The following is a 72,089-nucleotide window of genomic DNA, read 5'->3' as shown; positions in this document are numbered from 1 at the left end:
CATCATTTCTGGAGCCAGAAATACGTGTAGGCATGCTCAGTTGCTTCACTTGTGTCTGTTTGCAACCCTCTGGACTGTGGCCTGCCAAACTTCTCTGTCAGTAGGATTTCCCAGGCAAGAATACTGAAGTGGGTTGCCATATCCTTCTCCAGGGGATCTTCCCCACTCAGGGATTGAACCCACATCTCCTGTAATGGCAGGTGGGTTCTTTACCAATGAGACACCAGAGAAGCCTCATATAGTGATTGCTTCTTTAAAACACAGATCTGCATGTTTGTACACACACACACACACACACACACACAAATGAAAGCTATTATTTCAAAACTGAAGCCATCAGATGAGAAAATCAAAACTCCCCTTTCTTGTTTCTGCATTCTTTTCTTTTCACCCCCACTTGGCCAAATTTTGTTCTAGATTTCCTGATTCCCTTGTTTTTACAACTTTGTATATGTGTGTCTTTTAATCACTGTAAGATTCCTTTGCCAACTTTGTATCCATTATAAATTTTGGAAGCTTTCCATTCCCAAAACACAAGCAGGAGCAGAACCCAAAGAGTATGTTGTACGTATAAATCAGAAATGGAAAAGGAAGCGCGGGAGCCTGGAGAGAAGTCAGTAGGTAGAGGAAGGGACTGGAGCTGAGAAGCCTGGTTTAAGATTCTTGCTTACTAATGCCTACTAATACTTAACAGCCCTTCATAAAGTGGGCTTTACAAAGAATCAGACCTGGTATGAGTCTTGTCTTGAGTATATATGAGCCGTGTACCTTTGGTAAACTATTTATTTGGCTGAGTCTTAGTTTCTTCATCTGTAAAATCAGGGTAATAAAATTACCTCTCTCCTAGCTCAGTTACATAGATTATATAATATAAATTAGGTGAAGGGCTTAATAGAGTATCTGAAACATAGAAAGCACACAAGTAAGAACAGCTATGACTATTACCACTAGCTGCCCCTTAGTCACGGAGGGGTGTAGGAAAGGAATCACCTCTATCAGAAAGAAGGAAGAGAAGAGAAACCTCCCAGCTCTCTGCCTTTCTTCTCTTCAAAGGACTGATGCTGAAGCTGAAGCTCCAGTACTTTGGCCACCTGATGGGAAGAGCCAACTCAGTGGATAAGACCCTGATGCTGGGAAAGATTAGGGCAAGAAAAGGGGACGACAGAGGATGAGATGGTTGGATGGCATCACCAATTCAATAAACATGAGTTTGAGCAAACTCTGGGAGATGGTGAAGGACAGGGAAGTCTGGGGTGCTACAGTTCATGGGGTCACAAAGAGTCAGATACAACTTAGCAACCAAACAACAACAAAGCTTCTGAAAAAGCCTTCTCCTCATTCTTGATAGAAAAGAAGTGGGCTAAGGAAAAACCACAGGCTGTTTGCCCAGGAAAAGACTTACCTTTAATAGAATCAACATGAAAACCAAATTTCAAAGAACTTAGGAGGAAAATATTGTTTTCTTTAGGGGCCAATAATAGTTCTTTGTGCCTGAAACAAAAAAGAAAAAAACAAAAACAAAAACCCAAGCCAAATATGCCAACAGATCAGGAAAAATTAAAGAACGACTTTAATAGATTATAGTCTTCACAAGCTATTAGATTTGTTCCATTTTCAAAAACTGACAGTCATCAGGGTAGAACAGTTCAAGTTCACGTTTCAAGGACTTATAGAATTATCCCAGTGTGGAAGCCCATAAATAAGTCACTTGGAGAACAGCACATTTTTTTCTTCTTCTTCCAAATTCAGTAACAGCAGAAATCAAATCTCTAGAAGCCACAGTGATAATCTGCCTTATCCAGCCTATTTTCACTTCAGGAGGAAAGGTGGTGTGGGGACCCAGAAGATTTTTCTTGAAGTTTATGATGGGCTATCTAAACAAACATGAAGTCCACCTTCTATTTTGATAACTACCTTTTCCTCCTTATATGTCCTCCTCCCTATGGTCATGTCTGACTCTTTGCAACCCTGTGAACTGTAGCGTGCCAGGCTCCCCTGTCCATCAGATTTCCCAGGCAAGAATATTAGAGTAGGTTGTCATTTCCTCCAGGGGATCTTCCCTGATCCAGAGATCAAACCCACATCTATTATGTCTCCTTCATTGGCAGGTGGGTTCTTTACCACTAGAGCCATCTGGGAAGCCCTTTTCCCCCTTATCTAATGCCAGCTCAACTCTACTTGTTATTAGATTTCTATGACTTCAGCATTCTTCATGGAGACAGCTCTTATAACTGTTACAGCTGAGGATAGTTTAGTACTTTGAACATTATCAACTCATTGCATCATACAGGCTGCACATTTCCATCAAATGTTGTTATCTTGTCCTCCAGCCTAGAAACCTTGGCATAATGCCCACTCAGAAAGCCTGAATTTCATCTAAAACCATGTGGCAAGAAAGAAGCCAAAAATGGGCTGTCCTGGGAAGATTTAGGCTGGGAACAAAGTCATACTGTCCAAACAATAGGTAATCAGCCACATTCAGAAGTGCTCCATTGGCCAGTCCACAAGTTTCCACATTTCTCTGAGCAATCTTACTTGCTTCCATACCTGCTGCCCCATCTTGACCCCCTCCACTTCTACTACAGTGGCAAATAAATAAAAAACCCAGTTTCAACTATGTCTTCTTTCCAAAATGTATAAAACTCCAGTATACCAGGTATACCTAATGCTTGTCATAAGCCAATAATTATTTTCATGGGGTATAAAAGAAATTCCTCTTTTCTCCATCATCCAGTGGTTGTCTTTATGAGTTTCATGCCTAAGGATAAATAGGCTTGTTTCTGTTATTTTGCTGATTAAGTTTTACCTGGTTACTACAATGGATATGAGGAAAGAAAGAATGATTACTAGGTACATATTATGTGTCAGTTCCATTTTGTGACTTCAAGGATCTTACATTAATATTGTTAATATAATGCTAACAAATTCATATTAATGGCTACCACTTTTGAAGCACTTGCAGTGATCCTCTGTTATGCCTCTATGAGTTTCTCTTTCCAGTCTTTGTTGTTGTTCAGTCACTAAGTTGTGTCTGACTCTTTGCAACCCCGTGGACTACAGCATGCCAGGCTTCCCTGTCCTTCACTATCTCCCAGGGTTTGCTCAAGTTCATGTTCATTGTGTCAGTGATGCCATCCAGCCATCACATCCTCTGTCACTCCCTTCTGCCCTCAATCTTTCCCAGCATTAGGGTCTTTTCCAATGAGTTAGCTCTTTGCATCAGGTGGTCAAAATATTAGAACTTTAGCATCAGTCCTTCCAATGAATATTCAGGATTGATTTCCTTTAGTAGTGACTGGCTTGATCTCCTTGCAGTCCAAGGGACTCTAAAGAGTCTTCTCCAGAACCACAATTCAATCTTTACCTCCTAAAGAGAAGTCCCACTGAAGCCCTCCAGGGGATCATAATGCTCATACTGCTCATGTTTCCAATGACTTAGGTATAAGATTGCATATGCTCAAGTGCTTAACAGCATGAAATTAACTGCCCAAATCACAGTGATCTGGCTCTCACTGAAGCTTCAGGATTAACTGTCCAATATGTTAGTCACGAATCCCTTGTGGCCATTGACGCTTGAAATGTGGCTTATGAAACTACAGAACTAGATTTTACTCAGTCTTAATTATTTTAAGCTTAAATTTTAAAACAGAAGCAATGTAAAATATCTTTCCACTAAACAAACTTTAATTTTGGAAGGGTTACACTGAAAAATTATCATCTAAATTGAGATGTGCTATTAGTGTAAAATAGATAGTGGTGTTCAAAGACTGCCTAAAAAATAATGGAAAGTTTCCCATTAACCATTGTTACATTAATTACATTTTAAATGATAATATTCAGGATTCATTGGATTAAATAGAATACTTAATGAAAATTAATTTCACCTGTGGATTTTTAGTGTGGTCATTCAGTACAGTTCAGTCGCTCAGTCATGTCTGACCCTTTGTGACCCCATGAATTGCAGCACACCAGGCCTCCCTGTCCATCACCAACTCCCAGAGTTCACTCAGACTCACGTCCATCAAGTCAGTGATGCCATCCAGCCATCTCATCCTCTGTCGTCCCCTTCTCTTCCTGCCCCCATTCCCTCCCAACATCAGAGTCTTTTCCAATGAGTCAACTCTTCTCATGAGGTGGCCAAAGTACTGGAGTTTCAGCTTTAGCATTAGTCCTTCCAAAGAAATCCCAGGGCTGATCTCCTTCAGAATGGACTGGTTGGATCTCCTTGCAGTCCAAGGGACCCTCAAAAGTCTTCTCCAACACCACAGTTCAAAAGCATCAATTCTTCGGTGCTCAGCCTTCTTCACAGTCCAGCTCTCACATCCATACATGACTACTGGAAAACCATAGCCTTGACTAGATGGACCTTAGTCGGCAGAGTAATGTCTCTGCTTTTGATTATGCTATCTAGGTTGCTCAAAACTTTTCTTCCAAGGAGTAAGCATCTTTTAATTTCATGGCTGCAGTCACCATCTGCAGTGATTTGGGAGCCCCCCAAAATAAAGTCTGACACTGTTTCCACCATTTCCCATCTATTTCCCATGAAGTGATGGAACCAGATGCCATGATCTTCGTTTTCTGAATGTTGAGCTTTAAGCCAACTATTTCACTCTCCTCTTTCACTTTCATCAAGAGGCTTTTAGTTCCTCTTCACCTTCTGCCATAAGGGTGGTGTCATCTGCATATCTGAGGTTATTGATATTTCTCCTGGCAATCTTGATTCCAGCTTGTGTTTCTTCCAGTCCAGCGTTTCTCATGATGTACTCTGCATAGAAGTTAAATAAGCAGGGTGACAATATACAGCCTTGATGCACTCCTTTTCCTATTTGGAAGCAGTCTGTTGTTCCATGTCCAGTTCTAACTGTTGCCTCCTGACCCGCATACAGATTTCTCAAGAGGCAGGTCAGGTGGTCTGGTATTCCCATCTCTTTCAGAATTTTCCACAGTTTGCTGTGGTCCACACAGTCAAAGGCTTTGGCATAGTCAATAAAGCAGAAATAGATGTTTTTCTGGAACTCTCTTGCTTTTTCCATGATCCAGCGGATGTTGGCAATTTGATCTCTGGTTCCTCTGCCTTTTCTAAAACCAGCTTGAACATCAAGAATTTCACGGTTCATGTATTGCTGAAGCCTGGCTTAGAGAATTTTGAGCATTACTTTACTAGCATGTGAGATGAGTGCAATTGTGTGGTAGTTTGAGCATTCTTTGGCATTGCCTTTCTTTGGGATTGAAATGAAAACTGACCTTTTCCAGTCCTGTGGCCACTGCTGAGTTTTCCAAATTTGCTGGCATATTGAGTGCAACACTTTCACAGCATCATCTTTCAGGATTTGAAATAGCTCAACTGGAATTCCATCACCTCCACTAGCTTTGTTCGTAGTGATGCTTTCTAAGGCCCACTTGACTTCATATTCCAAGATGTCTGGCTCGAGATTAGTGATCACACCATTGTGATTATCTGGGTCATGAATATCTTTTTTGTACATTTCTTCTGTGTATTCTTGCCACCTCTTCTTAATATCTTCTGCTTCTGTTAGGGCCATACCATTTCTGTCCTTTATCGAGCCCATCTTGGCATGAAATGTTCCCTTGGTATCTCTGATTTTCTTGAAGAGATCTCTAGTCTTTCCCATTCTGTTGTTTTCCTCTATTTCTTTGCATTTATCTCTGAAGAAGGCTTTCTTATCTCTTCTTGCTATTCTTTGGAACTCTGCATTCAGATGCTTATATCTTTCCTTTTCTCTTTTGCTTTTCACTTCTCTTCTTTTCACAGCTATTTAGGAAATGTAAATATACATATGTGGCTTGTTTTATACTTCTGTTGGGCAGTGATGTTCTAGAGAAGAATTATAAAGAGAATAGAAAGTATAGTTTCTACATTGAAATGCAGGGAGAGATGGATAGAGGAGGGAAAAATGAGAAACTATTAGTTTAGCCTGTCTTGGACTGCAAGGAGATCTAACCAGTCCATTGTGAAGGAGATCAGCCCTGGGATTTCTTTGGAAGGAATGATGCTAAAGCTGAAACTCCAGTACTTTGGCCACCTCATGCGAAGAGTTGACTCATTGAAAAAGACTCTGATGCTGGGAGGGATTGAGGGCAGGAGGAAAAGAGGACGACAGAGAATGAGATGGCTGGCTGGCATGACCGACTAGATGGACATGAGTTTGAGTGAACTCCAGGGGTTGGTGATGGACAGGGAGGCCTGGTGTGCTGCAATTCATGAGGTCACAAAGAGTCGGACACGACTGAGCAACTGAACTGAACTATATGAAAAGGCTTCCCTGGTGGTTCAGACTGTAAATAATCTGCCTGCAATGGGGGAGACCTGAGTTTGATCCCTGTGTGGGGAAGATCCCCTTGAGAAAGAAATGGCAACCCACTCCAGTATTCTTGCCTGGAGAATTCCATGGACAGAGAAGCTTGGTGGTAGACAGTCCACAGGGTTCCAGAGTTGGACAAGACTGAATGACTAACACTTTCACTTTTCACACAACTATATGAAAGGAAAGTAATTTTATTTGAGACAAAACCACTGGCTCATAATTCCCTTTAGGGTTAATTTTCCAGTCTGTGTTCCTAACCAAATGCTGCACTAGCCACTTCTGGGTGCTGAGATTGTTCTGTATGGTGCCAACTGCTCAATGACTGGACAGGACACATCCCCTCCCCTTATCAAAGTGCTTCAAATGATATAATAAACACACAGCTTATAGCAATGGCATTAAGTGTTCCCCTACATGGTATCTGTCTAGAGCTTGATTAGATGGAAGGATTACAAGAAAAGTTTGTGTTATAATGATTCTTTAAAGTAAAACTGTAGATCAAAGTTCACCACTGCCAAATATACAACTTGAGAACAAACTCAAGTGCTGCTATTAATCATGGTTTCTAGGGATTTGATGACACAGACCAAACTGCTGTAAAGAATACTGCTGTGCATCATGTTCTTGCAACTGTCATCAGTGCTTTTGCCAAGTGTTCACAGAGCAGGAAGGAAAGCTGTTCAGCCTTAGCTGTAGGTGTCTCTCTCACCACGATTAGTAAAAAATCTGCAACAGGTTCAAGTTCATGACAGCAGCTCAAAGGTATCTGCAAAGCCTCTGCTTTCTTGTTGTTTAGTCACTAAGTTGTGTCTGCTTGCTTTGAAGGTGAGAAAAGTCTTGGAGAGATCGAGAGACAAAATGGAGGTGGAACATAAGGCATCAAGTAAATTGAAATCAGATTGACATTTAATTTCACTTCCATTGAACTTTCAATCAGATATAAAACTTTCCATAAAGATTCTATGAAATAATTTAAAGTAATTTATAGTAAACCATGGGCTTCCCTGGTGGCTCAAATGGTAAAGAATCTGCCTGCAATGTGGGGGACCTGGGTTCAGTCCCTGGGTTGGGAGGGAAGATCCCTTGGAGGAAGGCATGGCAACCCCCTCCAGTATTCTTGCCTGGAGAATCCCCATGGACAGAGGAGCCTGGTGGTCTACTATCCATGGGGTCGCAAAGAGTCAGACGCGACTGAGCAACTAAGCTCAGCACTACATAGTAGATCATATCACAAATATCTGAGAGTTTGGAGCTTTTTCTACATTTTTAACACCTTCCAAACAGAAATGCTTCTTAGAGTTGATGGCATCTTATAGTCTCTGTGGCCAGGCAGCAGCTATGATGAAATCATTGTTGCCTGTATGCTCTGTGCCCATTCAATAATGTTGGTCTTATTTTAATCACTTTCTTTGAGTTCTTTGCACTGTTGGTACAAGAGTTGAGTTTAACTGCAAAATATAATGTCTCTAAGAGGATTACATCAGGATACAGTATTGAAAACAAAGGCTATTGTGCTCATAAAAAGGCATGAGAGAGAGAGAGAGGAAGATGGGGCATAAATTGACATTAGTGAAGTTATCACTGGCGAGATGATGTCAATGCCACCTTTTCTTACAAAGCAACAGCCAAGTGCTCTAGTTTGTTGGAGACGTGCAAAAAGGTATCCTATTGCCTGCCAAACAATGCAATGGAAGGCAGAAGAAATAGGAAAGAAACAAGAAACTGGTGTGATTGATCAGGTGTTACACAGGATGATGGATAAGGCCTTGTATCAAGTTTAACTAGCATCATGTTTTCTTCTTAGTGGCTCAAAAAAAAAAAAAAAAAGACAACACAGTTTATATTCCAAAAAATTCAATGCATAAGTAAATATACAGACAGAGAGTCTTAAAGAACTGTGCCCTCAGCCTATTTCAGACCTCACTGATACACTCCTAACAGACTTCTTTGTGTCTGGTAAACAATAAGTTTTAGTAAAATATACATAGCAAAATATACCATTTAACCATTTTAAAGAGTACAGTTCTATAGAATTAAATATATTGACATCACTGTGCAACTAACCCCACCATCTATCTCCAGCACAATTTTGTTTTCCCAAACTGAAATTCTGTATCATTAAACACTTTTCCTATCTCCCCCAGCCCCTGACAACCACCACTCAACTTTGTGTCTCTTTGAATTTGACTACCCCAGATATCTCATATAAGTGGAATCATGCAAGAATTGTCTTTTTGTGTCTGGCCTGCTTCACTTAGCATAATGCTTTCAAGGCTCATCCATGTTGTAGCATGGACCAGAATTTCATTCCTTCTAAGTCTGAAAAGTATTGCATTGTATACATAGGCCATACTTTATCTGCTTATTTGTCGACGGACACTTTGGATCACTTCTACCTTCTGGCTACTGTGAATAATGCTGCTGTGAATGTGGCTGTACAAAGTCCTTGTTCAAGTCCCTGCTTTCAGTTCTTTTGGATATATGTCCAGAAGTGAGAAGCTGGGTTATATGGGAGTTCTATTCTTAATCTTTTAAGAAGACACCATACCTTCTTCCACAGTGGCTGAACCATTGCCGCTTGCAATGAATAAGGGTTCCAATATTCATTCTATTGTTTTATGAAGTGATAGCTCACTGTGATTTTCATTTGCATTTCCCTAATGCTTTGTGATGTTGAGCATCTTTTCATGTGGCTACTGGACATTTGTATATGTGCTTTCAAGTCCCTTGCCCTTTCTCTGGGCTTCCCTGGTGGCTCAGACTGTAAAGAATCTTCCAGCAATGCAGGAGACCCAGGTTGCTCATTCTTTAAGCAGGTTGCCTTTTAAATTTGTTTTAATAGCCATTTCACACCATTATATATGACAGATAGTTATCTGCATGGACTTGCTAAATTTGCACATTATATATTAAGCTAATTAATAAATAATATTAATGCCTTATCAGATATACGATATTTTCAAATATCAAATATTTGCAAGTATTTTCTCCCATTCCATAGGTTGTCTTTTCACTCTGTTGATAGTGGTCTCTGTTGCATAGATGTTTCAGTTTTGATGAAGTCCAATTTATCTATCTTTTGCTGCCTTGCATTATGTTTTGTAACACAGTTCAGTTCAGTTCAGCCGCTCAGTCATGTCCGACTCATTGTGACCCCATGAATCGCAGCACGCCAGGTCTCCCTGTCCATCACCAACTCCCAGAGTTTATACAAACTCATGTCCATTGAGTCGGTGATACCATCCAGCCATCTCATCCTCTGTCATCCCCTTCTCCTGTCCCCAGTCCCTCCCAGTATCAGGGTCTTTTCCAATAAGTCAACTCTTCGCATGAGGTGGCCAAAGTACTGGAGCTTCAGCTTTAGCATCAGTCCTTCCAAAGAAATCCCAGGGCTGATCTCCTTTAGGAAGGACTGGTTGGACCTCCTTGCAGTCCAAGGGACACTCAAGAGTCTTCTCCAACACCACAATTCAAAAGCATCAATTCTTCGGTGCTCAGCTTTCTTCACAGTTCAACTCTCACATCCATACATGACCACTGGAACACAGGGATTATGGCAAAAGCAAATCTGGAATCAGATGGACTTGAGGTCAAATCCTGATTTTGTTCCTTTCCAAGCTGGTTCGCCCTGGGTAGATCAGACCCTTATTTTGCTTCAGCTTGCTTATTTATAAAATTGTACTAAATAATACTTGTTAGGATATTGCAGGGAGAAGGCAATGGCAACCCACTCAAGTACTCTTGCCTGGGAAATCCCATGGATGGAGGAGCCTGGTAGGCTATAGTCCATGGGGTCGCGAAGAGTCGGACACTACTGAGCAACTTCACTTTCACTTTTCACTTTCCTGCACTGGGGAAGGAAATGGCAACCCACTCCAGTATGCTTGCCTGGAGAATCCTAGGTACGGAAGCCTGGTGGGTCACCATCTATGAGGTCGCACAGAGTCGGACACGACTGACGTGACTTAGCAGTAGCAGCAGCAGGATCTTGTAGATCAAACCATGTAAAGGATTTTGCAGATCATAATTCATGTTAAATGAATATTAAGGAATCACATCAATAACAGTAATGTTTAAATTTGAAGCCGGTGCAGTTTTCCTTGAGCCAATATAGCTACAAGGTCAGTGAACTTTGGCATGAGGTCAATTTTTCCTTTAAGAAATGAGTTGATGCCATTCTTCTCCTCTCACTCTTCACTATCTCCATATATTTGCTCCTTTGTTTTAAAAGACATAGAAAAATGACTTTCTCAAATGAAAACCTGGATTCAGAAATAACTTCCCATAGCATTTTGACATTTGGTAAATATATTTCTAGGCTTCCCTGGTGGCTCAGTAAAGAATCTGCCTGCCAATGCAGGAGATGGGAGTTCGATCCTGGGGTCGAGAAGATCCCCTGGAGAAGGAAATGGCAAGCCACTCCAGTATTCTTGACTGGAGAATCCCGTGGACAGAGGAAACCTGGTGGGCTACGGTCCATGGGGTCGCAAAAGAGTCAGATGTGACTAAGCAACTGAACAGCTACAACATCACATATTTCCAGAGGGATCACAAGAGGGAAAGCTGACCATTTCATTTTTCTTCTTCTCAATCCCTAACTGTAAACCCTGTTAAGTTAATTTTCGAGGCCATTAGACTGAGGTGGCTCTGAGGCCACCTGTGTAAGCAACCCCTAATTTCAGCCTGCAGATGCTTCAAGTTTCCAAAATCAAAATCCTAGGGACAGCCCATCACAAACAGCCAACTAGGCTGGACTGTAAGCTATAGTCAAGCAGTAATTCCCTCCCTTTACTTTGGACTTTATAATAGACTAACCCTAAGCTCCTGTCTGTGGAGCTCTCCTAACCACTTACAGTTTAGCACTGCCATGCTAGAACAAATTTTTTGCTCAAATAAACTCTGAAAACTTTTAACATGCCTCAGTTTATCTTTTTTTACCCTCTCCACTGGAGAAGGAAATGGCAACCCACTCCAGTGTTCTTGCCTGGAGAATCCTGGGGATGGAGGAGCCTGGTGGGCTGCAGTCTATGGGGTCGCACAGAGTCGGACACGACTGAAGTAACTTAGCAGTAGCAGCAGTTTATCTTTTAACAACTCTTAATATAACTAAGATTTTCCCACTGGCTTGGAGCTAGCTCTGAATGCCTCAGCTACCCACATAAGGTAAGGGCTGTTCCCAAGAAAGCAGGTAACAACAGGAAGGGAAGCTGTACTGATAATTCTGGGAATTATTCTAGCCAACCAATTGCTTTTCCTGGAAGGAGCTTCATGTTTTAGTCAAACAGAATCAGCAAGGAGCACTTTCCTTCCCTTTTTTCTCTTCCCTTCTCTACCAGTTAGGATTTCCCCTCAACAATTATGACTGCCTCAATCACCTTCCTTCAGCACTGTCAGACACTATGTAGGCATCAGAAAACAGGCTTTACCCCAGTTTGTAACCTGATAGCCCAGTGTTTGTGGGCAAGTCCTTAATTTTCATGAACCCCAATTTCTTCATCTATAAAGTGAGGATGAAAGCATCTACAGGAGTGTTGTAAGGACTAAATGGGATAATGTATGTGACTATGCAGTATGTTCTATAAAATGCTGTGCAAACACTAGTCATTTTTTAAATAGCTCATGTGAGGAACAGTCTCAATTAATTTTCTCCCATCTTCCCCTAGAAGGAATTGTCTTCTTAATTCATTTAATGGAGCTAAGGCAAGAGAAGGAGGCACACTCACTAATAAATAGTTACCTGGACTTTACCATGGTTTGACAAAGGAATTCAATGAAACCTTTCATCCTGTTATTCATCAGTGGGTACTGCAGGGAGAGGGTAGGAACAGAGCAAGGAGAAGGGGCCTGAGGTATTTTAAGTCGCCTCAGCCAGAAGGGAACTCACTAACACCAGAAAAAGTCCTTTTTGCTTCAGAATTAGTAACCATTTTCCCCCAAAACAAGCCTTGTCAAAGGGAATTATAATGTGTAAATACCCCTGAAAGAACTTTCTTGGCTTCTCCCTGATAGAAGAGAAATGACCTGAGGCCTGACTCATTTCTGGATGACTGTGTGACCAGCCCAGCCGTGTGGAGGACAGAGGAGAACTGCACAGGTGCTCAGTAAAGCACATGGACCCATTCATGTCATGGATGGGTTGTCAGGCAGAGTCTTGTAGCTTAGTCAGTTTTCAGTGACAGTAGAGTCACCACCTGCTGGTAATAACCTTCCAAAGCATCATCCACACAGTGGCTGAACTGTGTATTGAGGAAGTTTTATTCTCACTGTTGTCCATTCCACCCTTCTCTTTCTGCTTCACAGAGCTTTCTGGAGCTTCAGTGTCCAGCATGGTAGCCTCTAGCCAGGCAGATTTATTTTTTACTTAAATTTGAAATAATTAATATTCAATGAAATAAAAAATCCAGCTCCTAAATCACACTAGCCTTATTTTGCAGTGCTCATTAGCCATGTGTAGCTACTGTAATTGTTGGTGCAGATAGAGAATATTATCACTGTTGCACAAAGCTCTATTGGACTACTGGAGAATTCTGCCCCAGAATATTCATTCCCTACTCCCGCAAGCCTTCCTTGAACTTTATCAAATAGTATCTCATCTTCACAGCTTTACTTGACCCCTTCCTCGTCCACTTATAACCTTAGTCACATTCTGCAATGTTCCCACAGCTCTTGGTACTACCTCTATTGTAACATTTACTACATTGTGTCGGGACTGTGTTTTTGCACATTACTCTCTGTTGGGACTCTGAGCACCCCTCAAAGAACAACATTTTCTGGTTCATCTCAATTCCAGCAACAGCAACTGGCATGTGGCAAGTGTTCAACACTAAATTCAGGGATGAATAAATGATTGAAGTGCATGTAAATAAGCAAACATGTATATTAGGAGCTCAGGGTGTCCTTCACAGCCTTCTCTTTGGGGCTCTGACAGGTATATCACACACACATGCAGAAAACAGAAAAAACATAAGTGAAATACAGTCTTATCAATCTGAGCAGATATCTGGTACCCCCCAAAGTACAGCAATGGTTAAATTTACTTTGCGGAGGCAGAGGATGCTCACTTCTTTATGGATGCTCACTTCTCTTGTTGTATGCCCATTTCACTCCTGAACTCTTAGGTGGATCTTATCACTAGAATCTGAAGAAAAGCCAAGCCAAGTACTCTCCTATATATCAGAGAAAAGGGAACAGGCAGGTAGCAAGAAGAGGCTCCTTCTATGCCCCGATACGCAGTGCCTCACTCATCTAAGCTGCTCATCCTGAAGACAGCATCAGATGCTAGGTTAATAGCCGTTGTTAAGAGTTTCCTCATAGCAAAACAGATTTTCTCCAAGGAGTCTCGGGTCTCCACCAATAGAGAACATATATTTTTCCTGACAGAGCACTCCTAAACCATGAGAGCTAGAAAGATCTCTAGGTCCTCTTCTGTAATTTTATTTTTTTCATATTGCAAAATAAGCACTTTTTCTAGATGAAATGATATTGCAATATCAACTCACTGGCACAAATGTATAATAATAACTTAGAAGTGACTATGTTAGTAACCTCATGTGTTATCTATGTTAAGAAGGAAGAAAAGAAAAAGGGAGGAAGAAAGGAAGGGAAGGAAGGTGGAAGGGAAGAAGAAAGAAAGTCTTTCTTTTCCTGTCCTTCTGTGAGAAGCTCCTGATCTCTGTGTCTCTGCTAATAATAGCAAATTGGCAGCTCACCAAACAAAACCTCCAAACCTACCAAGTTTTAGATTCCTTTGCAAGTCTACAAAATTAATTCAATTTTTCATTAATTTATTCACACACTTATTCATGTATCCACTTCTTCATTAATCACTTTAAAAAATGTTCACCACATTCTGTACAAAAATAAACGAGATACAGCACCCTCCCTTGTGGATCTCCCATTGTGGCTGGGCTGGTTGACCTACATGAAAAGCATATATTGAGGTACTTTCTTTTAAGAGAAGTACACATAGAGTACTGTGGTGACATTCTGAGGTGGGGGGTGGGGTGGGGTGGGTATTTCTCCTGGGGAAAGGACGACATAAAGAATGGGAATTGGAAAGGATTCACTGAGGAAAGAGAAAGTAATTCCTTGAAAAATGAGAATTTAGGCTTGAAGGATATTCAGGACTGAGGGAAAAACATGAAGAAAGACAAGGAGGCTTGAAAGTGTTTAATGTCATTGGTGGAGGCTATCACTGAATTTTTTAAATATCTTGTTTGAAGCTTGTAGACAGATCAACATTGTTATTCTGAAGGTCACTTGCTACTCCACATATTACTCTCCTACTTGACCCCTCAGGATCTTCTAGCTCTAATTTTATATTTCTATCTCCTCATCATGCCCTCCTAAGGTAAAATTGAGTGGACAGCAGACATTTAAATATATACAATTTCTATTTCCTCTCTTCTTTACACACCAAGTTCATCAAATTCGGAAAAACAAAGTAAGCAGAATCTTCAAGGCACCCACTGTGATATTCATTCATTCCTTAGTCCCTAAGGCAAAGGACTACCAGAACTTTGTGACATTCCTTTATAGAAATAACTTTTGAAACTGTCTTTATCATTGCTGAGTGAGAGCTTCTATTTTGTTGGGGGGGGGGGAGAGAAAAACAGTTCAAGTCATTTTCCCTTGAAATTCAATTAAGCAAATTAATAAGAAGAAATCTGCAAATCTCTGCAAAGCCATTTCACCAAATACCTTTAAGAAAAATGTGCAGGAGTTTTCCCAAACCCAAAACTAGTAAGTTTTTCCCTTCCAGTTATTAATAGAGAAATATCTTATTACAGTTCTGTAAACAGAGCCAAATTGAAGAAATTGCATTTAAATAATGTTAGGGTTTCCAAAGAAAACCACAAAACAAACTCAGAATTAAGGCGATAATGCATCCCTGTTGTACCTTGGCACAGGAGCAGGCATTTTGCAGTGACCATCTGGGATATGTAATATCATAATAAGGGCGAGGGCACCAACACACAGAGAAGCCAAGAGGCGACACTTTTTTCCTGCCAACTGTGATATGTTTCAGTGTGAAGGCTTTTCCCTAGGAAACCAGCATTTCAACTTCTACAGGGCATTTGAAGACACCCCGAATTTTTTTAACTGCAGTACCCCAAATGTCTAAAATAATGCCAATGTAGATGCTCAGTAAATACTTACTGATTGAATAAATATTGAAAATGCCAACCTTTTTCTAGGGTAATAAAAGTGTCATGATGTTTTGGGATCCTTTTACTTACTTTTTAAGACACTGAAGTGTGTATAATTATTTTCATGTGCCCTCTGTCACTGAGTCGTGTCCGAGTCTTTGTGACCACATGGATTGTAGCCTGTCAGTCTCCTCTGTTCATGGAATTTTCCAGGCAAGAATATTGGAGTGGTTTGCCATTTCCTCTTTCAGGGGATCTTCCCAACCCAGGGATCAAACTTGTGTCTCCTGCATCTCCTGCACTGGCAGGCAGATTCTTTACCACTGAACAACCTGGGAAACCTATGTAACTACTCAATGACAATATTTCAGGTGAGTTGGGAGGAGGGATAATTTATCAAATACTAGCAGATATATACACTCAAAAAGAATTTTAAAATGCACTTCTGTAACTACTACTTTCACTAAGAATGTGGAAAGGCAGATTAAAAAACAATTCATCCAGTGTCTTAGGCCTCATACCAAAGGTACAAGCAATGAAAGAAAAAAATAAGTGAATCAAATCTCTTCAAAATTTAAAAACTTTTGTGAAGCAGAGGACATCAACTTAATAAAGTCAAAACACAGCCCACCAAATGGAAGAAAATATTTGCAAACAATATATCTGATGAGATTTATATCTAGAATATATAAAGAAATCTTGTACCTCAATAATTAAAAGACAACCCAATTAAAGATGGGTGAAGGATCCAAACAGACATTTCTCTAAAGATCTAAAAATGACCAATGAAGCAGAGGAAAACACACTCAATATCATCAGTCATCAGGGAATGAAAATCCAAACCACAATGAGATATCACTCACACCCACTAGGATGGCTATATACAAAAAGATTGATAATAACAAATGTTAGTGAGGATATGGAAAAATCAGAACCTTCACACGGTGCTGATAAGAATGTATAATGGTGCAACCACTTGGGAGATAGTTTGGAAGTTCCACAAAATATTACAACAGGATCCACAAAATATTATGACAGGATTCATTCTTAGGCATACACTCAACAGAAATGAAAACATTCACACAAAAACATGTACACCAGTTTTTATCAGCATTATTCATAACAGCAAAGAATGAAAACAATCCAAATGTCCATCAATGAATGGATTAATAAAATGTAGTGTATACCTTCTGGAGAAGGAAATGGCAATCCACTCAAGTCCTCTTGCCTGGAAAATCCCATGAATGGAGGAGCATGGTGGGCTACAGTCCATGGGGTTGCAAAGAGTCGGACACGACTGAGCGACTTCACTCACTTAGTGTATACCTACAATGTAATACTATTCAGCAAGAAAGAGGAACTGTATACTGATACATGCCACAACTTGAATGAACCTTGAAAGCATTATGTTAAATGCAAGATGCCAGTCACAAAGGACCACATATTCTATTGTTCCACTGACAATGAGAAGTGGGCAAATCTATAGACTGAAAGTAGATAGTGGTTGCCTAGGAGTTTGGGGTGAAAAAAGAGTAGAGGGAAAAGTGAGTGACATTTGATGGGTATGGAGTTTTTTGCAGGGTGATGAGAGTGTTCTAAAATTGTAGTGAGGGTGGCACAGTTATACCCAAAACTACTGAACTGTTCAGTTTATTTAGCCCACATCAGTGCAGCTTGCAGGGATCTTAGTTCCCCAACCAGGGATCAAACTCATGCCTCCTGTAGTGGAAGCTCAAGAGTCCTAACCACTGGAACACCAGAGAATTCCCTGAATTGTTCACTTTTAACAGGTGAATTGTATGGTTTGTGAATCATATCTCAATAAAGCGGTTATTGAGAAAAATATCTTTGCTTTATTATTAAGTTATTCTAGTGACTTGGTTAATATAAAATTTGAAATTATGAAAGCACATATTACCATATGTAAAATAGATAGCCAATGAAAATTTGCTGTATGATTCAGGAAACTCAAACCAAGGCTCACTAATAACCTAGAGAGGTGGGATGGGGAGGGGGTGGTAGGGATGTTTAAATGCAAGGGTACATGGGTAAACCTATGACTGATTCATGTTGATGTTTGATAGAAACCAATACAGTATTGTAAAGCAATTATCCTTCAATTAAAAAATAAAAAATAATGTAATTTTTTAAATGTTTTAAAATATGATTTAAAAATTAATATAATTTTTCTGATAAACACAGAATAAGTATGTTGATTCAACCTTGTGTAAACTCAATGAATTGCAGAGTAATCAGCTGTTTTGTATCTAATTCAGAATGAATAAACCTTTCAAAATGACAAATTCAGGTTTTTGCCAATGAAAATTTAATTTTTAAAATTTATCTTCATTTTCATTTAAATGAAACTTTAATTTCATTAAATTTAAATGAACTTTGAATGACTTGGAATTCAAATTGGAATCATCTCTAAATGTTTTACTAGAGGCAAATAGATGGGGAAACAGTGACAGATGTTATTTTGCGGGGGTCCAAAATGACTGCAGATGGTGACTGCAGCCATGAAATTAAAAGACACCTGCTCCTTAGAAGAAAAGTTATGACCAACCTAGACAGCATATTAAATAGCAGAGACATTACTTTGCCAACAAAGGTCCATCTAGTCAAAGCTATGGTTTTTCCAGTAGTCATATATGGATGTGAGAGTTGGACTATGAAGAAAGCTGAGTGCCGAAGAACTGATGCTTTTGAACTGTGTGTTGGAGAATCCCATGAACTGCAAGGAGATCCAACCAGTCAATCCTAAAGGAAATCAGTCCTGAATATTCATTGGAAGGACTGATGCTGAAGCTGAAGCTCCAATACTTTGGCCACCTGATGTGAAGAACTGACTCACTGGAAAAGACCCTGATGCTGGTAAAGATTGAGGGCAGGAGGAGAAGGGACAACAGACAATGAGATGGCTGGATGGCATCACCGACTCAATGGACATGAGTTTGAGTAAACTCCGGGAGTTGGTGATGGACAGGGAAGCCTGGCATGCTGCAGTCCATGGGGCCACAAAGAGTCGGACATAACTGAGCAACTGAACTGAACTGAACTGAACTGATAATTATTTAACTTATTTCCAAACTGAAACAATTTTATATCACACAATTAAGAGCATCATGAAAAGGAAATTTTATTAACACCTTTTTCTGTTCACTATAAAATAGCAAATGCATTATTAAGCGCAGCTCCCTTCAAATAATAATATATAAAAGTATGTCTTACATATTATAACTAAATAAAGCACAATTCCATTTTTAAAAATTGTAAGTAGAGGGTGGTCCTAAGATGGCAGAGGAATAGGACGGGGAGACCACTTTCTCCCCCACAAATTCATCAAAAGAACATTTAAACGCTGAGTAAATTCCACAAAACAACTTCTGAATGCTGGCAGAGGACATCAGGCACCCAGAAAAGCAGCCCATTGTCTTCAAAAGGAGGTAGGAAAAATATAAAAGACAAAAAAGGAGACAAAAGAGGTAGGGATGGAGCTCCGTCCCAGGAAGGGAGTCTTAAAAAGAGAGAAGTTTCCAAAACCCAGGAAACACTCTCACTGCCAAGTCTGTGGCAAGCCTTGGGAGCACAGAGGGCAACATAACAGGGAGGAAAAATAAATAAATAATTAAAACCCACAGATTACGAGCCCAACGGTAACTCCCCCAGCGGAGAAGCAGCGCAGACACCTGTACCCGCCACTAGCAAGCAGGAGCTGGGCAGGGAGGCACAGGCTTCATTGCTTAGAGTAAGGATCTAGCCTGAATGCCCTGAGGGCAATTTGAGTGAACTAACTTGGGCTAGCAAACCAGACTGTGGGATAGCTACCACATGAAAAGCCCTAAGACACCGCCAGGCCCGCGCACAGAATAAGGACTGAACAGAACTAGCTGGCTGCAGACCATCCCCCTCCGGTGACAGGCAGCCAGAGCCAGAAGGGGGCAATTGCAGCCCCAGAGAGACATTATCTACAAAACTGCAAGCAGGCTTCTTTGCTAACTAAGACTTCTTGGGGTTCTGGAAAGTCAACATCCGCCTGAGAAGGTGTGCCGGTTGTACACCCAGAAAACCGAGCGGCAGGGACAGGGGAAGTGATAAGTCGTAGCGACTGCACTCGCCAAACACCTCATCACCTGAGCTGCTCAGACCTTGGAAGGGCACAAAACGCAGGCCCAACCGAGTCTGCGCCTCTGAGGACTACCCAAGCGCCTGAACCTGAGCAGCTTAGACCTGGGAGGTGCATGCAGCCCATGGCCGGCCTCAGATGGTTCCTGGTGGAGCAACCTAGAGCCTGAGCAGTGTGAGCAGGGGCAGGCCCAGTGTGGCTGAGACATTGCAAGCACATGCCAGTGTTATTTGTTTGCAGCGTCCCTCCCTCCCCACAGCGCGACTGAACAATTGAGCCTAAAAAAGTGTCCACCACCGCCCTCTTTGTGTCAGGGTGGAAATCAGACACTGAAGAGACCAGCAAACAGAAGAAGCTAAAACAGAGGGAACCGCTTTGGAAGTGACAGGTGCAATAGATTAAAACCCTGTCATTAGTACCGAATACATAGGAAGGGGCCTATAGATCTTGAGAAATATAAGCTGGACCAAGAAACTATCCGAAAATGAATTGATCCCACAATACCCACAACACCACCAGAGAAAGTCCTAGATATATTTATACTATTTTTACAATCATTCTTTTTTTAAAAAATTTTTAAGTCTTCTATTACTCCTTTAATTTTCACTTCTATAACCTACTATTACTTTGCAAAAAAAAAGACCCTATTTTTTAAAGCAAACTTCATATATATATATATATATATATATATATAGCAATTCTTATGACTTTGTTGTTTTCTTTCTTCCTTTTCTTCTTTTCTTTAATATTGTATTTTTGAAATTCCAAACTCTACTCTAGATTTTTAATCTTTGTTTTTTGGTATTTGTTATAAATTTTGTACCTTTAAGAATCCAATCTTCAGTACTCAGTTTTACTTGGGAGTGAGATTACTGACTTAACTGCTCTCTCCCCCTTTGGACCCTCCTTTTTCTCCACCAAGTTGCCTCTGTCTCCTCCCTACCCCCTCTCTTCTCTACCCAACTCTGTGACTCTCTGTGTGTTCCAGATGGTGGAGAACACTTAGGGAACTGATTACTGGCTGGATCTGTCTCGCTCCTTTTGATTCCCCCCTTTTATCCTCCTGGCCACCTCTGTCTCCTTCCTCCCTCTTCTCTTCTCTGTATAACTCCGTGAACATCTCTGAGTGGTCCAGTTGTGGAGTACACATAAGGAAGTGATTACTGGCTAGCTTGCTCTCTCCTCTTTTGATTCCACCTCATCTCATTTGGGTCACCTGTAACTCCCTCCTCCCTCTTCTCTTCTCCAGGTAACTCTGTGAACCTCTCTGGGTGTCCCTCACTGTGGAGAAACTTTTCATCTTTAACCTAGATGTTTTATCAACCATGCCATATAGAAGGAGAAGTCTTGAGACTACTGTAAAAATAAGACTGAAAACCAGGAGCAGGAGGCTTAAGTCCAAATCCTGAGAACACCAGAGAACTCCTGACTCCAGGGAACATTAATTGACAGGAGCTCATCAAACGCCTCCATACCTAGACTGAAACCAAGCACCACCCAAGAGCCAGCAAGTTCCAGAGCAAGACATACCACGCAAATTCTCCAGCAACACAGGAACACAGCCCAGAGTTCCAATATACAGGCTGCCCAAAGTTACTCCAAAACCACTGACATCTCATAACACATTACTGGACACTTCATTGCACTCCAGAGAGAAGAAATCCAGCTCCACCCACCAGAAAACTGACACAAGCTTCCCTAACCAAGAAACCTTGACGAGCCACTGATACAACTGCACCCACAGCAAGGAAACTCCACAATAAAGAGAACTACACAAACTGCCAGAATACAGAAAGGCCACCCCAAACTTAGCAATATAAACAAGACAAAGAGACAGAGGAATACCCAGCAGGTAAAGGAACAGGATAAATGTCCACCAAACCAAACAAAAGAGGACGAGATAGGGAATCTACCTGATAAAGAATTCAAAATAATGATAGTGAAAATGATCCAAAATCTTGAAATCAAAATGGAATCACAGATAAAGAGCCTGGAGACAAGGATTGAGAAGATGCAAGAAAGGTTTAACAAGGACCTAGAAGAAATGTAAAAGAGTTAATATATAATGAATAATACAATAAATGAGATCAAAAACAAATAGTTGAAGGCAACAAATAGTAGAGGCAACAAATAGTAGAATAAGGGAGGCAGAAGATAGGATTAATGAAGTAGAAGATAGAATGTTAGAAATAAATGAATCAGAGAGGAAAAAAGAAAAACGAATTAAAAGAAATGAGGGCAATCTCAGAGTCCTCCAGGACAATATGAAACACCCCAACATTCGAATCATAGGAGTCCCAGAAGAAGAAGACAAAAAGAAAGACCATGAGAAAATACTTGAGGAGATAATAGTTGAAAACTTCCCTAAAATGGGGAAGGAAATAATGACCCAAGTCCAAGAAACCCAGAGAGTCCCAAACAGGATAAACTCAACGTGAAACACCCCAAGACACATATTAATCAAATTAACAAATATCAAACACAAAGAACAAATATTAAAAGCAGCAAAGGAAAAACAACAAATAACACACAAGCGGATTCCCATATGGATAACAGCTGATCTTTCAATAGAAACTCTTCAGGCCAGGAGGGAATGGCAGGAGATACTTAAAGAGAGAAAGAAAATAACCTACAGCCCAGATTACTGTACCCAGCAAGGATCTCATTCAAATATCAAAGAGAAATCAAAAGCTTTACAGACAAGCAAAAGCTGAGAGAATTCAGCACCACCAAACCAGCTCTCCAATGAATGCTAAAGGATCTTTTCTAGATAGGAAACACAACAAGGTGTATAAACTTGAACCCAAAACAATAAAGTAAATGGCAACGGGATCATACTTATCAATAATTACCTTAAAAGTAAATGGGTTGAATGCCCCAACCAAAAGGCAAAGACTGGCTGAATGGATACAAAAACAAGACCTCTATATGTGTTGTCTACAAGAGACCCACCTCAAAACAGGGGACACATACAGACTGAAAGTGAAGGGCTGGAAAAAGTATTCTATGCAAATAGAGTCCAAAAGAAAGCAGGAGTAGCAATATTCATATCAGATAAAATAGACTTTAAAACAAAGGCTGTGAAGAGAGACAAACAAGGACACTACATAATGATCAAAGGATCAATCCAAGAAGAAGATACAACAATTATAAATATATATGCACCCAACATAGGAGCATCACAATATGTATGACAAATGCTAACAAGTATGAAAGGGGAAATTAACAATAACACAATAATAGTGGGAGACCTTCATACCCCACTCAACCTATGGATAGATCAACTAAACAGAAAATTAACAAGAAAACACAAACTTTAAATGATACAATAGACCAGTTAGACCTAATTGATATCTACAGGACATTTCACACAAAAACAATGAATTTCACTGTTTTCTCAAGCATACACAAAAACTTCTCCAGGATTGATCACATCCTGGGCCATAAATCTAGCCTTGGTAAATTCAAAAAAAATTGAAATCATTCCAAGCATCTTTTCTGACCACAATGCAGTAAGATTAGATCTCAATTACAGGAGAAAAACTATTAAAAATTCCAACATATGGAGGCTGAACAACACACTTCTGAATAACCAACAAATCACAGAAGAAATCAAAATATGCATAGAAATGAATGAAAATGAAAACACAACAACCCAAAACCTGTGGGACACTGTAAAAGCAGTGCTAAGAGGAAAGTTCACAGCAATACAGGCATACCTCAAGAAACAAGAAAAAAGTCAAATGAATAACCTAACTCTATACCTAAAGCAACTAAAAAAGGAAGAAATGAAGAACCCCATGATTAGCAGAAGGAAAGAAATCCTAAAAATTAGGGCAGAAATAAGTGCAAAGGAAACAAAAGAGACCATAGCAAAAATCAACAAAGCCAAAAGCTGGTTTTTTGAAAGGATAAATAAAATTGACAAACCATTAGCCAGACTCATCAATATACAAAGGGAGAAAAAGCAAATCAATAAAATTAGAAATGAAAATGGAGAGATCACAACAGACAACACAGAAATATAAAAGATCATAAGAGACTACTAGCAGCAATTATATGCCAATAAAATGGACAATGTGGAAGAAATGGACAAATTCTTAGAAAAGTACAACTTTCCAAAACTGAACCAGGAAGAAATAGAAAATCTTAATAGATCCATCACAAGCATGGAAATTGAAACTGTAATCAGAAATCTTCCAGCAAACAAAAGCCCAGGTCCAGACGGTTTCACGGCTGGATTCTAACAAAAATTTAAAGAGCTAACACCTATCCTACTCAAACTCTTCCAGAAAATTGCAGAGGAAGGTAAACTTTCAAACTCAGTCTATGAGGCCACCATCACCCTAATATCAAAACCTGACAAAGATGCCACAAAAAAAGAAAACTACAAACCAATATCACTGATGAACATAGATGCAAAAATCCTTAACAAAATTCTAGCAATCAGAATCCAACAGCACATTAAAAAGATTGTACATCATGACCAAGTGGACTTTATCCCAGGGATGCAAGGATTCTTCAATATCCACAAATCAATCAATGTAATACACCACATTAACAAATTGAAAAATAAAAGCCATGTGATTATTTCAATAGATGCCGAGAAAGCCTTTGACAAAATTCAATATCCATTTATGATAAAAACTCCAGAAAGCAGGAATAGAAGGAACATACTTCAACATAATAAAAGCTATATATGACAAACCCACAGCAAACATTATCCTCAATGGTGAAAAATTGAAAGCATTTCCCCTAAAGTCAGGAACAAGACAAGGGTGCCCACTTTCACCACTACTATTCAACATAGTTTTGGAAGTTTTGGCCACAGCAATCAGAGCAGAAAAAGAAATAAAAGGAATCCAAATTGGAAAAGAAGAAGTAAAACTCTCACTGTTTGCAGATGACATGATCCTCTACATAGAAAACCCTAAAGACTCCACCAGAAAATTACTAGAGCTAATAAATGAATATAGTAAAGTTTCAGGATATAAAATCAACAGATAGAAATCCCTTGCATTCCTATACACTAATAATGAGAAAATAAAAAGAGAAATTAAGGAAATAATTCCATTCACCATTACAGTGAAAAGAATAAAATACCAGGGACATTACTTTGCCGACTAAGGTCCATCTAGTCAAGGCTCTGGTTTTTCCTGTGGTCATGTATGGATGTGAGAGTTGGACTGTGAAGAAGGCTGAGCACTCAAGAATTGATGCTTTTGAACTGTGGTGTTGGAGAAGACTCTTGAGAGTCCCTTGGACTGCAAGGAGATCCAACCAGTCCATTCTGAAGGAGATCAACCCTGGGTGTTCTTTGGAGGGAATGATGCTGAAGCTGAAACTCCAGTACTTTGGCCACCTCATGCAAAGAGCTGACTCATTGGAAAAGACTCTGATGCTGGGAGGGATTGGGGGCAGGAGGAGAAGGGGATGACCGAGGATGGGATGGCTGGATGGCATCACGGACTCGATGGACATGAGTCTGAGTGAACTCCAGGAGATGGTGATGGACAGGAAGGCCTGGCGTGCTGCCATTCATGGGGTCGCAAAGAGTCAGACACGACTGAGCAACTGAACTGAACTGAACTGAAAGAAATGAAAGACCTATATATAGAAAACTATAAAACACTGGTGAAAGAAATCAAAGAGGACACTAATAGATGGAGAAATACACCATGTTCATGGATCAGAAGCATCAATATAGTGAAAATGAGTATACTACCCAAAGCAATCTATAGATTCAATGCAATCCCTATCAAGCTACCAACGGTATTTTTCACAGAGCTAGAACAAATAATTTCAAGATTTGTATGGAAATATAAAAAACCTCGAATAGCCAAAGCAGTCTTGAGAAAGAAGAATGGAACTGGACTTCAGAATGCCTGACTTCAGGCTCTACTACAAAGCCACAGTCATCAAGACAGTATGGTACTGTCACAAAGAGAGAAATATAGATCAATGGGACAAAATAGAAAGCCCAGAGATAAACCCATGCACCTATGGACACCTCATCTTTGACAAAGGAGGCAAGAATATACAAAGGAGAAAAGACAATCTCTTTAGCAAGTGGTGCTGGGAAAACTGGTCAACCACTTGTAAAAGAATGAAACTAGAGCACTTTCTAACACCATACACAAAAATAAACTCAAAATGGATTAAAGATCTAAACGTAAGACCAGAAACTATAAAACTCCTAGAGGAGAACATAGGCAAAACTCTCTCAGACATAAATCACAGCAGGATCCTCTATGACCCACCTCCCAGAATACTGAAAATAAAAACAAAAATAAACAAATGGGACCTAATTAAAATTAAAAGCTTCTGCACAACAAAGGAAACTCTAAGCAAGTGAAAAGACAGCCTTCAGAATGGGAGAAAATAATAGCAAATGAAGTAACTGACAAACAACTAATCTCAAAAATATACAAGCAACTCCTGCAGCTCAATTCCAGAAAAATAAACGACCCAATCAAAAAATGGGCCAAAGAACTAAATAGACATTTCTCCAAAGAAGACATACAGATGGCTAACAAACACATGAAAAAATGCTCAACATCATTGTCAGAGAAATGCAAATCAAAACCACAATGAGGTACCATTTCATGCCAGTCAGAATGGCTGCAATCCAAAAGGCTACAAGCAATAAATGCTGGAGAGCATGTGGAGAAAAGGGAACCCTCTTACACTGTTGGTGGGAATGCAAACTAGGACAGCTAGTATGGAAAACAGTGTGGAGATTCCTTAAAAACTGGAAATAGAACTGCCTTATGATCCAGTAATCCCACTGCTGGACATACACACCATGGAAACCAGAATTGAAAGAGACACGTGTATCCCAATGTTCATCACAGCACTGTTTACAATAGCCAGGACATGGAAGCAACCTAGATGTCCATCAGCAGATGAGTGGATAAGAAAGCTGTGGTACATATATACAATGGAGTATTACAAAGAATACATTTTAATCAGTTCTAATGAGGTGGATGAAACTGGAGCCTATTTTACAGAGTGAAGTAAGCCAGAAAGAAAAACACCAATACAGTATGCTGCTGCTGCTGCTGCTAAGTCGCTTCAGTTGTGTCCGACTCTGTGCCACCCCATAGACGGCAGCCCACCAGGCTCCCCCGTTCCTGGGATTCTCCAGGCAAGAACACTGGAGTGGGTTGTCATTTCCTTCTCCAATGCATGAAAGTGAAAAGTGAAAGTGGAGTCGCTCAATCGTGTCCGACTCCTCACGATCCCATGGACTGCAGCCTACCAGGTCTTCTGTCCATGGGATTTTCCAGGCAAGAGTACTAGAGTGGGGTGCCATCACCTTCTCTGAATACAGTATACTAATGCATATATATGGAATTCAGAAAGATGGTAATGATAACCCTGTATACAAGACAGCAAAAGAGACACAGATGTATAGAACAGTCTTTTGGACTCTGTGGGAGAGAGAGGGTGGGATGGTTTGGGAGAATGGCATTGAAACATGTATAATATCATATATGAAATGAATCGCCACTCCCAGGGTTGATGCATGATACTGGATGCTTGGGGCTGGTCCACTGGGACGACCCAGAGGGATGGTACGGGGAGGGAGGAGGGAGGGGGGGTTCAGGATGAGGAACACGTGTATACCTGTGGCAGATTCATGTTGATGTATGACAAAACCAATACAATATTGTAAAGTAATTAACCTCCAATTAAAATAAATAAATTTATATAAAAAAGTTGTAAGTAATCCAATAATTTTTTTAAATTCTGATAGTGTAATGTCTTTATAAAGATGTATACCTAAATATTTTTATAAAAAGATATCTTTTGGAAATATATATATATATCCAAATACATGTACATATCTCTGAAAATTCATTTTTATAAAACTATTTTTCTGTTATTAAGCTGAATATTATTTATACACCAAGGTTGTCTATGAATTTGAAACTGAAAGGGCTAGTAAAACTTCTCATTACAGACACTCCTAAAACACATAAAAAACTGAGATCTCAAGTGGTTACATTTTGTCTAAAACCATGATTGGGAAATCCATGGTTTGAAATCAGGTTCCCTCATTCTCAAGGAAGTGATGATCTCCTTCAAACTTCCAAAAAATGAAAATTCATGATTTGAAAATCTATCAGCATGTAGATGGATATTAAGGTTTATCAACCTCTGTTGGATGTTTCTGTACTTGAAATATATATATATACACACACACACAGACATATATATATGCATATATATTTGTTCATTTCCCCCGACAATGTTTTTAAGCTTTGAGCTCCCGGAAGGCTGTAATCATGTATGTCTACTTTACTCTTCATATAGTCAACTTCACCTGCAACTTCTCTGAGCACCTATTTTAAGGAATGATGATCAATGAGATTAAAACACAAAGTGGTAATGATTTAATAAAGTGATTTAATTTCCAGTGGAAGAAACTCTCCATGTAGATGAGTCAGTAAACTCACCATGAGGACACCTGGCAGAGCTACACTTTGAAATAGAGGATTTTTTACAAACCTGTCTAATAGAAGATAGCATCAGCATAGCATCTACCAACTCTACCATGACTCCTGAAAAAAACTTATGAAATTATTTTTAATGGCTTTACACCAGACTTGGTTAGTGATCACTCTTCTTGCACCTTCTCCTTCACATCCAAATCTCAGAACTGCCCTACTCCAAAATTTACTCTCTTCTCTTAATCAAACCTCCAGTTATCTCCAAAACTTCTGTGTTATCTATTTCATACTAAGGTGTGAGTTGCTAATAGGTTTATATCTAGGGAGTGATGTCTCAAGAAGAATTCACATTTTAAAAGTGGGGTGCATTCTGTTCAAAATTCCACTAATGTAAACTGCCATATCAGCAGTACTATGCCCCAACCTCCTCTGGGGGCCACCAAAGTCTCCTGACCCCCCCTACATTCCAGAAACCAGGGGTCAGCAACTGGGTGCCCTGCTAGAGAAAAGCTGTTGACCTCTGGGAGGGAGCTTGTGTGGAAGCAAGTGTTAATTTTCAAAATGTGACTGGTTCTGATAGCAACAACCTCACCTCATCACAATGTCCCTTGGAATGTTTTCTGGGCAAGGAGTCTAAAAGTGATCTGTCATCACTGGTCAGTGGTACAAGTAGCTTACCCTTACATCCTTGCCCTTCCCCCTCGGACCCAAAACAAAACATCCCAGTCTGCCTTCCTCTTCTTCTCACATTTGAATTTTCATGTGTTCACCATTTGTCAGGGCTTCATCTTCAATGACATGGTCAAGGCACCAAGAAATTATATTTAACACATGAAAAATGAATACCAGGCCCATTTCCTCATGCCTTGTAATTGTAAGCTACAAGATTTGTGTTTGGTGTCTCCATGTGTATGCCTATTCCTGGAACAACATTTACAGACACTTTAAATGATTCCTCTTCAAAGCCATAAAGGAGTTTAGTAACACACTTTAATATATAATTTCTTAAGCATTTTTTAATAAAATACAGATATATATAATTATAATTATCAATGCATGTATGTCATTTAATATAATGATAAAAGGCTAGTCTTTGAAGTGACATGATGATTAATATTTACAGTAAAATCTAAAGAAAATAGCACTTGTACAATATTGCTGATCAAAAAGAAAAGATTAAAAAGTTCTCCTCATATTATGGTGTCATCTCAAATCACAAGGAGCAGAAAAGAAAATTCTCATCTTATTAATATATATAGGAATAGATCATTACTTTCCATGTTTTCTCAAGTTGGAAAACTCTCTTGTTCTCCTGAAATTATGCCAGACTCTGAGGCTGGGATATGTTCATAATAAGGACTTTTTCCAAATCTTTATCAAGCTATTAATACCATACACAAACATGTTACATAGATCTACTTATTGGAAATATGTCATGTACCTTCACACTAATTTTAAATTTAAAGATCAATACTCACTTGACGAACTGTTAGAGCATCCATGAAGAAATTTATCAGTATGTATAAACAGAGTCACACTGTGTGAAAACACTGTTCAAATAGTAATCCCCCTAAATATATAACATCCATGCTGTTTTAAAGTAAAGAAGCAAATCAGGAACTACATTCTTTCCCCATCAAACTAAGGACTGGATAATGCCATTCTGTTTAGCACTGAAAGGAAACTCCACTGCTTTCGTTTGACAAATATATGAAACATAATGATTCAATGTCCAGACACATAATTTTATTCTCAACAATATATGATAATGCTCTTCACCTTGCATTCTTAATTTCTCCTATTAATCTCATTTTGTGCTATCAAAGTTACTACTTGTTTTGAAACCATGTACACATTATTGGGGGGAATTTTAAAAAAATAATGTTTTTCTTTTTTTTCAGTTTCAAGGCTAAAAATGATGTTGAGGTTAAAAGTTTTACAGCTCCTTTATCATAATTGGTATCTTCCTCCTTAGTCTTCCAAGAAGGACTTTATAGTAATGGGTTTTGGCCTTTGCACTGCAACCCCCAAAAGACAGATTGCTGGAGATAACCCCCTGAAATTCCTTACAGCGCTATTTAACACCATGAAGGCCTATAGAATCTATCTGTTTTGAGAAAGACTCAGACAAAGGGACAAGGTTCAGGGAGGGGAGAGGTTTCAATTTGCAGGAATTTTCGAGACATAAATAAGTAGTGTAAGTGCCTTTTCTCTTTACTTCTAGATCATGGGTCAGGAATCTCAAAGCAAGATGGAAAAAGAAACCTGAATGAAAAAAACGACACTATAAAAACCTAAGTGAAAGCAGAAAATATTATTCCTCTTGATTTAAAAAGTTAGACATTTTTCATTGGAATCAAAATATTTGAGGTGGATTTATTTTTTTTTTTGCCATTCCAGTCATATCATATATTCCTTTCCTGGTGAAAACTGGAATTTAAAATATTTATTGGTCTACTTGATACTAAATAAAATGAACCAAGAAAGTCCAAAACACTGGAAATTTATTCTCTGCATATGAATAAATACCTCTTATATGTCCAATGGAAAGTGAAAAAATTACAAGCCTCTCTATCTTCTTTAGGGAAATAATTATTATGGATTAAGAATTTTTACAGGACCAAAGTCACCTAATAGATGTGATAAATAAGAGCAAGCAGGAACACAAAAGCTAATCCTTCATGATTACAAATGCCTCAGAACTATTACTAAGACTTCAACTGGCTTTTGCATCTTAGGTTCTCACACTGTGCCCAAGAATAACAAATTGCAAGACTCTGTGTGCTGGTTACTGCTGGTTATCAACACTCAAGTAGGAAACTGTGTAGAGCATTTTCCTGATAAATTAAGTTATACATCTTAGTCTGGTTAGTATCATTGCCAAGTTTTAAGTTTGCTGTTTGCTTTTTTTTTTTTTAAGTATAAGAACTTTGGTTAAACATACTACATGATGCCAATACTCTGTGCAACTGGGGAGAAAAATAGAGGGAGGATGTGGTTTTGTAGGCTGCAAACTCCACATGCCACATACAGTATACATATATACCATAGCTAATCACAATCTCACCATGAGGAAGTCAAAAACCTCAGCGAGCCTTCATTTTCTATTATACATACATTTTACAAGCTACTTGATAAGTTTCTTTCCATATTGCTTTCCAAAGAGAAAAAAGAAAAATAAAAGAAAACAAAGAAAGAAAATACATTAGCTGGATTCAAACGTAGTTTAACTTCAAGGCTTCATCAGACCATATGTGCAGATACTTGAGATGATGAGAGAGTTAAGCTTCCTAGGGTCCTAGAGTCAAAGAAACTCTGCTGACCCCCACTGCTAAGCAGGTGCACGCCTTCCACGGGGGGCAACATCTGCCGATCCGTCATGGTTCCACTCGGTGAGGACCCCAAGAAACTTCCTTGGGAAGAAACAATTTTCTCAGGACTGGCAGCCAGTTTAGGGGATGTGGAGAAGTTATACCCATACAAGGCACAGGGGCTGTGTAATCTGAACGTGTTGTAGGAACCCTGGTGGGTCTGGTTAGCAGCAAAGGCATTGCTGGGGGGTGAAGGCATGATGTATTGGAGCTGGGGAGACATCCCTGAAATCTGCATGGACAAGCTGGTCTGTGGGCAGCTGAAGGTGTCCCCATCCGTGCCGCCCATGGACATGTTCACCGAGGCACTGCTACTGACGCCCACGTAGGAGGGAGTCCTGGGAGGGGCGAAGGTCTCCCCTGTCTGGTTGGTGAGCCTGTTGTAGGTCTCAGCCAAGGATGTGCTGTATCGGTTGAGGGTGAGGCCAGAGCGTGCGCAGGCGGAATAGTCAGCTGGGGCCAGACCACACAGCTGGCTGGTGTTGGGTCCCAGGTGGAAGGCAGGAGATGAGCAAGGGGAGCCGGACAAAAGATGAGGGTGGGTGGCCGCAACACCATTCCCAGAACCTTGGAGTAAGGTAGAGGAACCTGTATTTCCTACAAAAGAAGTTGAAATGTAAAGAGCCTCTTTTCCTTTCAATTTTGTACACATGAGCTAGATGTGACTTGTTACACGGGGCAGGTACAAAGAAAAAAAGGACATGGTCTCTGCTCTCAGGAATTGTAATGTAATTGAATTTAGACTGAATGACTTTAAACACAGATACTCTCAACATTTTCAAGAAAAATTATCTCCCCAAGGGATGGTCTTTTTTGTTTGTTTGCTTTTTGTTGTTTTTGTTTGTTTTTTTGAAAAAGGTATTAGGACTCTACCACATCAAATTTTCACATTTTCTCCCTCAATTAGTTTTCTCATTATTTCGTAATAAACATTACAAAGATTGACTTTCCCGGCAACTTAAGAAAATATAAATTTCATGTTACTCTGTAATTTTTTCCAGAAGTATAACCATCACCTCACTTCTACCCACTTTTTACTCTTTTTTTCAGCAGAGTTTGCTCTGGATCAATGTATTTTCTTGCAAGAAAAAAGAAGGGATTCAAAGGAAAGACACAAACTGGCCAGACCCATCCTGTCTCAAACGAACTGGCAACCTCCCACTGAAAGCTTCTGTGGGTCAATGACTACCACGCATGCAGGGCTATTACAATAAGGCAATAGTCTCGTACTTCAAAAATCTCATTTCCAAACAGAAAGTGGTTTGGTGAATCATATGCTAACCCAAGAGCAGAGGTCCAACAGATAAACAGTCCTGTGAAATAGAGAGGGTGTTTAACCCTGCCTCCAATCAATAACAGTGGTGGCGGCTGATCACACCCCACCCCCCAGATTTGCTGGCAGATTGATGTCTGCAACTTGATGGAACTTAGGGAGAGAAGAGAATTCCAATGGGCTGGACAGGTTGTAAAACCTTCATTGCTCTAGTGACAGTGTTTTATATAGCTTCTCAAAATAATCTAAAAGCCCAATCCACCCAATGATAATTATCTTAAAACCTAGCATGCTAAGTTCTCATGGGGATGCCGGGCAGGGTCAGGCATTAAGTGCAGGACTGAGTGCAGGATTGGGCTGTGAGTCCTAGCTATCCCATAGAGAAGGAAGCATCATCCTGTTCCATGCAGCCTCTTTGAGGAAACACCAGCCCTGGGCTTGTTGGAAATGCTCAACAGTGATCTCAGGGAAGGCAACCTCAGTGTACCTGAACTTCTCATCATAAATCAGCAGGAGAAACGTGCCTAGAGGCAATTTAGTTGAAGGAAGTGAAGAAAGAAGGGGGCAAAAAAGGATGATCTAGGACCAGTATCTGTAATTTCTTGTGAAGTACACCTGGTACCAGGGCCAACTAGTCTACCTCTAATTTTAAGGAAAAAAAAAATTAAAGGTGAAATAAAGGTCATGAAATACATAAACAGCCTAAAACATCCAAAACTTAACTTAGGACCACACTAGCCATTTTCCTGGCCCATATCTATACCAGACACAAAAGGGAGGGATCTTGTAATAGAAGGATGTTGGTAATGAAGTAGCCATTAGACAACAGTAATGACTTGGGCATTTTTCAGTGCCTGAGCATCTAGGTAGGAACTGACCAGATCTATGATCCAGGAGACTTCATGATTTACCTTGCTTGGGAATTCCAGGGATATCTTCAAAGGTGAGGGTCCGTAGTGAAGGTCTCCAGAATGCATATGACTCCACAAGAGCTTCCAAACCCATTCTGAATGGAAGGGTCAGGACAGGGAACGACACAAGAAGCCAAGTTAGGAGCAGTTGGAGTTTTCACCACTAATAAGCTGCTCAGGAAACACCACTGGTGTTGACAGTGCCTCCCTCATTGGCAGGTTGAAAGCTTAGCACAAACACACATCAAAAAAAATGGTTTGGAGATGAGCTACTATTCTGTCACCCACCAAGAGCACAAGAGGATAAACCACCCAGCAAGTCCTGTTAATATTCTCTGAAAAATGAGCCTATCTCAGGGGATACAAAAGCTGCCCCCTGTGCTAGGAAGATGATGTGAAGACCATCCATCCTGGCTGCCCTGAGTCCAAGGCTCTGTGTGATCTGGAAGCACCCTCTCTCCCTGATTCACTACTACCCCGCTGATGAGGAAGACTCTGTCACAAAAGTGTGCTCCTGCAAAGAGGCATTTCTACCCATCATTTAGTGCTTTGACCACCAGCCGAGAAGAGCAGTCATCCAAGGAAAATTGACTTCTCTCTCCGAGGCACGATCACCACACCCAGGACAGCCAGGACGGGCTCAGGGCAACAGCCCTGACTTCTCAACCCAGCCTCCAGTAGGACCACAGCAAGGTGATCTCATAGGGCGCTAAGGTACATAGGCCTAGTATTAGCATCAGACATTATGGTAAAGCCTCTACATACACTTAATGAATGGACACAAAGAGATAGGACAACTTCACAATGGACTATCCACACGATATCTATAAATTTTAAAACATGGCTGACTACTCTAAATACATACAAAAATGTATGCATCTGCTACCGTAAGTGATTCAGAGTCTTCCCTATTGTATATCAGATAATGAAGTCCTCCAGGTCCTATAAATGAGTCCCTTCACTCAACTAGCATCTTCTCAAGGCCTTTCTACTTTTCCCTCAACCATCTCAGCCCTAATCAGTCTGTTAATTCAGGTAACATTATGCTTTCCATGAAACTCACAGCTTTGCTGAAGAAAATGCCTGATTCCTGAGTGTCACACTATACAAGGCCACCTCTTGAGATCGTCAGATACAGTTTTAGTGAATACAGATAATCTGTGTTTAATGCAAATTTAAAGACAAGGAGTATGATTAACAGCTTAGACTCCATGTGATAGCTGCTGTAGAGTCCCTGCATCTCCAAGTCATAACCTATGAACTAGGACTAGAGAAACACTCCCTTCAGAGTCACACCTTCTATACAATGGTGAAAACTCCCGGGAGACCCAGAGTAAGTGACCTGTGCATACAGATAAAACCATCTTCCCTTACTTGCCCTGGGCTGCACTGAGCATGAAGAACAGTCTGGCTTTGGATGGAATCACTGTGCCCCAGAGAGAGGACTAGTTAGTGCTCAGGACACTGAACTGGGGTCAGGAGAACTGGACTGTGACTACAACCCTCTAACACTGAGTAAATGTTTGGAGCTCTGTGGACTGCCATTTCCCACAAAGTGAGGACTGGAATACAAAGTTCTGAGTCCTCTCCTAGCCCTAAAGTTTACCACTAAGCGATTTACAAACCAGACATTGTATCTGTGGCTGACTACAAACCAGGTCTAAGAACACTCTATTCAACAATATTTTATGTGAAGTATTGAAGGGAGAAGTTTGGCAGCCATATCAGTCTCAAAGGCCCACATAATCTGCAGGTTGCATGTAATACTAGACTCATGAATGCTGTGCATGCATGCATGCTAAGTCACTTCAGTTGTGTCCAACTCTTTTTGACTCTATGGACTGCAGCCCACCAGGTTCCTCTGTCCATAGAATTCCCCAGGCAAGAACAGTGCCATGGGTTGCCACGCCGTCCTCCAGGGGATCTTCCCGACCCAGGGATTGAACCCACATCTCTTACATTTCTTGCATTGTCAGGCAGGTTCTTTACCACCAGCGCCACCTGGGAAGCCCCTCATGAATGCTGGGTGCTGTTTATTCCATTACTTTATTTTAGCTTGTACTAATACTCAATTTTTTTTATGACTTTCTAGAAACAAGCTTTTTTAAGTTAAAGAATTTAGGACACAGTTTTGTCCTAAACTGTTTTGTTAAACACAGATGAATTTTTGTAATTAGTTTTAAATATTCAGGATACCTAAGTAGTCCTGGAGGGGCCTCAGGGGGAATCTACTAAGAGGCAATTAATGAATATTTACAGGACTTAGAAATTTATTAACCGTGGAGATGAGCATCAGTGCATTATTTGCTTTAGCAGTATAAACTTGACTATGTTTCAAATACATACCCATACTCCAAATTCTCAGGGAGAAGTTACTAATCCTCACAAATAGGTAACCCTAAGCCTTAATGAGATGCTCTGAAGGTTACAGATCTACAAGTGGTCTGATTTGGACCTATTGATATTTTTCTTGAGGCTGCTGTTTCACACTACAAGTTCCAGAAAGGATTTCAGATATTTTGCAGGAAACAGTTATAAAATATTTATTAGCTGAATCTGGACTTTAAAAAAAAAGGTCTTTATTTTCCCCAGTAATGGAGACTTTTCCCGTCTAGTTAAAGAAAAGATAAAAGGCACCTCCTGCAGGAGTGTAGCCAAGGCGATAATTTATACAAGATGCCTTTGAACAATTTCCACATTTTATCACCGCCCTAATTTATGCTATCAAATAGCCTAGTTTATTTAGTAAAATGGTTATGTTTTTTCCTAAAGTATTTAAAGAGAAGAAATTTTTGTACCTTCCTGAGTAAAAGATTTTATAGGGTCAACCCTAAGGCCTAACTGAAGAATGAAACTATTCTCAGCACATAAATTCTCCTTCACGTAACAAATGTCCTGCAGGAGCGCTTTTAAGGGCTGAAGCTACTGATTTCTATAAAATAGGCTGTAGGACCATAAATAGCCAGGAAGGTATAATTTTTAATTAAAGCAAATTGTTTTATAAAGTTTAAAAAAATCACAAGTCCAAGTTTATTTCTTGTCCTGCATAATTTATTTCATGTATAGAGAAAAAATAAAAACAGAATGTATGTTAAAAAGTAGTAACAGTACATCAAAATCAGGGGTATTAAAGAAATATTTTGTACTTTTTCTCATGGGATTTTTCCTCTATTAATATATAAAAACAGATCACCCCTTCCCCAAGTCCTCAGCACCAATGCACCCTCCTGATATTATAGATAACTTGGGCTCTTTTTTTTTTCTTAAGGAAAATAACACGCAAGTTAGAAATCTTTAAAGCTTACCACATTCTCTCTTTTCCATAAAAGTGTCTTTCGCATTTATCAGTGGAAAATGTTTAAGTATTTAATATTGATTCACAGATAGTTAATATTGAGTCATAGATATTTAGCATTCAAAAATAAGCACTGAAGAGTTTGTCTGTCACAAACAGGAGAATTCATTTTAATGAGAAAAAAAGTGAAACTATTCATTTCACCAGCAGGGAAGCTACATATAAGCTCAGTAGGTTTTTTCCTATATTAAGATATTATTTAAACAGTTGGAGCAAAATAAAAATTTGAAAGTTTAACAACCTTTTAAAAAGTGTTAAGATATAATTCACTATTTTTTTCATATCTGTTAAAAACTTTAAAAGGTATAGAATCAGGAAATAAACAGTAGCCAGCACCATGACTGCAATGGCTTATACTCCTTCAACAGTGAAAGGAAAGAAAAATTTCTATGGAACCTAGAATTTTTACCTCATGATACCAAACAAGAGGCTTAGTGGTTTATTTTGACCGATGCCTCTGATTTTTTTTTTTTTAACTTATCCAAAAACAACAACAACAACAAAAACACCTTTTAATTGTGCCAACTTACCTAAAATTCTTTTTGAAGCCTTGCAATATCGGTTGGCCAAAAAGTTCGTTTGGGTTTCTCCATTACATCTTATGGAAAACTATTCTGAATGAACTTTTTGGCCAACCTAATATGTGTCTAATATGACTCTTGCAAAGAGTAGGGCATGTCTGAGCAACTTCACTTTCACTTTCAATATGTATCTATCATCTCACTTCCATTTACAGGCTTATCCACTATACTATAAATACTACCCAAAATACATCTTTAAAACTGTTTAAGGTTACCACTTCAAAAATGAACTGACAGTAATGTACAAAATGATAAATATAACTAACACTGCTCTACGTTATATAAGAAAGTTAATTCTATGTGTTCTCATCACAAGGAAAAAAACTTTTTCTATTTCTTTAATCTATGCCTATATGAGATGATGTATGTTCACTAAACTTATTGTGATAATCGTTTCATGATGTATGAGCGTTAAATCATTATGTGGTACACCTTAAACTTTAGCTGTGCTATATGTCAATGACATCTCAATAAATGTAGAAGGAAAAAAAAAGACAGTGTTCAAGCCATGTGACCCCACAATGTCAACAGCAGTGAGGTCTTTGCCAGAGTCACCCTACAGGAGAGCCTGGAATTAGTCCTGGCAGTATTGTCGCATGGTTTCCCAGGATGGCTCAGTCAGGAAAGAATCTGCCTGCAATGTGGGAGGCCTGGGTTCGATCCCTGGGTTGGGAAGATCCCCTGGAGGAGGGCATGGCAGGCTACTCCAGTATTCCTGCCTAGAGAATCTAAATGGACAGAGGAGCCTGGCAGGCTACAGTCCATGGGGTCACAAAGAGTTGGACATGACTGAATGACTAAGCAGAGCACAGTATAGTCTCAAGTCTCACTGCTGCCTTCCTGGAGTTTCAGTGAGTTTCAGTAAATTCATTCTCTGCTTAAAAAACAAAAACTGAAAGCAATGCAAGGTTCTTAAATAGATAAATATTCTGCTATCAGAAGAGTCACAAGAAGATTTCATCAAAGTATTTGTCAAGGTCGAAAAAGGAATCATCCCAGGGGCTCCCAGTCATCTCACCAATAAGCACCTCAGTTACTGATTTATTCAACTTTCAGAAACTCCTCTGAAAAGCAATGTTAACTAGGAGCTCATGCAATGATGTAACAAAAGCCAAGCAAAGTTTTTCTCCACATGGAAAGAGACATCTAAAACAATAGAATAATCTCAGTACAGCAGACATATGGTAGGAACACCTGGAAATCTTCCTACAGAGTAAAGGATTTCAGACAGAAGCTGCATTATTAGTCAGTCTTACTGATCTGCCTGCGCTAAGTTAGAGGCTATTCTACTCTCATACATTTAAGTCCTGATATTCAGTCAGTTCAGTCACTCAGTTGTGTCCAACTCTTCGTGACCCCATGGAACTGCAGCACGCCAGGCTTCCCCTGTCCATCATCAACTCCCGGAGCCTACTCAAACTCATGTCCATCAGGTCGGTGATGCCCAGTCCTCACAGTACATGGTGTTTAAAAGAACCACTGCATTACCAAAGGGGGAGGGATAAACTAGTGATGAGCAGATATACTCTACTATATATAAAACAGATAAACCACAGTGTCCTACTGTATAGCACAGGGAACTATATTCAATATCTTATAATATTTGGGATGATTTGGGAGAATGGCATTGAAACATGTATACTATCATGTAAGAAACGAATCGCTAGTCTAGGTTCAATACAGGATATAGGATGCTTGGGGCTGGTGCACTGGGATGACCCAGAGAGATGATATGGAGAGGGTGGTGGGAGGGGGGTTCAGGGTTGGGAACTCACGTACACCTGTGGCGGATTCATGTCAATGTATGGCAAAACCAATACAGTATTGTAAAGTAAAAAAAAAATATATATATATCTTATAATAAACCACAATGGAAAATAATCTGAAAAAGAAAATAAATAAATAAAACAGCCATTGCACATGAAGCTGAAATCAAGTCTTTCTGCAGGCACATAAGTTCATTCTGAGAAAAGGTCTCTGTCTATGCTTACCTTGCTCAGCCAATCATCTGAAAGAACTAAAAGTCTGGACTCCTACGTAATTGTTTTCTCTCTACAATTTTAAGTGAAATTGTTCCTAAAATAAGATAATCGAGGGTTTCAACCTCATATAGCCACAGCCTATCAATACCAAGTTTTTAAGAAGTATTAGAATAATGTCTGGAATAAAGTGATAAAAATGTCTCAAGTACTTTTTAAAAACAAAATGATTTTCAAAACATTTAAGTCAAAGTCTTACCCAGAGAGGGCATCTGGAGAACGTTAGTCTATTATTACTATCAACAGTTATAAAATATTTTAGAAAATGTCACACCAACTCTATTGGAATAGAATCATATCAATAAATTAAAAAACTCTTGGCACACAGACTAAGGAGATCTGCTTTTTGATAAAGAGTAATAGAGTGGAATTCATTACTGTAGCTCTCCCACTTAGTACAAACACCATAAAACACGACACAGAAAAAATAAACAAGTGTGTGGCTGTCAGTAGAGCCAAGACAAATTTGGAAACTAAAGAACATCAGCTGTCTTGGCAGTGGGGAGTAGTTTCAAATTCTAGTTGAAAATCTGAGTGAACAAGAGTCTCTGTCATATTTCGAAGAGAGATCAATACATAGTTGTGACATTGATAAGCAAATTCTAAACCAAGAGCAGATGCAGACAGTATTTTGACTTGGGATATTAAAGATCCTGGGTCTGGAGACACAGGTTTCTACAAAGCCCCTTCAGAGGCAGCACACACTGTATACCCTGAGAACTTCCGCTTTTACCCCAGCATTTCACATCAACATTCAGCTTAGAAACGAGTAAGCCTCAATGATGCACCCAAAATAAGTTATATTCATGCCTCAATGATATTAACAAATTTAAACTGCATCAGAAATGATTTCAGAATCACGTAAGTAAATTTAACTGTCAACTTTGTAGTGGAAAACTCACCATAAAAATCAAATGTATTTATCACAGCCAGAGTGTTTTTAACTAAGACTCACCTGTTACGCCCAGAGTCTCGGAAGCCTTTGGCAAAGGGATTCCTATCTATTTTCAGGCGAGTAATCTGCAGAGTTGGAAAAAAAAAAAATCACATCAAGTCTTAAGATAAAAGCCAAGGAAGGTTATAAAAAATGGTAGTGATGGAAAAACTAAAAGAAACTCCAGAATCAACTGTTAGAGGATTCTACTGTGTTCTTCTCCCCTGTTTCTAGGGTATTTTATTGTCTTCGTAGCAAAGCTACAAGAATACTTCAGAAGTCATCTAGACATTCATTTGCTATGAAAAGAACATTCCCCTACTTCTATCCAAGCACTGTAATAAAGTTTGCTTTGCTATTAATATTCCTAGAGAAGGGGATTCTGAATCATCTGTTGATAACTGCCCTTCGTTTGACAATCTCTTTAAAATTCTTCCCTAAAAATTCCGTGAAATGTGTCTGCTTCTCTTGCAGTAGTGGTGATGGAGAACAGCTAATACCCAACTTCTATTTAACAGCAACTTATACACTGAAATGTTGTTAATGTTCTTCAGAAATAGGCAATATATACTCCTTGAACGTTCCTGCCTTCCGTTTTCCTTTGTCTCTCCTCAAATCATCTTTACAGCTCTCATCTCCTCTTTCATCTGTGGAGTCGTGACCTGGTCAGAGCACTACAGTGAATGTCTAACCAAAGGTAACCATGACTTGAAGGTTTTAATAAGATTCAATCTTATACACATAGGAGAAATAAATAATAGCTTCATTTTAACTACAGCTGTAATTTGTTGACTTACAACTAGATTTTTATTCAGGAAGATCCCAAGATATGAGGGAAATTTTTTTATAAGTGGTCTAATCATCTCCATTAAAAACAATTTTTTTTAGTTATACCATCTTGAAATTGACACTAATAAACAACATCCCATCTGTTTCTGACCATATCTCCATCTTGCCCAGAGAAGTTTATAGCCTATTTTCTAAGAAGCACATCATGCTTTGTTTTTCTGTGTTCCTTGGTTTAGTAGAATCTACTAAGTTCTAATTGTGCCATTTTGGTCAAGGACAAATGAACACTGCTGAATGACACTCGGGCAAAGAAAGGCATCTTTGGAGAGTCACCTGAAATCCCCCTATATCATGTTGTGTGTACTTTCAGCCATCTGCCAATCAGCTTTGCAACACCGAAGGCAGGTGTATTCCATATGCTACTGTCTTAGTTTGTGGATGCTGCTGCTAAGTCGCTTCAGTCGTGTCCAGCTCTGTGCAACCCCATGGACAGCAGCTCACCAGACTCCTCTGTCCACAGGATTTTCTAGGGAAGAATAATGGAGTGGGTTGCCATTTCCTTCTCCAAGTTTGCGGATGAAACTATATTATAACAAGATAATGTAAGGGTCTGCTAAGTAATTCACTATGTCTACCACTCTGCCATTGAAAGAATTCTTTATAATTCATTATAACTCAATTATCTGTTCATTTAAATAATGCTTAAAGAACACTTAATAACTTAAACATTCATTTAAAACAGTATTTTAACACAGAGGGAAAGGGGAGGGTGGAATAAATTGGGAGAGGAATATTGACATATATAAACTACCATGAGTAAAACAGATAGCTAATGGGAAGCTGCTGTATAGCACAGGAAGTTCACCTTGGGGTTCTGTGATGACCTAGAGGGGTGGGATGTTGGGGTGGGGTGGGAAGGAGGTTCAAGACAGAGGGGATATACACATATACATATGAATGATTCATATTGTTGTACAGCAGAAACTAACACAACACTGTTAAGCAATTACACTCCAATAAAAAAATTAAAAATAAAAAAAATAAAGTGCAGGGGAAGAAGTTTAAAAAATATTTCTGAGCTATAAATAAATGGAAAAACATAGTAAAAAATAGCATTTTAAAAAAGAGTTTATGGCAAAATCAATACAGTATTGTAAAGTAAAATAAAAATAAATAATTTTTAAAAAAGAGTTTACAGCTATTACAAAGAATGTTACTTGAATCAGTTCTAATGAGGTGGATGAAACTGGAGCCTATCATACAGAGTGAAGTAAGTCAGAAAGAAAAACACCAATACAGTATAATTAACGCATAGTATGGAATTTAGAAAGATGGTAACAATGACCCTATATGCGAGACAGCAAAAGAGACACGGATGTAAAGAACAAACTTTTGGACTCTGTGGCAGAAGGCGAGGGTGGAATGATTTGAGAGAATGGCATTGAAACATGTATATTATCATATGTTAAACAGATTGCCAGTCCAGGTTCAATGCATGAGACAGGGTGCTCAGGGCTGGTGCACTGGGATGACCCTGAGGGATGGGATGGAGAGCGAGGTGGGAGGGGGGTTCAGGATGGGAACACAAGTACACCCATGGCTGATTCAGGTATGGCAAAAACCACTACAATATTGTAAAGTAATTAGCCTCCAATTAAAATAAATAAATAAATAAATTTTTAAATTAAAAAAATAAAAAAGAGTTCAGATTTATATCATAGTGCTTGTTTAAATAGAGGCACATTGCAATCACTAGCATCATTATACTGACATCACATCTATTATGTGCATACCATGTATGCTGGAATATGAGTTTTGCACATATTATTTCATTTAATTCTCATAGCAACTTAGATGTAGTTATTATCCCAATTTTATGTTTTCTTTTATACCAGCTTAAGTTTTTTATGATTATAAGGTTACTCGGCCATAGAACTGGACTGGGACCCCAAGTTTCAGAGCTTATGCTGGTAACCACCAGGCATGGAAGCCTGCCAATTTCCCATAAGTTCTTCAAAATACAGCTGGGAAGTTAAAAAAAAAAAAAGAACTACTGCATAATTCATGATCAATTTCCTTTCTTCCAACTTTTCCATCCTCTTAACTGATTTATCAGCATTTGTGAATTGGTATTAGTCACCAATATGTATCAAAAACCCACTGTATCTTATTTATTGTATAAAAGAGGCTTGGAGAAAATACATGTTTAAAATAACATTTAATACACAGTTAATTGGACGCATAATTCAATTAGAGAGAGAGACAGAGAAGAAAGACTAACAGGGTTGTTTAAAAGATATCAAAAGTACAAAATGCCTCTTTTCTCCTTATATGTATTTTTCCTGAAAAAAAAATTATTTTCTATGATTGATATATTTTAAGAATATATTCCTGGGACTTCCTGGTGGTCCAGTTGTTAATACTTTGCCTGCTAACGAGGAGGCTTCCGGTTCCATTCCTGGTTGAAGAGATAAGATCCCACATGCCTCACAGCCAAAAACACAAAACAGAAAACACAAGAAATATTGTAACAAAATCAATAAAGACTAAAAGGGAGCGTACATGTGTCGCTTCAGTCGTGTCCGGTTCTGTGTGACCCTATGAACTGTAGACTGCCATGGACTCCTCATCCACGGGGTTCTCCTGGCAAGACTACTGGAGTGGACTGGCATGCCCTCCTCCAGGTAATCTTCACGCCCCAGGGATTGAACCCACATCTCTTACATTTCCTGTATTGGCAGGTGGGTTCTTTATCACTAGGGCCACCTGAGAAGCCCTGAAAAGGGGCTATATCTTAAAAAAAAAAAAAAAATCTTAATTATCTTCAGCCCTTTTAAAGGTTAATTTCATGTTCCTTCCTAAAAGCCTACATAAAAAGTGTGACAATGTGAGTGTGAGAGGACAGGACAGCCTGGGTGGTGTCACCCATGGATGAGAGCAGATGAGCCTCTCAGCCCTAAGGGAGAACTCACAGGGCAGGGCTCAATCTCCTAAGAAGATTTAAAACAAAAGAAAACACAACAGAGAGCTTAAAGCCTTAGATTGTTGACTGAGATGTATATAAATGTCAAGAGAAGTGAAAATCTAAAATAATGCTGCTGACCTTTGAAAATGAAAAAAAAAAAAAAATCTACCACAGACCACATTGCTCTGCTACATTGCTATTTCTTAAGAAAACTGGCCAGAAAATTGCATGGGTCAAATAATTGCCTCCATTCAATTTTCCACCTGCTTGATACAGCCTTAAATAATGACATATATTAATGCTCACTTATAGAGAAAAGAAATATTTCACTTCTCAAATTATTTCTAGTTGAATGAAAGGATTACTCCACAATTGCTTATCTCTCAGACAGTAAGGGTATGTATAACCCTCTATCACAATTAAAGAAATGGCACTCTTGTACATATAAGAAGGGTAAATGATTCTGAAATACTTCCCATAACACATAGATGTCAGCTCTAAAATAAAGTGAGCTGACAAATCTCATGTCCTGCGATATAACTCACTTTCATGTTCTACAGGTCTATTTCCTAGTCAGTACACAAGCTTTCTAATTTTAATTATGACATCAGGATTCAATGTCTCAAAATGGAAAGTAAACCTACACTGCCAGTCATGAGAGACATTCTGGTCTGAAGAAATCTTCACTAGAGTAGCTTTACATAGGCATCTTGGATAAATAATTATTACTACATATGCATGCATGCTAAGTCACTTCAGTGACGTCCGACTCTTTGCAATCCTACGGACCATAGCCCACCAGACTTCTCTGTCCATGGGATTCTCCAGGCAAGAATACTGGAGTGGGTTGCAACACCCTCCTCCAGGGGATCTTCCCGACCTAGAAATCAAACCCCTTTTGTTATGTCTCCTGCGTTGACAGGTGGGGGTATATATATATATATATATATATACACATATACATACATTCTGGATGTCATACATGGCAAGCACTTATGACCGTTCTTAACTTTCAGATAGAGTAAAAAGAGAGCTAGCTTTTAATCTGCACATGAAATTAAAAATCTAGAAAGATTCCAAGTCTGAAAACAATACCTGCTGGTTCTGATAGGCAGTGACAGTGGTGAAAACAGTTTCTGGAAAGGAAAATGCCTTCACTCCCTCTCCAGATGGAACAGGCTTGATAGGAGAAAGATCATCCCCACAGTCTTTACGGATGATGTGGACTCGCGGTTGGTATTTGTGCATAGAATGAAGTATAATCTATATCAAGAAAAGAGAAGACAAATTTGTCAGCAACTTCTACCCAACCTCAACCCCTTGACTAAATATTGAGTATGTAAAACAAATCCCAGTTAGAAATAAAGATACCCAAGGCTGTGAAAGTCCCAATTTAATAAAGTGTATCAAAACTGGAGTGAGACAATTAGGAAGCTGTTTGGAAAGTGTGCATACAAACAAAACAAAAAAAAAAAGGCAAGTAATTATTTTGGTTGAAGCCCTGTGTGCAACCATATGAATATAGCATCACATTTTCTGTTTCTGAAAACACAAGAATAAATTCATCAGCATTTTTATTTATAATGAACCTAATGGAACACAGAGTCCAAAACAATAAAACTAAAAATGAGATTGAAATGATTATTTTAATTCCACCACACCCATCCCCTAAAAATAAGTATTTGCACACCAAGATGTTCTTCAGAGAAGATTTTTCCTCTGTTGGTAACTAGAACATGTCTACTCAAGGGCAAAGGGATTTTAAGGATACCCCAGGGTTTGCCTTATGTGTGGTTCACAAAGTCTCTGGTTTGCCTGGAGAGCCCAGCATTCGTGCTTCCATCACAACAAGGCTTCCAAAACCCAGATGCCCGGGGATGAAAAAGCTCTCAGGCTAACTCGAGGAATCTGATGATATGGTTCAACTGCCTTCTGCCCAATGATTCCACTTCTGAGAATTTATCCTAAGGAAATATTCCAAATCCCAAAAAGTGTTTCATGTACAAAGATGTGCAATGCACCATTTATAACAGTGGAAAAACTATAAACCACTGACATGAATAGATTGGTTAGGTAAATGAAAATCCACACAATGGTTACAGCATAATTCAGCCATTACTAATGCTTTTAGAACATTTTTAGCCACATAATGAAACACTTCTTTTTAAATCCTAAATTAGAATAAAGGATCCAAGTTGTTTTTAAACTTACCATAACTACATAAAAATAGACAGTAAAAGGACCCATACAAAGATATGAACAGTGGTCATCTCTAGATGATGGAATTGTGGATGAATGTTTTCTTCTTCATTTGTTTTACACTTTCAAGGTAGAGGAGGTAGGTAAAGAAACAGCTTCATCCAATGAGACTTTCTATGTGCTGCTGGAAATCCAAATTCAATTATTCACTAATGAGTTTAATTAACAAATCTTTATCTTTCCTGAGCTATACAACTTGAATTCAAGCTTTAAAGTGTTAGAAGTTTGGAGAAATGCTTAAACAAAAGTCTGAGAAAAAAAAAAAAAACAACAGTGGTTGGTTGACCTGCCTCATGCTTTTCAGGAAGTGCACAGTTTAATAAACCAAATTCAGAATCACTGGTCAACCTAAACATCTCTCTACTTATACAGTGTGTTTGCTGCCCCAAAAGAATGTGTTTACCTTCCATTATTAACCAACAGTTGTGAGGTTTTTCTAACCCTAAAATTTTCTTTCTTTCAGTGGAGGAAATGCCTGGAGAGTAAATCTAATGATGATACTCACCACACCTGGCTGACGGAGGGATAGCATGAGTCTAAATAAAGGACAAGAGGGGACATTGTCATCTGGGTGGACACAACCCAAGTCGGCAACCTCTGGAAAAGTTTTTTTCCAGATATATAAAAGGACAGAATTTCAAGTTATTCATGACTCACAAAGTCAATTTAAAGGGTTACAACTGGAAATCTTTAGATAAGTAAAATTAGCAAATAAAGTAGAAAAATAGAACGTGCTGTATTTAGTAAGGATAAGTTCTGTTTTGCAAAACACTGCCTGTTGGTGGGGTGTGTGTGTGTATACACTAAGTTAAACATAAAATGTATGTCTGGCTGTAATCAGATTAAAAGTCTGAAAAAGCAAGATTTAATTCTAATGATTCATAAATTCCAGAGCTGGAAAAAAATTGGAAAAAGTCACTTTACATTAAACAAAAATAAAAGGCATGGTCAGTTTGAAAGGACGAGAGTTAACGGACTTGAAGTGAAGGAAATAAGTCATTTAGGTTTCTGTTTACTAGTCAATGAAAAGTAAATTCTTGTTTTATGAAATCTTTTTTCTCTCAAGCAGATTTCTCCATACAGCTCTATATATTTTAATAGTATTTATTTGTTTATATCCTTACACAATCTCCAGAATTATTTAAGGTGGGATATACTGGGAGTAGGGTATAGAAATAGCTGAGGCATGCCTATGTTTGCACATTAAAGGGTAACTGCCAACAGTAACCTGAAAATTATTCAAAAAAATAATGTATTCTCAATATTACCTATAGGAATTTAGTATATCCCTACAAACTTTTAGGGAATGCTAAACAAGCCTTAGTTCCTGTATATAAAATAGCATTATTTGTTTTTTAACGAACTATCAAAGTTATAATGACAAACGGTCATGAATAATTTGCTTTTTATTAGAACAAGTAGAACTAGGAGAACCACCGCTCTTATGAACAAAAAGACCACAATGATAATATCCATTACTGAAATGCAAATAATTATAATCTGATCTGCATGTTCTATATTCTCTGTTCTGTTTAGACAGAGGATATTTTTTCTTTTGGATACTGTCTATTAGCACAGATAGTAACATAAATCTCTGTCCATAAACACAGGCTTCTTTCTCACGTGTAGGTTAATACACATTTTTCCCATGTTAAAGACATTAGGTTTGACATTGGTGGGATAACTAATATTTTAAAATTTAGCCATTACTAGTCTTCCAATTTCCTTTTCATATATATTCTTCACAATTCTGACTCTCCTTCAATTTCTTTACTTCTTATGAAGCAGAATAAATTACTTTTTTAAAAAAGACACTAGGTTTGAGTCAAAAGAAGCATATTACTTAGTTCTGGTGCTATCATATGAAGGCAGAGGGGTGAGAGTCCCTGCGAGGTCCCTTCATCAAGAAAGTGACTAAGTTAGTCCCATCACAATAGTACTGTTGTCTTCTCAGACTGAATCATATCAACAGTAGAATATGACTGCCTTATTTGGGATGATAAAACTGAGCAAAAAAAAAAACAAAACATAACAGACACTTTCGGCCTTTCCAATCTCTCTTGGCTGGAACAAAATGGCTGCCGTACTGTGCTGCTCTAACAGCGCAATAATCTGTGTGCTGCTGATGCTACAGCTGCTAAGTCGCTTCAGTCGTGTACGACTCTGTGCGACCCCATAGCCGGCAGCCCACCAGGCTCCTCCATCCCTGGGATTCTCCAGGCAAGAACACTGGAGTGGGTTGCCATTTCGTTCTCCGAATCTGTGCACTAGTCTTCTCTTTTGTCTGAGTTAGAAGATCACTGAAGCCAGAGACTATGGCTTTTCATCTCTTACTACATTTTACAAAGTCTTCAAAACTTTTGTTTTTAAATAAATAACAGGCAAGAGTACTCTCCCTCCTACCTCCTCCTCTAGTATCAAGCAATACGTGATTTCTACTAATAGCAAAGGCAATTTTCTTGCTTCCAAAATGTATAGGTACCTATTTTTCTTTCCATTCCCCCCACACACTACTTTTTTTAAAGTATTACATCCTGCCACAACTTTAAAAGAGAAAAAAATTTGGGAAGATGACACACTTCTATAGATATTGCTTGTTTTCTGAGTTTTTATTTTTCTTAATAGCGAAATATTATAATTGTTCAGGTATAAAAAACTGGGGTTCAATTGGAAATCTATTATTTTGTGTTTTAAACAAATGCTGTGTGATTTAGAACAGTAGATGTCTGAGTGAAGCATATTATCCTCTGTAATATGGGTGGGCCTCATCCAATTAGTTAAAAAACTTAAGAAAAAAAAAAAATTGAGGTCCACTGAGGAAAAGGAAATTCTGTTTCCAGACTACCTGCTTCCAGACTCAAGTTGTAATATCAGGTCTTCCCTGGGTCTTTGCCAATCCACCCTGCAAATTTTGGACCTACCAGCCCTACATCTGTGTTAGTCAGTTCCCTAAAATAAATCTCTCTCATGTGTGTGTATAATATAATCTGTTGGTTCTGTTTTTCTAGAGAAAGCTGTTTTGAATAGAATCTAGTGAAATTATGAAGCTAAAATCACATAGACAGATAAATTACTACCTCTAATACTATATATTAGGTATTAAGTATAAAGCCAGTAATTTGATCAGAATTAGAATTATAAAATCACCATATTTATTTAAATTATTTAAAGTCATTTGTATCTTATCTAGGACAGCATATAGTTTTTAGATCCATTATCTCTTTAAAAGATATGTACTCAAAAATATATATATATATACACATATATACTGAAACTATAGAACTCCAAAAAATAGAGTATATTTAAGCTTTTGAAAATCATCAACATCAAGTGCCATTTATTTTTCAATTTTTTATTCTAAAAAAAAGTAAAGACTTCAATGGACACACTGGCAAAATTTCACACTTAGCTCCCTCCTTGAGAGAGAAGAAACTAATGTTCTTTCACTGAAGTCAAGTGAAAAAGAACTGTTACAACCTGACTATGTACATAAAGAAAAAAAAGAGAAAGTAATGTACTAAAATTCAGGACAAGAAGTTGTATCATTCAGAAGTGAAATGTACTAGGCTTCAAATTACAAAAGGCAACAAATAAAAAGCACTGGCAGTTTGAGAGAGATGAGTCTTACAAATCCAGATACTGCATCTGTACCACAATGAAATGTGTACTTGAATGTCTTCATTAAGGTCAATTGCTTAAGATATTGTCTAGCAACTTACAAATCACATGCTGTCATCACTGTATTACCATCTTACGACAGTTTTCATTTTTTGTTTTAAAAGATTGGCCCATAAATAAGCTATCTTCATGTCACCTCTCTGAGAAATGAATGAATTGGTATTCCTTTTATGTACGATACACTCTTCAAAAGGCACATCAATCCTGCTTCAGTCAAAACTCTCTCAAATAACGGAAAGCTAACAGAAATGCTAGCACTGGGTGAAAATCAGCACATATCCAGTGTTTCTTATTTATTAAAACATCGATAATAAGGTAGATATTGCACCTACAAACAACACTGTGTGAAAATCATTAGTGTTAAAAATGACTATATTATTGAAACTACTGACTTTAGCATATATTTCATATTTCAGTTTTCAGATGAAAAGGAATTATTATTACAACATATTTTGACACATTAGATGTCAAAATATTGTAATGTCATTGTAATGTCATTGTAATGACATCTACAAAACAATTGGGAGCTTGCAGATGGAACACACAGATAACATAAGCCTAGGCCACCATTGACAAGCGATGAGCCTCCCCTGGGAAAGGAAGAGGATACAGGCAGGACACCATAAATCATTATCCCTGTTCACCCAACTTCAAGAATTCATATTCAAAGTATAATAATTATCACTTTATGAAATTTCAAACAAATGTGTTGGCTAAAATTATCTTCCAACACAAATGCAGTACCCAGTTTTATCTATTAAAAGCTTCACAGAATACTCTGGCTACAGGCATAGCCTCTGATGAAAATGTAACCTTGACATTGCACAACTGTGCACACTCTAGTCAACCAGGAGAGGAATGTCATGATCTTAGAAAAGTTCACTTCCTTCAGGCAGACACAGTATAGATAATGGGCGTGCCATCCAATGGAGGCAAATTAGGGAGGCCCTCTACTCACGTGGCCTTGGTCATCCAGCTCGTTGTTGGTGAGCTTCAGCTTGTCAAAACTGATCACTTGTCTCATCCAAGTCTCCCCTGAGGCAGGTGAGTCTGGATGAATGTACACGCGGGGTGGCACAGGGGAGTCAGCATTGCCCGCCACCATCCATTTAGAGCTGTGATAAACATACCTAGAAGGCAAAGACAAGGCTCTGTTTGTGGGTTGTTGCTTTCTTGGAATTTCCAACTCTGTAGACTCAGACAAAATGGGCACCCTTTTAAGTCTAAAATTCAAGGATTTGCTCTTTAGAATCAATGCGTATAAAATAAGAATTCAAACACTTTTAAAAAACTCTCTGAAGCAGTGGTAGCCTGCTGACCACTCAAGGTGATATGTTAAGGATTTAGTGAAAAACATGCATGCTATTTCCACCATAAATGCAAGAATTTCAATTTGGATAAATCACACTTATTCACATTAGACATTCTGTCTATATTCTGATGGTTTCCATTTTTCTTCTGGATATGTAATTGACCTGAAGAAACTATTAAGTTGTCAAGCTCCACTTTAAGGAAATCTCAAAAATACTTGAGAGTTATATCTTCAACGGTCTAACTTTCTTTATCACTCCTCATTTTAGGCTTATGTTCAAACTGATGAGAGACATGGTAGAAAGTCGAGGGGAAATTGTCAGAATGTACAGTAAATTTATTTTTATAGGGAAAAAAGTCCCATCTATTATTTAGCATTATTTTTTCTAACTCCATTACACTAGAAACTGAAAATTCAGTTTAATTTAGTTAAAATTCAGTTTAATTTAAAGTTTGTATAATCATAAAACATAGACTTTTATCTCCTCTAATTCTCTTTTTTATTATTGTCAGAAAATCTTTATATTTTTATACCACTAATTAAAATATACATCAAACTTTTAAAATTACAATTTATCTAAATAATATTACCTTTCTAATTAAGAGGCAAAACATCCTATTCTACTTGTTTATGTCTGTCAACTACACTGACTCTATAAAAATAACACACTTAAATAAAAATGTTTCAAGTAGTATATAAGATAATGTTTAATCTTATATTCAGACTATCACTTATTGTTAGTTTAAAATAGACTAATTAAAAAACTAGAAACCAGTGTATCAATGATTAATTTAGAAAAGGATAGAAAATGAAATTATATATTTGGATGCTTGTCTTCCTTTTGTTTTAAAATATGGCATACAATTTAAAGCAACAATTTATGAATAGTCTCAAAGAATTCTACCAGCATAGTAGGAAATTTTCTTTTTAAAATAGCATGAAGTATTTTCATAATATCCCTGGTGAGGCCCACTGTTTCAGCTATGTTCACACATTTCATTCTCTTTTGAATTCAATATGCCTTCTATTCTCTAATTCTTTTTCTTGGGAAAAATACATTATTACAATATTAAGAATAACAATAAAAACAATTTCCCTTAATTGATACAGTGTAATTTCAATAAATAAGCTCTGTGCATGGGCTTTTGTGAATATGAGTTTTACATTCTAATAAATCAGTCACTTTCATTTGACCAAATACTATTCTTTGATAGCAGAGAATGAGCCAAAATATTTATTTCTAGTATTGCTGAAAAAGTTGGAAAATAAATCTTAGAAATGCAAGAAAAAGCAGCACAATGGATACAGAGCTATTGCCAAAATAAATAGAACAATATGCTCTGTCAAAATTTTGAAAAGTATGCATATTGAACAGTTCAAAATTTCATACCCACTAAGAGAATAAATGCTACATGTTACATATTCTTTGTGAAACATTCTAAATACAAATGCTAAAACCAAATTTTTCTTGAGAAGCAATTTAACTGAAAGTAAATTTATGTTTTAAGAATTTGATCTTTTAAAATCTGGCATCTTAGTATTAATACTTGAAATTTTTCTTGTTTTATATGTGACTAATAAGGATCAATTAAATAAAATAAGCCATCCAAAATATATGGAAGAGATTTGGAGGAAGAAATAGAAGCCAAACTTAGAAGAGAAAGGAAAGATTTCTAAACTCACTAGAAAATTACACTGTTTTCCTCTGTACAAACCCAAATTAGAATATGGATTTTAAACCAAGTATACTTAAAGATAAACTTTAAGGCACTTCTAGCTTCTATCATGTAGTAGACAATTTTAACAAAACTCCCTAATGAATTATTTAATTAAAATAAGCGATACAACTTATACACAAAATGCAAATCATAAAACTGTCCTTTTTACTACCCATATTTTTAGCATTCCATATGTGCCTCTACTAATTAAATCTGTATACTTTTGACATCATAAACCTGTTTCCAAAAAGTGACTCCCTAAATCTTAAATAGTAATAAAAACCAAATCTGATTTCACTTAAAAACTTACTAAATGTTCTAGGTGTTTATTTAAAAGACAGAAACAAAAAAGACCCCAAATGAAAGCAGGGTCTTCCAACTTGCCACTCAGAATTTCTTTTAAATGTTAGCATTTTCAACTCCCCAGGAAAATAAAAATTATTGTCATTGAAGACTGTTGATTTGTTTACTCACAGAAGGAAAAGCAAAGTTTGGTTTGGTACTGAAGAAAGTATTTTTTCCAGCTTTAATTGATATCTAGATAAATATATTCTCTCTAAACCCAAATATTACAATAATTTTTAAAAATTCTGTTAACTACCAGCCACAAAAAAACAACAAGAAGATAACAAATTCATTACCAGCTTAAAGATGGTCTTGATATCAAGATGTCTTGATATCATAATGAGTTATTATTTTGTTTTCCTAAATTATAAAGAATCTTCAATAATTTTCTCATATTAAAGAGAAAAAAGCCTGTAAACAGTTATGATTTTGCACATAACAAAATAAGGGGAATTTATTTAGAGGTCACAAAATAATCAGGAAGAAATTGAAACAGTTTAACTACTATGTACATCTACAAATTTTACTTCATATTTCCTCTCAAAATCCTAATCAAAAAGTGATCAACATAAAAGACATACTTAGCTTACCAACGCTAAACTGGCCGCTTATTAAAATTCCTCAACACTTAAAGACATTTCTGTATCTATTAAAAACAAAACAAAAAATAAATGTTCACATTTACTGCAAGAGAAGGCACCATCTAGACTACTGCAAGTGACTGGGGTTGGACTGTGCATCCGATCATTCTACAAGCTTCTGGAAACAAATATCATAGTCAGTACAGATGAAACCCGAATAGCCTATGAAATCCTGGGGCTTTCTTATCCTTTGTACCCATCTAATCACTGTACCTGTATCTTTTGTTGTCCACTGGCACAATATCCATAGCAATATAATACTGCTGGTGAGGATCTAATCCTGAGATCTTCACTCTCATTGCTGGAAACATGCGCCTATGTATAAGAAAGGGGAGGAAAGACGGTTTGGGTTTTGTTTGGGGTTATGATTATGCTTCAAGAATGAATAAGCAAAGAAAGCTCTTGACTCTACTTTTCATGTGGACAAATTTATAGCATTCACTTTGGCAAATGTAATCCAAAGAATCTGAACACGGGATGTATCAAAATGGAATCATTTAAATGTAATTTGTTATACCTGTTCTTGCATTCTGTGTTTACTGAAATGTCAGTATACCTAAAAGCCAAATACACACACACACACACATACACATATATATATTCTGAAAAAATAATGGTACAAAAAGCACTTTATTTTTTAAACAAAAATCAGTAAGCAGGCTGACTTTAATAAAACAAATAATAAATGGTTCCAAATAGTAGAAATAGAAAATTTGAATTTCTAAAAGTGATAAAATATATTATAATGTGAAATTTTAAAAGGGTTATAAAAAAGCACAAGGAGCCAATGTGCCATGCCATAACCAAACAATATGTTCTTTATTGAGACAGGACTTCCTGTCTGCCGCATGGTAAAGGTGAAGTGCAAAAGTTGCTCTAAATTTGAAAGGTATAGTAAAACTTCTTTATTGAAAGCAGAAACTAAACACAATGTATATTTACCAAATCATTCCTTCCCCCACCATGCCCTGAAAATACTTTATTTAACCACACTTACTCACAACTTTGCTAATTAAAACAAGTGAAACCCACATTTCTTTTAGCTTCCCAGAGATGCTTATCAAAGGAGATACTAAAGTAAATGCATCTATCTTTTTAAAAAGCACAGCAACAAGGAATACAACAGCAAATTATTGTGTATATATATATATATGTGTGTGTATATATATATGTGTGTGTGTATATATATATGTATATATATAAAACTCCTTCTTTAAGAAAAAAACAAAAAAACTTTCATCTACTGATTTATGTCTAGGACCCTTCCAGGTAGTCTAATTTTTGCTAATTTAACCTTATAACACAAATTTTAGTACTGTTATTTACCAAAAATGTTTCCATAATAATGCCATTAAAGACCACTTCAGAGAAAAGAAAGTCCATTATTCCTAACTAGGCATGAGAACAGTTAAATACACTGGCTGTTTAAGTGTTTTTCTCAGTGCACCTGTAAGATAAAGAGTAAAGGTGTTTAACTACATCCTTTATAAGACAACTGTTGCTTTGTGTTGTTGAAGACTGAATTTGGATCATTAATAAAAGCTCTGTGAAAATGTAGAAGGTAGCATATGGATTCAATAAAATATGTTTTTGTAATTTCTAATAAGTTTGGATACTTTTATACTATCCAGGTTTTTGCCATGTGTACTCCCTAAAAGAGTTGTGTGTGTTAAAAGTTTCTTTTGGGGAATAGTAGTCATAGATTTCACTACACTAAATGAACTGAAAACTTAAAAACGGAAATATTTCTGTGTGCCTTCACATTAACATGATCTGTGCAACAAATCCATTTATTTTACTAACTGATGGATGTGGAAATTTCACACTTTTAAAAAATAGATAAAACTTACAAATTTTGTTTTGGTATTCCTCAGCAAATTTAGGTTAATTTGTTGGATTTCACTTAGGGGGGGGGGGAAATATAGTAGCTGTGAATCTATAGAAAGAATGGTTTTTAAAAATCAGAGCAATTGTTTTTGCAGAGATTAAACATGGTTTACAGATGATTCCAGTAATTTTCATCCTAATCTAATATCAAGATAGTATAACACAGCACATTCTCATACTCCCAGCGAATCTTTGGATAAAGAAGCAATTGGAAGTTTCGAATCTATAAAAGCAAATGACAGTTTTGCTAAAGAGTAAACTACGTTTTTTAAAAAAGGGGTAGTGGTAGTGGTGGATATTCTGTTCCACAGTTTCAGAAATATAACGAAAGTCTAACTAAATACCTGAACAGATGCTAAGTCGGATCACGAATCTTTAACACTTCTGCCCACGGAATATCAGTAGTCACCGTCACCGCCTCGGCGGCCACAGTGATTTCTCCGCAGCATCCAGACAGAGAGGACTGCTGGGCTGTGCCCCGCGCCGACTGCACTTCAGGTTAGGTAGGCAAAGTCGGTCTCAAAAGTGAATCACTACCGAGGGCCTCGTCTTATCTGTACAAACTGCTAACCAGAGACACCACCGTACTGCAGATTCTTTTCCCTCACCCACCAAGGCGTGGAATGAGGCCAGGGCCCGGGCCGTTCGCGCCAGCTTGCCCTTTACCTGCCCGCCTTGGTGATGATCATCTCCGTGCCGATCTCGTGAAAGCGCTTCCAGAGCTCAGCTCCTTGCAGATCCACCCGCGGGGCCTGCGGCGAGGGCAGCGGGGTCCCGGGCCGGGCCAGGGTGGGCGCCGGGGACCCCTTCGGGGAGCCTCCTGGGGATGCCAGCGGGGAAGCGCCCTGCAGGAAGCCATCCTCACAGCCGCCTGGGCAGCAAAGGGCAGAGAGGGGGTACCGGTGAGGGCTCGAGATGGCAAGCCTAGTGGGGAGATAAATCCCCCGAGGGCGGCTGGGGAGAGATAAGGGCCGCGGGAGAAACGGAAGTTTTCCTGCCATTCGGCCCTTGTAACAGGCCGACGGGTGGGTAAATACCTGCTCCGCCCGCCGAAGGGACGGACACTCGACCCTCAAGTAGGGCCCTCTTGGTCCCCAAGTCTCAAGTCCTGAAGAGGCGTGCGGCCCAAGTCCACCCCACCCTCCCTGCTTCCGCCGGGTCAAGGCCCCAAAATAAGTTTTGTGCCGCAGCCGGAGTCTGGGATCCGTGCCGGATACACCGGAGCCATGGAGAGCACAGAGCAAAAGCGCCTGACGCTCGGGTTCCTGGTCTCAGATGCTTGGGCCTCGCTTCGCAATCCGCGTCTTTGCTTAGGGCCCGGCCGGAAGCATCCTCTAGAAATCTCTCCAGACACCGCTCTAGCCAAACTCCCCGGCCGTCCGGAGGGTCTTAGCAAAGCAGCACAGGGAATAAGAAGAGCGCGAAAATCAAGCCCAACATCGCCGTCGGCCTTGGCAGCGGGAACCAAGGGTGGGGGGAGGCAAGGGAACCGCTCTGCTAGCCCTTGGGAAACCACGTTTGCAAACACACCGCCCTCTTCCTGGTTTGCCCAAATGGTTTAGGCATTTGTTTCGGTTTCGGGGGGGAGGGGGTACGCTGTCGCTCACCCCACTCTCTAGCTTTGAAAAGTTAGGAAATAAAAAAGAGCACCCAGGGGCTAGAAGCCCAAGGGAAGCAGATGCGGAAAGCACAGATCTGCACCGCTGAGTGCCGCAAATTGCAGCTGCTACGGGTGAGCTTCGCCTAGTGGGCGGCGGCCGCCTGAGAAGCCAGACTGGAAGCGGCATTTTAACCGTCTGGACTGTGACCCGAGTTGCGCGGAGGAGCGGCCAGGGCAGCGGGAGCTTTGAGCCCTGACGCCCACCGCTAGTGCGGCTGTGGCTGAGTTGCCCTGGGTGCATAGGGACACCGCACGCTCGCATGCCCACAACTCGCAGAAGTTCAGGTTCTCCGCGGCGGTACGGGCCCGCGGGACTGGGAGGGGACGTGCAGGGAAGAAGTTTAGGCGGGAGGGGCCGACTCACCCGCGGTTCCGCGGGAGCCGCAGCTCCGCTCCAGGTCTGCGCAACTCCGGGTGGGCCCGGAAGCCGCCCCAGCCGGCGGCGGGAGCGCAGAGCCATCATCTCCCTCGGAGGAGCCCTTTTCGCCGGCGCCGCCGCCTCGGCTGCAGCCACCGTCATCTAAGGCCCCGGCCGCCTCCTCCGCGCCCAACTTTCGCCTCTTCTTCTGAAGCTGTTGCTGCTTCTCGGCGCCGATCAGTGCCTCCACCGAAAAGGCGTGAGCCTTAAGGCTTAGCATGCTGCACGGCGAGCCCCTCCGTTTCTCGGCCATCCCCGCCGCCCGGCGCCCGCCCCTCGCTCATATACACGCGCGCGGGCACACGCACACACTCGTTCTCCTTTCCCCACCAAAATCTGAACGACTCTCGGGGCCTCCCGCAGGCCCAGATAAGCGCCCTTCCTCGCTGCGGGCAGAGACAAATTTGGCGTTTCCTCTCTCGCGACTGTGTTGGGATCCGAGGAACCAGCGACGCGCCCGCCAAGTTTCCTTCCCTCGGTCTCTCGCGCGCGCTCTCTCACTGATGGACTCCTTCGCTCCCACCCCCTCCACCTCCTCCTGCTGCTCCAAGATCTGCCTCGACTGATGCGCCAGCGAGAACTAACATGGGTAAAAAACACTCTGCGGACACAAATTAGGGATTGTAATTGAAATTTGTTGCCTTGATCTGTCAGCACTTCCAGGCAGGAGAGCGGTGGGAAGAACTTGCTCATTAGTGTCAATAAAGGGGCGGGGGCGGAGTCCGGGGTCCTGTCAATCACTGAGACGCTCAGCCAATCAGAAGGCGCCGACTCCGCTCAGCCCGCGCCCAGTTCCTTACAAGGTTGCAAAAAACCTAGAGTGGAAAGCGCCGCCATCTGGCTTGGAAGCGCCAACCCCGGCGCTGAACTGGGTCAGTCTCCCTGCCTCCCACAGCCCAGTCCAGCCCAGGAGTCTCCAGCTTTCCCCACCGGGACCTGGAAAGGCTGAGGTTCCTGGCTTTGAACCGAAGTGATCAACACATTAGAATACCAGAAATCTTTCAGTAAACCTAAAGTTACTGTCCCTTTCCCGTATCGCTTAATATTGCCACAACTCAGAACATTTTGAATGGAGAGAATTCACAGCCGCCAGGCCCATCTTTTCTGCTCTACACATTCCTGCCTTTAGTAACACCCATTCTGCACCGGGAGTGGTATAGACGTATTTATTTCTTTTACTCTGTGAATTTTTCTTGGGGAGGGCGGGAGAATTTAAGGTATGTTTAAATCCTTTATATTTAGGAAAGCAAAATTTTATCCTATTATAGTTCAGTTCTTTCTATGAACTAGTCAGAAAAAGAACGCTCTTTCCGGAGCCTCCCATTTCTTTCATACCGTGATAGTTAATTTAAACCTAGGATTTTAACTTTTTAACGATAGGACGTAGCTTTAAGACGCCTAAACAGTTTGCAAAGTGAAATATGTTTTAAGATGCAGTAAGATTTCCATTGCAGTTTTAAAAATGTCTCTGTGATTTAACGTAGCTTCATATTTTCCCTGTTTTTGACAATTTGCTACTTTTCTCAGACTTTTATTAGAAACAACATGTTTCTTTAAAACAAATTTTAAAATGCTTTTAAATTGAATAACACTAAGCGTATCTGCACAGTTTGTTTTGTACTTTCTACTCGATTTTTGCCCTGGATTAACAAAATTAATGGAGGTCGTGTAAATAGAGCAAGTCTCTTGTAGAATAAAATTCATGATGCATATTGCTCTTACATTTTTTATGTAAAATACGGGACAAAGGGTTGTGCTGTTTTGTTTCTCTCTTTCCCTCGCTCTGTTTAACCTCCACGCTGTCCGCTGCCCCATTATCTCTTAGTTCTCTCGTAGTTTCCAGTACAGCTATTCAGGCAGTAGCTTCTGAGATTTTTTTTTTTTTTTTTTACCGTAGCTCCAGGGGGAACTCGCGGTTCCTCCAAGGCAACCAGGAGAGCAGAAAGCAGAGCAAGCGGTGTTCAGAGGCGTCCCCGCACTCGCCGCCCTCCGGCGGGCCCAGCAGTCTCCGGGTCAAAAACGACTCCTTAGCAACCTGCGGAGGAGGCCTCTTTTAAAAGACTGAGAACCCTACTCAACCTGGAGGAGGTGTTTTGCATTTGCAAAAGAAGGCTGTGCGCACTATCTGGAGCGGGTCGCTCTTCAGAGGACCTCCAAACTGCGGCGCCCTGGGCGGGTAGTATAGCTTTAAAAGTAAGCGCAAATCCGGTTTCTGAAGCCTGCCCTAAGACGGGCGCGAGCCTGGGAGAGCGAGGAGGCCGCCCGGAGGGCTCGGGCAAGCGGTGGGGAGGGGGATGCGGTGGTGGGAGGGCCGCAGACGTGGCAGGAGGCTGCGCACCGAGCTCCGCGCGGCTGGGGCATCTGGAGCCAGCAACCGCAGCCTGCGGGGACAGAGCGCCCTGCACCAGGCCCCGGCCCTTGGCGACCCCTAGGAGAAGCGACTTGCTCCTCCAAGCCGCCCTTGTGGCCTTGGGGATGTGGAAGCGCTGAGGCCCAGAGTTGGAGTCCCCGGGGCCCTCAGGCCTACTCCGGCCCCACTGCAGGGGAAGGAGCCTGGGACGGTCACGGTTTTCCAGACGCGAAGCCTGCTTTGTAGACGGGTTCTTGTCCGTTTACATGCCTCGCAGCTCAAACTGATTCAGAGAGAACTGCATCGGCCTACAGGGCACGCTGAGGTTCACACAGAGCCAAGGCCTCCTATCCCCCTACACCATTTTCTCCTTTATCCCCGGCGGCGATGGACGCAGCCTTCAGCACGCGCTGGCACCTAGGGCTTGTGTCCACTTAGACAAGCCGGAAAGCCGGGCCTCACACATACCGACTATGTCAGATGGAACATGACCCACAGAAATAATCCAGGTGTGCCCTGGGCGCCCTGGACAGAACCTAGGCTCTGGTCTCCCTAGTCCAAGTTCCGGCTGGGCTTTGGGAACTACAGCCATGAGCCACACCACCGCTCTCCACTTTGGGCTCGCGCTGAATCCGGCTCAGACTCCTGTACCCAAGGACCCAGCGGGACTAGCTGCCCCCAACAGCCGGGAAGCAGCAGGTCGCAGACCTCAGTGCACCCCCGACTTTCGCTCCGGCGAGGGTGAGCCGAGCTTCTCACGGGGTCGGGAGGGAAGGAAGGCTGGCTTGGCATGCCATCGGAGTCTCAGCCTTCGAAGTGCTGGCGAAGCTAGCACCTTATTGCTGCGTTTTCTCAAAAGCACAGCATGCGCGTGCCAGAGCCAAGCCAGGGCCTTGCACTTTGAGAGTCAAGAGAGCAAAAGAAACAGGGACAGGGAGCTAATTGGCGGGAGAAAAACAACCCGGTGCGCTCCTGCACTTGTCTGTATATGCATTTTTGCATGGGTGCTTGTGTGTGCACCTGCGCGCGTGCAAACATGGGTGGGGGGCGTGTGACAGGGGAACGTGTGCCTCTCGTCACTTGAAGAGAGAAAATGTCGGTTCCCAGTATGAGCTATGTTAAGGAAACGATTAAAACGGAATTAAACTGTCAAGCCTCTGACAAGAATAGCAGTGCTCTATTTCAAGTAAAAGCCATCTAGGCAAGAACGTTGTCAGTGGGCTTGTCTCCAGAACTTGGGGCGGGGGTCACGGAGAGGAAAGAACAGAACAACCCTGTGAACTGTACCTAGTGGAATCCGTGTCCAGCCAGATAGCAAAACTAACGCAGGAAGGACGGTGGGCGTTGAAAAGCAAGTTGGTTCCTCTTCTTTATTTTTCTCGGTGCATTTTAAAATTGCACAGTTCTGAGAGATTTTTTTAAAAATGCCTAGGTTCCCACTGTGCTTTCTCAGCCTAGAGCCTATTTACACTATAGTGTAATATATAGAGATTCCACCTGCCAATGCAGGAAACATGGGTTCCATCCCTGGGTGGGGAAGATCCCCTGGAGAAAGAAATGGCAATCCACTCCAGTATTCTTGCCTGGGAAATCCCATGGACAGAGGAGCCTAGTGGGCTACAGTCCATCGGGTTGCAAAGAGCCAGACACGACAGCAACTGAGCACACACACATACATGTTTGGAGACAGCTTGCTATTTACGCTTACTTAACATAACTACTTGTATTATATTTATAAACAGCATATTTTTAAATTCTAAATTTAAAAATTCTAGCGAGGATTTCCTTCTCTAAACAGATTTTTTTTAAAAAATCTTTTACACTTGACGATGGTCATGAGTTTCTAACCCTTGTGATAATTTTCCCCACACAAGACCTGACACAGGAGGTGAGCCCTGGCACACCAGAGAGTTTGTTCTTGGCTTTTGAATGGGAGTTGCATCAGGTGGTCCCCGAACTTCCGAACAGGTAGAATCCTGACTTTCTTCTCACGCGTTAAAAAAAAAAAAAAAGTTTATTATTAGCTAGAGGATTAACATAGTGAGAAATACAGAAATAGACTCGAGAGAGGGGGTGACAAGGGCATCAAGGGAGTACTTATTTGGCTGCCTTAATTTGTAAGTGAATCTGGGAAGAAGCCCCATCCTAATTGGGGGCGTGGATTTCAGAGCGCCCCCCTCCCCCCACCGCCGCCTCCGCCGCCTCAGTCATTCAGCAGCACCTTACTCGCCGGCGGGGCTCCCTTTCTCTGCCACCTCCTTCCTTTCGTCTCTGCTCTGCTCTTCTTGTGGCTTCTCCCTCTGATCTGGGTTAACAAAAATAAGAAAATGTAACCTGTATAAGTTTACAAAGACTAAGAGAGTACGTTCGATCTCCGCTTTCGCGGGCCTCCTCCCTGCCGAGTCTCCAACTGCAAACCCAGGCCCCGTAGAGAAAGCGATCCAGAACCGCAATTCCTTGAGGCTTCTGTCGCGGATTTGCACACACAGAGAGCACATCCTACACGCTGGCAATTGACTACCATTCTCTTTTTCTAACAGCCAGTCTCTCAAGTATTCTCGTCAGTTGAGAGCGAGTCTCGCCACCAAAAAAGTGCCGCAGCCCACGGAAGCGCTCTTCAGGGCTCCCAGGGGCCCAAACTCGATTTAGAGCCTGAAGAGACACCTTCTAGGGTTGGTTTTTTCCGTCAATAATCATTTCTCAGTGAGGTTTAGGGGAAGTGCGCAGTTTGAGGAAAGCAAAAGGAGTGTAAGCTTGTCATCATTATTCCTCCCTCCCATGTCCAAGTTCTCCAGTTTAAGGAAGGAAAGGAAGGGAGAAAGGGGTCCTCTAACCCACCAAGTTGAGGGATGGTGAGGAGGGAAAGAACCTGTAATGAATCCGGAAGGAAACTCACTCTGCTGGGGGGAATGAGCTTCCCCAATTTCCAGCAGTTATCGGCTGTCTTTCCAGCCGATGCTGGAATTATTTTTCACCCTTTGCATGAAAAACCACCTCTTCACTTCCTCATTCTTTGATCCACACTCTGATGACCCTACTACAGTAAGGGGTTAGTAACAGAAAAATCCAAGAAGCAAAATTTGTCTCTATCACTAACCAGGTATTAGCTGATTTGGAGGCGGTAATGAAATTAACACCTAGATGTAAATGAATACCCAAAGGTGGGTAGTCGGACATTGCTGATACCAATATTGCAACAGGTCAATTTGGACATAAACCAAATTGGGACAAAGAATGGGGAAATTAAACAATATTCCCTAAATAGTTGATGGGCATTTTAATAGCTTATACTTCATAAAATCATGTTTAAATTGATATTTTAAATATGTAGCTTCATAGTCTTAGAACTAAATATTTAATGCTATTTTCCCCCATGAATGAGGATTATCTTGAGTCTGCTGGTTTAATAAAATGAATTGAAAAGAAAACTGAGTCCCTGTTTAGTTTCCATGTAAGAATCAGTAGGTAAGGTTTTAGCTTTTTATACAAATTATTATACCATCTAATTAGCTATAAATTGGACCCTGTTCTCCTATTTCATATCTGTAGATACCTACAGTTATTAAACAGTAAATATTTTGTGTGCATTTATATAATCTGCTGAAAGTATGAACAATAAAGAATGTGGCCAGAATTTATTCATATTTTTGTACTGACAGATGAAACATTTCAGTTTCAGCTGAATGAAGGGGATTTTGACAGATTAAGTCTAGCACTGGAAATTCACAAAAAGAAGTGAGCTACTGAAATATAGTATTAGCATTAATAATGAACTCTGAATTTAAACACACAATCAAAAAAACCTGAAAACAAGCTTTGGCTTTTCTACATTACTTTTGGTTTTGATTTCATTTTTAATCGTGTAAAGTCTTCCATCCTTTAACAAGTATAAGATGAACAGCTAAGATCGAGGAAAAATGAAAGAGCTTGTGATTTCCCTCTTTTGATATAAAAATATTACAGTGTGTCTCAAAATAATCTTACTGGAAAACACTTCCAACCTGGGTTTTCAGAAAGAACCGAATGAGAATCTTCAAGCAAAAGGCTAAAGAACAGTAAAAACAAGAGGAACTCTACCAAAGCATTTAGACATTTTGGAAATGCTGCATGTGAAAAATTCTCAGCATACACAATACTGCATTTCCAAATTCAGTCTCAAGAAGAAAGAAGAGGGAAAAAAAGCAACTCAGGCCATGCACAATAGGTGATGTAAATTTTGAATAACTAACATTTCTAGAAAGACTTGTGCTTTTTTATGTTAACCTTTAGTCTTTGGTTCGGGTTCCTTCTCAAATTACATAAAATGTACTTTAAGAAGCACTCACTACCTGCTACAGATGTCCAGGAAAAACTGAATTATGGAAGTCGGAAACATATGGCAGTTGCCTATTGCAAAAGGAAGGTACATATGAAAGTTATAAATTTCTTTCTTTAAGTCAGCATTGTAAACGCATTTTATAGGGTTCACAGTATGTATTACATCTGTAGATTTTTTTTTTTTGAAATATATGTTTTAAGGAGATATTTGTGGTTTGGGATTCTAAGAGAAAGAACTCATCTTGATGTGTTAGAAATAAAGAAAAAACAACAAATAAAAATAAATGTGTGGAGAGGCAAATTTTTCTTTTATTTCCCCCACTCGTTACACTGAAAAGGACATCACATCATGTATTGGCAAAGGAATACTCACAACACAGGAGTTGCCTGTCAGCAGAGCACGCTGCGCTTACTGAGTTCCCAATCTGAAGAAGCAGAGATGTCAACTTGAGCAAAACCAGTTTGGGGTTGATATAAAAACCACCAGGTTAAGAACTAGATCATGCAAATGTCAAAACCACACCAATTAAATTTGTTTTTGAGAAAAATTTCCAACTACTTGCCGATCTTTTCCCCCATAAAAAATTAAAATTTCATTTAATCCCTTTGAAGCCACGTTTTGATTGCAATCGCAATTTAATATTATATATTCAGAAGAGAAACCAAGGACTATCAACTATAGAAGTATCTTAAACTTTCAAAGTTATTTGAAAATAATCCCTCCAAGTTTCTACTTGAAGCCCCCTTTGGTATCTTGAAATTTAATTTTAATTTGTGGATTTTAAGAGTCACAGCTCTCCTGTTCCAGTTTATCTGGAGAAATGTTAGAAGCAAGTTATGTGAACGGTCTTGGTTAAAAAGAAGTTTGAACAAATATATACTTGTTTAATACCCTATGACAGGGGCAGGTGTCTACATTTAAGGTCGCTGTGGCTTCATGTCAAGAAAACGGTCTTCAGATTTCCCTTGTAGAAGCTTGGGAAATGCAGGAGGCTGATCTCCGCTTTGCTGTGCAGGAATGAAATCTACTTGCTGGAGTTCGGGCTGTGTGAAATAATACAAAAATAATAGCAGATGCTCCCCACCCTGGCAGAATTTTTATTTGGTTGCGTTTTGAGTTCCTCTAATTGATCAGTTGTTGAGTGGTCGCTTGGGTGGGTTTTCTCTTCCAGTTCCTGCCTTACTGAAACCTAGTCCTGGCCAAGGTTTAGACCACTCGGTCTTGGAGGGCGGCAAGAAATTGAGCTTTAATTATTGGGGGCTTCCAGACAGGTGTTGGGGGTGGGGGAGGAATGCCGGAGGAGCCGAAAAGATTATCAGATTCTTTTCTACCTATTCACAAGAAATTTGGGAACAGAAAAGTGCCAGGAAATTTCTGACCTCTTTCTCCAAGTTTTAGGTGGTTCCCAGAATTCCTACCCCGTCCTACCCAGATCATTGTCCTTAACATTTACAATTGGAACTCTTCAAGGGGACCCCCCCCAATAGCATATATTATTTAATAACAAAAACAGCAGTAGCAGTAAAAAAAAAAAAAAAAAGAAAAGAAAAGAAAAGAAAGAAAGAAGGAAAGAAATCAGTCCAGTTTCCAGGGCACCCTAGAATCTCCAAGGCAGATCCGAGTAGTAAAACATTTACTAATTCACATTCTAGACGAGGTTCCACGCCTAAAATTAAAATCCAATCTGGGTTTCTGAAGCTCGTTTTGCTTTGGTCAATATCTCCGTTTTCTTTCATTTTGTTTCTGTTCCCTTCTGGGTTTGGTGCCTTTTTTTTTTTTTTTTTTTTTCCCTCCATTGCCGAAGACAATTTGATTTACAGTTTGACTGAGAGTTGCATTTCTGTTTAGAAGGTGAAACGTCCAAGTCAGTTAGCCAAATTATTCCCCGACGGCTCCAATATTGCGCCAGAGTCCCAGAGTCAGTTATTTTTATGTCTGACTGTATTTCAAATGTGCAGGGTGATAAATAAAACCCGCCTCAAGCTGCAAACTATCTCAGTGTGATGAGGAACAATTGACAAAAATTAACCCAGCCAAAGCGTTGGGGTTCTCGCGAGCGGCTGGAGCATAAATCAGCATCGCGGCGGCTTCGGGGAGCAGCGCGCTCGAAACCGCGCGCCCGCGGCAGCCACGATGTTCCAGCAGCCGATGGGCTCGCCTGGTTGGAGTCAGTGAGGCTCGGCTCCTGGGATCTGAGCGGGAATCTGATTCTACTTCGAGTTCAGAGTCATCCGCGGAAGCGCGGCATGTAGGGTAGAAAGGCATGGCCACGCCTAAACGACTCCCTAATTTATCACTGAGAGTTGTCCAGTGGGTTGTCTGAATGAAGTCAGGAAGACTAGGGAGGCAAACTCAGGGGTGGGGGACTGACCAGGGAGTAACAATTCCTCGACTCTCTCTGAATCCCAGAGGAGTGTCTGATTGTTCAAGTCACTTGAAAGCGAGATTCGTTTCAGCCATTAAGTAAATCTATTTTACGGAAAATCAAAGGAGCCTGGAAAACTCTGCCTCGGCGCTGGAACTGCTTGGAGCCCAGTAATGTGGCCCGCCAGTAATTTTCACTCCCCAGTGTACAAGAGTCCTCGGCCTCTTCTTTGGGCTGAAGTGGCCGGCCACGACACCCAGGAGATGTGGGTCAGGCAGAGAAGAAGGTGTCCCGGTCGGTCGCCGTCGGCCGTCGCCACCTGTTGCAGAGACCAAGTCTACGATTCCGCGACCCCAGGAGGAACTCGCGTTCAGCGGCCACAGGGAGTCAAGGCTGCAGAGCCGAGGGTTTCTTTCTGTTGCTAAGAGCAAAGAACAGCCCTCTTGGTGCTAAATGCACAGTAAGTGCGAAGAATAAATACATCATCTCCCGGGCCGGCTCTCTCAGAAAGGCCTCTCAGCCCCCTGCCGTTCGGAGCCAGCCGAGGGTTATTGATTAGTGTGGGCGCCCGCGACGCGCTTGCGCCTCCGCTCATAGGCTGAAAGGGCTTGCTGCCCCGAACGCCGCGGGCCCCTTGCCTAGCGCGGCGCTGGTTCCTCCGAGGGAAACTAAGGATCCTCAAAACCCTCAGAAACACCCACAACCGCACCGCCGCCGATTTCCCGGGCTTCCGCCCAACCGGCGGGAGCTGCTAGAGCGGCGCCGCAGAGCCCAGACCTGGCGTGAGCGGCGTGTGCGCATGTGTGCGTGCGGAGACGGCGCGGGCCGTTAGGCCGGGTTGGTGCGGGAGACTGTGAGTGTCTGTGCGGGGAATGGAGGCTGTGTTCGTCCCTTGTAGCTGCCAGTGAAGCCTCTCCTTTTAAAAATGGCTTAAAGAGCAAAGTGAGCGTAAACCTAAGCCCTACCCCCACCCCCTAACCCACACACGCCCCACGGAGAGCTCTGGTTCCGGGGCAGCGCGTGGGAGTTGGGCGCCCACCGCGTCCGCTGCTGAGGTCGGGCGGCTGTGTCCTGGGGAGCATGGGCCTCTTTGTGGCTCCTGGGCTCCGCGGCTCAGGCCTCCTCTTCGCCCTCGGCTCGGCGGTTCCGGGCCCCTGACCTCGCCAGCCGCGCCGCCCACCGCTTCCTTCCCCGAGGGCGTAAACGCTAATTCACTCGGGCCTCGGCCAGCTCCCTGGCCCGCGGCCCGCCTGGCTCCGAAGTTTCGGGGCGGGGGCAGGCGGACTGAGCTCCTCTCCTGAAGTGATTCCACACGCATTTGTTTCGGGTCCCCGGCCTCGTCCCGGCCTTAACCTCCTCAGCTTTACAACGGGAATAATAGTCTTTGCCGGCTTGCCCACCATGTGGTGGCGGGATAATATATATTCCGGCTGGCAGAGACTTGTCAACTATCCCGCCGGGTGGCAGTTCACAGCCCTCTCAGATTGGAGGGTGGTGGAGTGAGGGGGTTTCAGGTCCCGGCCTGCGACATCCCAATAGGAGGGGCTAGTGGTCGTTTAGGTTCCGCGAAGCCCACCACGCTTCAGGCCAGGACCCGTGATGCCCTTGGGGACCGTCGGGCCGCACTGTCCCTGAGCCCTGCCTAGAGCAGAGCAGCTTTCCCGGAACCCTGTACTAGGCTCTTGGTCGACCTCACCATCTCGCCATGGGCAGCTGCCACAGCGGGAGACCCAGAAACTCCTGGCTGGAGGAGAAACTGAGCGTCACCCAAAACCCAGGTTGAAAGAGGACCCCTCTAGGTTGTCCTGAACTGTTGACACGGTGGAGGCGACCCTGTGACTCATCGGAAAATCAAGCCCAGAGAAGAGATTGGCCGCTGATGATCAAACCTCCTGGGAGAGTCTCAATTGAAGACATTCCCAAACTTTTTACAAAGCTATAAAACTATCTAGAAGAAAAAGCAGCTACTTGGATAGAGGGAGACAGTTGAGAATTACAAGGTAATTCTCATTAGAAGGAGGAACTTAAAAGGAATATTAATATGTATTTTCTTTGCATCTGAGTTTAGGTTAACCCCATAGTTTTAATGCTTTAAACCAAAGAACACTCCGACAAAAGACTTAAATATGTCCAACCAGGCCCTGGGCCTGCTAGCATAGTTCCCAGGCCAGTTATCAGTACCCCAGATACAGATGGTCGGGAATGAGCTTCTCCTTGTCATTTATGTTTAAAACTGCAGGGCACTCCACTGATGAACTTTCTTGACTTCTCTCATTAGTGAGGTTTTCTTGGGTTTTGTTGTTGTTCTGTTGTTTAAAAAGGCATATTTCACTAGTTTAAAAGTAGGTTAGATTGTTTCAAACTGTCCCATCTTGAATCACATAAAACACCAATAAATGAATACAAAATAACCTGTACATGGGGGTAGTAAGCTAAGATGACTGTGGGCTCTCAGATGCATAGTTATTTCTAACAAGACTTTATTTGAAAAAATGAAAAACATTTTGGGGCAGTTACAGTTACATTAGAACATGTTGTGGAAATAAGCTTGCAGTTAGAGAAAAAATTATTAGAAACAGCTGTGATGTTAATGTTTCAAAACCCAGAGTACTCAATATGCTCAGTATCTACTTTTCATCATTTTTTCTTGTGCATCCACATAACGCACTACTCTGTGTGTAATACAAGACACTTGTTTAATAAAGCAAATGATTGTCTGTGTCAGGGAGATTTGGTTCTATTTCCCTCTCCCAGTCCATGTGCAGAGCAGATCAAAGACCTGATTACCTCTGTCTTTCCAAAGGCTCCAGATGGTGTCTTTTTTTTTTTTTTTCCAGATATTTTAGCAATAGAATTCAAAGGACTAAAGAATCTGTGTGATGCTACAGATGAAAGCTGCACCCAGGTAAATTATTTTTTTAAAATGAATGTCATGCATACCTTAACCTTATTCCACTAAAGTTTTGAGGTTTCTCATGAGAATAAATTGAGGTTTCTCATGTGAATAAATATATAAATGGTGAGTAAAGGTTAGAACCAAGTGAAACAAATCAAAATCCAGGTTCAAGATGAAAATACTGATACGTATGTGGCTTACTGCACAGTTACTAAACAGGAACTTTGGGTTTGTCTCTGAGCTTCCTGGGAGCAAGAGTAAAGAGCAAAATAAGATGCTTATAACGCACAAGGAGAAATCTAATCATTTTTTTTAAAATATATACTAAGCAACTTCCCATCACTTTAGTGATGACGTTAGTAGCAGTAGCTGTTTTGTTTGGGAAATCAACTGCCTTTCCCCTTCCTGGCCCCCAAGTTCCAACACACTCAGGTACTCTTCATGGGTTGTTTTTACTTTGTTAGAATTAGGCTGAAGCTGCTTCTCTACACAGAGGCAGTTCAGTGTCTGGAAAGAACTTTGAAATCAGAGGAATCTGAGTACATTACTGGCTTTTGCACTTAGGGTTCTGCTGTAAGCCTTGGCAAGGCCTCTCTGAGACCTAGTTTTCTTTATAAAGTGGAGACAAACTAGCCCATGGGCCAGAAGGAGAGGGTATTCTAGTTGTTCAGTTGCTCAGTCCTGTCCGACTCTGAGATCTCATGGACTAGATACAGCACACCAGGTTTCTCTGTCCTTCACCATCTCCCAGGGCTTGCTCAAACTCTTGCCATCAAGTCAGTGATGCCATCCAACCATCTTGTCCTCTACTGTCCCCTTCTCCTCCTGCCTTCAATCTTTCCCAGCATCAAGGTCTTTTCTAATGAGTCAGCTCTTTGCATCAAGTGGTCAAAGTATTGGAGCTTCAGCATCAGTCCTTCCAATGAATATTCAGGATTGATTTCCTTTAGGATTGACTAGTTTGATCTCTTGCTGTCCAAGGGACTCTCATGAGTCTTCTCCAACACCACAGTTCAAAAGCATCAATTCTTCGGTGCACAGTCTTTTTATGATCCAGCTCTCACATCTGTACATGACTACTGGAAAAACCATAGCTTTGACTAGACAGACCTTTGTCGGCAAAGTGAAGTCTCTGCTTTTAAATACGCCGTCTAGGTTTATCATAGCTTTTCTCCCAAGGAGCAAGCATCTTTTAATTTCATGGCTGCAGTCACTATCTGCAGTGATTTTGGAGCCCAAGAAAATAAAGTCTGTCTCTGTTTCTATTGTTTCCCCATCTATTTCCCATGAAGTGATAGAACCGGATGCCATCATCTTTTGAATGTTGAGTTTTAAGCCAGCTTCATCACTCTCCTCTTTCATCAGGAGGTTTTTTAGTTCCTCTTCACTTTCTGCCATAAGGTGCCATCTGCATATCTGAGGTTATTCGATATTTCTTGTGGCAATTTTGATTCCAGCTTGTGCTTCACCCAGCCTGGCATTTCTCATGGTGTGCTCTGCATATAAGTTACATAAGCAGGGTGACAGTATACAGCCCTGATGTATGCCTTTCCCAGTTTTGAGCCTGACACTAAGAAACTTTGTGTGAGGCTGTAACTGCTGTCTGTATTGCTCTTAACAATAACACAACCATTAGTTTCCTTTCTCCTTTTCCACAACCACAAAACATTCAATGGCACTTTTCCATTTGCGCCTCAGAGCAAATAAGAATGCCAAGCTTTAAGACTGGAAGACCTGCCAGTACAGGTATATGAGCAAGGTCTCTGAGCTCCTTTACTCTCCCTGCTTACCTATAATAGTTATTTTTTCTGGAAAGAGAAGGAGGTATTGGTAAGACAGACCTTGTCTTAATCCAGCAAGTATAAGAAGTGTCAGTCCTTGAGGCTGCAGGTCCACAGGTGGATGCTATGCAGTAGCCCCACTCCTAGGTACCAGTGGAAGTGGCAACTGTCTGGGTCACCTTGGTA

General features: G+C 40.3%; 1 protein-coding gene across 1 annotated transcript; it reads right to left on the bottom strand.

Moving 5' to 3' along the window:
• Positions 1-29,029: 29,029 nt before the first annotated feature.
• On the bottom strand, positions 29,030-58,466 carry TBX18 (T-box transcription factor 18). Its single transcript, XM_027972449.3, has 8 exons — positions 58,140-58,466; positions 56,782-56,986; positions 54,442-54,543; positions 51,171-51,342; positions 45,371-45,538; positions 40,543-40,607; positions 33,613-33,707; positions 29,030-32,025 (listed from the first exon to the last, which is right to left on the bottom strand). Exons 1-8 carry the CDS (start codon positions 58,444-58,446, stop codon positions 31,301-31,303), a joined length of 1,839 nt encoding a protein of 612 aa, XP_027828250.1. The 5' UTR covers positions 58,447-58,466; the 3' UTR covers positions 29,030-31,300.
• Positions 58,467-72,089: the final 13,623 nt, after the last annotated feature.

This window comes from Ovis aries, chromosome 8 (assembly GCF_016772045.2).
Source record: "Ovis aries strain OAR_USU_Benz2616 breed Rambouillet chromosome 8, ARS-UI_Ramb_v3.0, whole genome shotgun sequence".
NCBI lineage: Eukaryota > Metazoa > Chordata > Mammalia > Artiodactyla > Bovidae > Ovis > Ovis aries.
Note: the sequence above shows the minus strand (reverse complement) of the source record. Positions and strands in the feature narration are given on the sequence as shown.

Bases quoted from the DNA above. Each gene is read 5' to 3' on its own strand.
- TBX18 (XM_027972449.3), bottom strand. From the start codon at position 58,446: ATGGCCGAGAAACGGAGGGGCTCGCCGTGCAGCATGCTAAGCCTTAAG. The intron at 51,343-54,441 runs GTACAGTGATTA...TTTGCCTTCTAG, and splicing joins GTGGACAACAAAAGATACAG to GTATGTTTATCACAGCTCTA. The intron at 33,708-40,542 runs GTGAGTCTTAGT...CCTTCCATTCAG, and splicing joins CGAGACTCTGGGCGTAACAG to AATGGGTTTGGAAGCTCTTG.